At 40.9% G+C, this 69,417-nt stretch overlaps 2 protein-coding genes and 2 long non-coding RNA genes across 4 annotated transcripts in view; 2 read left to right on the forward strand and 2 right to left on the reverse strand.

Moving 5' to 3' along the window:
• Positions 1-326: 326 nt before the first annotated feature.
• On the reverse strand, positions 327-58,922 carry LOC122983817 (alpha-2-macroglobulin-like). Its single transcript, XM_044353944.1, is given in 35 exon segments — positions 327-415; positions 752-793; positions 1,537-1,642; positions 1,721-1,789; positions 1,876-1,966; positions 2,108-2,226; positions 2,366-2,578; positions 6,438-6,625; positions 6,723-6,885; positions 7,602-7,676; positions 7,801-7,957; positions 8,169-8,244; positions 16,998-17,174; positions 18,035-18,118; positions 18,887-18,938; positions 19,066-19,187; positions 19,767-19,893; positions 22,285-22,510; positions 24,974-25,293; positions 25,455-25,601; positions 36,713-36,862; positions 45,830-45,975; positions 46,356-46,419; positions 48,384-48,608; positions 52,362-52,538; positions 52,644-52,753; positions 52,857-52,974; positions 54,722-54,839; positions 54,972-55,056; positions 55,131-55,296; positions 56,780-56,800; positions 57,523-57,575; positions 58,075-58,231; positions 58,484-58,664; positions 58,806-58,922. Coding segments are annotated over 35 exon segments (4,416 nt in total). The 5' UTR covers positions 58,892-58,922; the 3' UTR covers positions 327-410.
• Positions 9,917-10,258, forward strand: LOC122983824. Its single transcript, XR_006403769.1, has 2 exons — positions 9,917-10,027; positions 10,202-10,258. It is a non-coding gene; the product is annotated as an uncharacterized LOC122983824 (long non-coding RNA).
• Positions 15,893-16,794, forward strand: LOC122983823. The gene is made up of 2 exons (XR_006403768.1): positions 15,893-16,563; positions 16,738-16,794. It is a non-coding gene; the product is annotated as an uncharacterized LOC122983823 (long non-coding RNA).
• A 4,853-nt stretch (positions 58,923-63,775) lies between the features above and the next one.
• Positions 63,776-69,417, reverse strand: part of LOC122983822 (alpha-2-macroglobulin-like) — a 37,891-nt gene continuing 32,249 nt past the window's right edge. Inside the window, exons 22-28 of the mRNA XM_044353948.1 lie at positions 65,818-66,030; positions 65,560-65,678; positions 65,328-65,418; positions 65,173-65,241; positions 64,989-65,094; positions 64,204-64,245; positions 63,776-63,864 (exon numbers count right to left, since the gene is read on the reverse strand). Of these exons, the coding sequence (XP_044209883.1) occupies positions 63,860-63,864; positions 64,204-64,245; positions 64,989-65,094; positions 65,173-65,241; positions 65,328-65,418; positions 65,560-65,678; positions 65,818-66,030 (645 nt within the window). The 3' untranslated portion in view covers positions 63,776-63,859. The remainder of the gene's footprint in view (positions 63,865-64,203; positions 64,246-64,988; positions 65,095-65,172; positions 65,242-65,327; positions 65,419-65,559; positions 65,679-65,817; positions 66,031-69,417) is intronic.

Genomic DNA, 69,417 nt, shown 5'->3' on the forward strand with positions numbered 1-69,417 from the left:
GGTTCTCTAATAACCACATTAGTGTCAATGTCCCTTAGAACTATCATATCCCCAGATGACTCCCTCTCCAAGACCCCACCCAGAGACTCCAGGAAGGCTACCAGCACCTATCTAGCAAGTTTTGCGGCCACCATAGGTTCTCCTACATGCTTGGAAGGGGAGGGTGAGGGGAGGGGTATTCAGTTGACACTAGATGCCACTAAATCCTACACACTGGTCCTTTAAGGCGGACACACAACTATTAACCCTCCCCCCCCCCCCCCCCCCCCCCCCCCCCCCCCCACACACACACACACACAGTCTTTACATGTATACAAGACATGGACTGAAATTACATGTAGTGTAGCTTTATTAAAATGATTTGATCAGTAAGAGTCTGGGGCTTGGGATGGGTGACCACACTTCACTCTTTAAGCTGCAAATCAAAGAAGAAATGTGATTACTTCCTCAAAATACACACGATCTGCATTTTCCAGTAGCTTTCTTTGCTTCATTTGGTTACTGAATTGACACATTCACTTTAATACTATAGTTAAATCATGATGTGTTGTTTACATCTTATTGATTGATTTAAAAAATGTTCTACATCTTCCTGAGAAATAACTTTTAATAAAAGTAATTAAATATTTTTTAAAAATCAAGATAATAACATTATAAGAAAGTGTACCATTCTAAACAAGGGTTCTTGAGCAATGCATGAATTTTACTTTGTGGTGCCTCTCATGAGCTAGATTAGGTTAGAGATTGTTACCTGCAGCACAAGGGTAGATGTATTCTGTCTCAGCCTGGTCACCTGAGAAAAGAATGTAGAATTAGACAAAACAGTTCAAACAAATAACAGTGAAAGCTCCTATAACTCCCAAACATGAAATTACTTCATGCTCAGGTCATTTAGGGGTTGGGTTCAATCCCAGTGTATGTCAGACAAAACTTGGAAAGTTGAATTTGTAGTTGTGATAATTGTACAGCTCTAACACGGGGCAGAGTTTGCCAGTGTGTGCTGTTCTCTCTGTAAATGGGTTTAGATGTGTATGGAAGGACTGAGGGCTGGAGTGTGGTGCAGTTGTCAGCACTGTTTCCTCACTGCACGACGGCCCTGAGTTCAAACCTATATCAAGATAGACTGGAGCCTGTGAAGAGTCACCACATTCAGACAGACATCTGAATCAGCTGTCTGTTTGGGCATTCCCCTGCGCTCCAGTTTCCTCCCATAGTCGAAAAATATGCAGGTTAGGTGAAACAGATCATCTAAATTGCTTGAATTTGAGTGTCAATGGTTGTATGTCTATTAGGGTTTGGATCTGGTTCCAGGTTGTGAAAATATTCAGATCCTCTAAGTTAAGATGCTGATGAATTTCTCACAGAATCTTTTGCCTCTCCTTGCCAGATTTTATAAAATGCTATCAAAACTTCCACCTTGTCTATATGTGTCAGTCCTGTAAGAGACTGGGTGTAACACAATATTCTCATGCAACCCTGCAAAGAATAAGTGTGTATAGATAATGAGTGGATGGAAGGACTGAGTATGTGATTTACTTGGCTGGTAGTAGTCATAGATCTTAACCACAGCTGGCTTCAGGTTCTGCACTGGGAGCTCCTGTACGAGCTCTAAGATGTGGTTGATGCGTTTGTCCTTCCGCAACTGTTGGAAGAAAAAACACAATCAGTAACAAATCTTGAGAGCATTGTCCTATATTTAACCACTGCGAGTTAGTTTCACCTCCTTTAAGTACATGAGAACATGATCTTCCTTTTCTTCAACACGATCCACACGCAGGTCACCTTTGAGCTGCGAGAACATGATATTCAGCTGGGTTACCATGACATCGACAACTGACACAAATGTTACAGGTTAAAATTACTGTATTAAGTTACCTTCTTCAAAGATTCTGGATCTGGGACAAATCCAGAGAGCATTTTGATATCCAGCATTACCATGTTTGTAGTGGGCTCTTTCCCACTATATCTGTAACCATGGAACCATAAAAAATGTGATGTTACAAACAGCTGCACTTTTCCATGTTTTGAATAAGCTACAACAACATGTCAAGATTTTCAGTATTCTATAATGGCTGTAGGGTAGATCTAGTTGCTGCACATTACTCACAGGGACTTAAGCTTCAGAGTGAGTTTAGGTCTCAGAGATTGGCAGTCAGCCTCTGGTTTGATCTTGACACTGAGAGTGGTGACATCAGCAGGAGTTGGGATGTTATAATGAAGAGAAATCTGACAAGGAGTGCAACAGGATGATTTTAATATTCATAAATTTTTAATTTGAGAGCCTAAGAGCACCAGTAGTGCTGTAGTGTTATACAGTATGTGTGCATACAGAGGAAGACAGTTAAGAGCCACAAGATCCACTGACCTGCACTGACGCACATGCAGTTCCCTTCACCCCCAGACTGTACTTTCCTGCCACGTCCTGCAGCATCTTCTCCTGGTAGAGCAGTTTGTTGCTCTGGTTCACATCAAATGTCAGCTGGCCACTGGGTGATTGGACTGTCACTGTGCTTGAACCCTCTGGACTGAACACCACAGTGGAGTAGAGAGCCAGAGCCTGAAGAGCCACCACTGTGTCCTACAACACACATACAGAAAAGTTGGAATTCAACTACAGCAAATATTTACACATGTAAAATGCATTTACCACCTACAACACTTTTCATTTTCAGTGCCTCACATTTAATGGTTATATATTGATCATCTATAGAGAACCACTGCACCAATTATTTTTTTCAATACTTTTGTCGTTCTCACATTCTTATTTTTCGTTGCAGCAGCTGTATCCATGGAAATGAAAAAAATCTTTAATATATCCAACTCAGTGAGGCAGTTAAAGTAGCTACTGTAGCTCTGGGCTTTATTGTCTTACCTCTTAAAACCATGTATTTAAAAGGAAAATTACAGTTTATAACAGGTTTCATTTTTGCAGTTCTCACCATCAGTTCCAGCAGTAATGATAACATTGTACTTGCTGGTTAGTACCATAGTGCTGCCACCTTTACATGGTTTGTATTAACTTTAATGGATGGTCAGAGTGCATGATGTTTTTTTTTCATTCTGTGCACACAGTTGCTTCAAAAGATTGGCTAACATCAGGTTAGTTTCTATTTTCCTTTATGTAACCAATGAGTGTATGTAACAGATGAGCCGCTCAGTGAATGAAATGTCAGTGTTACAGGAAATGATGAGCCATCACAGTTGCTTATCAGGGCTACCCAAACTCACAATGGAGAACTTATTAGCCCACTATCAGCATTGTTTCAGCTTACACCTCCCAACACACAACAGAAATCACCGTTTGGATGCAGGCTTTTGTTTGGACATTACATATTAGGATAAACTCTTGTTTCAATCCACACATTTGACAAAAGTTAGCATGCTAACAAGCTTTTGTCCAAAGTGACAGACAAATGAGGTACAATCCAAGCTACAGTAGCTCAAGAAGGAGCCTTTGAGAATAAATGCTGCAACATCCAGCTTCATGTTTTACCTGACACAAATGCCACAAGAACTGTTCGAGTGACTGATGCAACATGCTCATTGATTGATAGTTGGTCATCAATCACGATGCCCAGATTTCTTGCAAACTTTGTTGGAGAGCGCGAGCCACCATGTCAAAGGCTACTGAGAGATCCAGTAAGATGAGAACTGATGACAGGGTATCACTGCAGTGGAAAGGTCACTCTTGAAACCAGGCTGGTTTAAATTAAGTAGATTACGACTTGGATGAAAACTGCACACTTTAGAACAATGGTTGCCAACCCGTCGATTGTGATTGACTGGTATATCTTTGGGAATTTCCCTTAAGCTCCCAAAAATAATAGAAAAATAAATACACAAGTGTAAAAGTGCTTTGAGTGGTCAAAGACTAGAAAGGCGTTATATAAGTGCAGTCCATTTACCATTTACTAATCACAAAATAAGGCACAGCTGGGATCAACAGGGACCAGAATAAGGAGGGAACATGACATGACTGAAAAGCAGGCTGGGCAGGGCTACAGGAACACATGAGGAACACAAGAGGCTACCAGCTGACAAGAATAAAACCAAAGCAATACAGAGATTAAACTAAGAAAAACTCTGGACTCAGAGGAAAAAACAATACCAAGCTCAAGCACTACACAAAGAAACACAAATGGCAAATGCACTTATCACAAACACTTTGTAACCCAGAGCACGTTCAAAACACACACAATCCTCTTTATCACTGAGACAGAGTATATGCTGTGCGAGTTCAGACCGGAGTGAAAACAAAGACAAACCAACCAATATAGGCAACCCAAATAAACATCATGCATGATAGTCTTTTAAAGACACAACTCAAATCAGCTTTCTTCCACTCAGTCCAGTCCAGACAAAAAGGGAGAAAAGTCTGAAGGCCTCTGGAGGACCGGTGGAGAATGGCAGCTAGGGAAACTTTCAAACTGCGAACAGAACCATAACAGTACCACCTTCCCCACCGCTCCTCAAGGGACAGATTCCAGACATCCCACCGAGCCGATCAGGAACACCGAGCAGGGTGGGTGGAAGGGGCACAGAGGAGGGATTCAAATGCAAATGTTCTGGGGGCAGAACAAGGGCGGAGCATGAGACCTCAGGCAGGCGGGCTGGGGGCTGGGCTGAAAGACATAACAGATCTGGAGGTCAGTATTGCTCTGGAGGGCAACCAGGGGGTAGGACAGATGGGTGAAGTTGCTGCTCTGGAGCAACAAAGCCGGGCCACTCTGGAGGTTAGCGATGAACCTGGGGGGCAGGTAGGGCAGCCAGCACCAGAAGATTTGGCAGCAGGTCGGATGAGCTCAAGCTTGGATGGCCACTTAAAGAGACTTAAAGAGACCTACTTCTCCATGCTGATGGCCAGTGGTTGAGTTGCGGCAAAGTGCTGCAGCAATTTGTTGACTTGCTGCCTGAGATAGACTTTTCTGTCAACAAGGAAAGAGGAGCACGAGGAACTGCCAGATGATGCGTGGCTACTGGACCTGGGGTTTCTGACAGACCTAACGACAAACGGTGCTTTTCACCCTGAGCAGTACGGTTCTCACCTGGACAAAGTGGCAACAGAGTTCAATCGACATTTTGGAGAGTTAGGTGTCATGGAAGATATTGCTGCATTCATCTCAAACCCATTCCTGCCCATTGATATAGAACAAGTGACATCCAAAGTATTTGCTTTGCCAAGTGGAGCTGACATGGAAATGGTTGATTTGAAAAATGACATAGATCTGAAAGCCAGATCAAGGGACAGTGACTTTAGGAGACTTGTCAGCAGAGAGAAGTTTCCTCACCTCACTGCTCGTGCACTTAGTTGATGTGTTTATACTACCTTCTGGGGTCCACGTTCCACACATGCGTAGGAGATCGCCGTCTACAGGAACACAGCGTTGTGACCACACGGACACAACAAATTGCAGGTATGCAGATGTCCACACAGAGCCTACGCACACACCATCTGATGACGAAATTTATGTCACACGGACCATAGCGGACCCATGCGAACTCACCAACTATAATTTCAGCTTAAGAGTGAGTGCCTACTTATCTCTGTGAAATGATATTTTCACAGAAGAAAATAATCGTATCAAAGTACAGGAGCCGCCTTCCTGACAGACACCTCACAGACTGTCTCAGACTGGCTGTCTGTAGCTTTAAGCCTAACTACAAAACACTCACAGACAGTATTGATGCTGTGTAAGATGGGAATATAGAACTGAACTTAGCTTAATTGCACCGACTGAGAATTTTGTAGTAACTTGCATGAAGCTGCAAGCTGCAGTGGATAAGCAGTTAACAGTTGATAAACATTCAACAATGGCACTTCATAAGATCTGCTCACTGCAAGTGTGTTGATTTTTTTCTTTGTTGTCCATGAACAAAATAATTTCCTCATACAAATGGAAAATAGGCCACATGCCTTTATTTTTTGTGTTGGAATGAAATTAAACAATGAAACTTAGAATTGAAGATGTTATGTATGTAAAATTGTTGAAGCAAGATAGCTATGGCCTGTTTGATATGCTAGTTACAGTGTATTCTTGGTTGCATCAATTTGAAAGTTGGACCAAAGCATTTCATGTGATTCAAATACAATTAGCTTAAATAAAAGGCCTCAAGCTGGAAGTACAATCTGGGCTGTCTTTTTCGCTCAGTGCTTTAATAGGTAGATCTTGCCTTTCACAAAGGCCGAGGTCAGGGATTTTGGGCTTAAAAAGGTTGGTGACCACTGCTCTAGAACCTCAGATACAACAGGTAGCAACAGGGCAGGCCTGTAGTTTCCAATTTGAGATTGATTTAGAGTCAGCTTTTTCAACAACGAGATAACCTGAGCCAGTTTAAACATGGAAAATGTCCCCACAACATACACACTGTTAACAGTAAAATTGTCAACCTGTAGCACAACTCTGCTTTAACTACAGCTGCAGCTTGTTGGGATGTACCTGTGTAGAGGAGAAGCCTCCATAATGGTTTTGCTGGCCTGTCAGCCATCTGACAATGCGGCTGGTGTAGCCCAGGTCTTCAGCAGAAAGGGAGGTGCTGAGTTTGGCCAGCAGCACGTAGGAGCTGATCTCCACAGACAGAGAGGCTGAAGATTCTGTTGCTGTCTGAGACCAGTGGAAGAAATCTCCTTAAGGCAGCCACCCAAAAAACAGACAGACAGGCACAAGGTGAGCTATCTCAACAGTAACCAGGTATTAATGACTTGTTTTAGGATTGTGACTTACCTTCTTGTAATGCAACCTTGTCTAGGTGCTGCAGAAGTTGAGCACGGGTCTCCATGTCTCCAGCCAGGGTGAAGACGTATGCCAGCAGAGCTGTAGTGTAGGTGTTGCTGAGGTCACTGGTGGATTCCCTGAGGCAAGACAAGCTCTTATTCACCACAGGATGCTGAAACAGATTAAAAAAAAAAAGTGATATGCATGTTTTGATCCACTCTCTCAATTTCAATAGATCCTAAAAAGTAACTTAATTGCTTTGTTATTTATTATGTTAATATATTCTATTTGTGTACAAATACAGCACCAGTCAAAAGTTTGGACATACTGAATGGAGAGGTGCGTCTAAACCTTTGACTGATACTGTAATTCAACATAAATAGAGCAGATGATTTGTTGTAATCATGTGCATTTATCCTAGTTGTTCAAAAATCATAGACAAGAACAAAACCAGTACTTGATAAGATGAGGTTAAAGAGGCAAAGTGATGGAACACAGGACTGATATTTACAGTATATATGTAAGACAAATGTGCAAAAAAATTGGTACTCAAACTTGTACACTGTTGTCATTTACTTCACTTTTTGTCTCTTTACAGCATATAAATTGTACAGTATAAGACAATAAATTCCAACAACAAAATAGGAGTCCCTGGTGCAGGGACAAGGACATCATCCCTCACTGGCTTCCTACCCATGAACACGCCAATTGTGTTTGTTGGAACTGATGATGAAGCTGGGGCACTGCTGCCAAGAGTTGAACCCATGTGTCTGCTGTAGTTTTCTGTTTTCCTTTTTTTGCTATGTGCAATTTGTTTGACTCCGTTGACTTTAACAGGAGAGTTGATCAAACAGATACTTACAGATAGTTGTCACATGTGGTACTTACATCAACTGAAATATTCATCTCCAAGAAGGCAGCAGTGATGTAAGCACTGAGAGTCACTTCATCAGATACACCACCCTGTAGAGAGGAAGCATTGCTCATGTTTACACACAAAATATTATACACTAGCATATTATAGGCTGGCTGAAAATGCTGACATGAAATACAGTACCTTCATTTTCATACAAACTCCATGACTTACCTTCATTCTGTTGTTAAAGAGTTTTCCTGACTGTTTGAAACAGCCATTTTGAAGCTGTTGTCTCTCCAGCCAACTCCTTGATTCTTCAATCTTTGCTGGGTCAATGTAGATGAAAGACTTTGCTTTGGCAAAGGATCTCAGCACAAAAGCAGTCAACCTGTAGATAAGTTAAACAGGGTCAGATATTTACTAAAAGGAGGTGTGCCTGATTTTTGTAAATGTGTCACCTGTCACCATGATACACTATGTAATTGTAACCAGATACCAGTTAAATAGCACTGCAGTTCAGTGTTGAAGTTCAGTTAATGTGTTGTTTTTCAGGTGTATGTCTACAGATAGACATCACTGTGATTCAGTCATTTTCTCACCAAGTGTTCCCTTCTCCTTTTCCAAATGTGCTGTAAGCGCCATTGTAGTGTTTGTAGTTCAGCTGCCTCTGGTAGCCTGTATCATAATCATAACATGCAAATCATGATTATGATCATGATCTGATGATTAAAACAATTTGGTGAAATAGACAGTTTTTTACTTTTTTTTCATATGAGGGGCTGTAGCTTAGGGGTTAAGACAATGACCATGACTTGCAACATCATAAAATGCTCCCCTCCAAAGAAACTGCTTGTACAAATGTAAACCACCATATCTCACCTTTCTTTTTCAGAATATACCAAAATGTGTAACCTCCTGCGCACAATTTTGGGTTGCACCAGCTATTTGAAAGTCCATTACTAATCCTTTATTATATATCAAAATATGTTCTCCAGTGATTTATCATTATCTAACACTGTATATACTCATCAATTCAGAATTTTTCAGTATAATATAGGTTCAGCAACAAATAACAAATCTAACTGTAATCCATTTCTGCATCTATGTATATATATATATATATGTGTATATATATATGTGTGTGTTTGTGTGTATATACATATATATACGTATATATATATACACACACACTACACAGTACTGTGCAAAAGTTTTAGGCACCCTAGATGTTTAGATTCTTATCCATTATGCAATACCATCAGGGAGGTGTCTGATCGGTCCCAAATTTATTCATGACATGACAATGACCCCAAGCATACAGCTAGAGTCATAAAGACCTATTTTCAGCAACAAGAAGAATGATGAGTCCTGCAACAGATTGTATGGTTTGGCCCCCACAGAGCCCTGATCTCAAAATCATGGAGTCAATCTGGGATTATATGAAGAAACACCTGAGATGGCCTAAATAATAAATCCACAGAAGAACATTCTTTCTTCAGGATGGTTACAACAACCTACCTGCAAGTTACTATGAAAAACTGTGTAAAAGTGTACTGAGGAGAACTGCTGCTGTTTTAAAGGCAAAGCTGCTCACAGCAAATATTGATTTCATTTAGGTTTCTGCTGTTTACTCAACTTTGTAAGAAGTTAATTGATAAATTAAAACAATTTATAGCGATATTTTTGTAAGCATTCTCACTTTACTTTTAGTGCCTAAAACTTTTGCACAGTACTGTATATGTATGTGTGTGTGTGTGTGTGTGTGTGCTTGTGTGTATATACCATGGTCTGGGTGAATACTCTTTTCTGATTGGCTGGCATGTGTGTGTCAAAACCATTTAATGCACACGTACTTCAGCTCACGTTTAATCACCATTCTTAATTCATCCGCTACCCAACCTGTAACCGTAGCAACATTAAAGCGTATAGCTGTCAAAGCTTACTCGGTATGAAGTTTTGAAGAATGGGACGCAGCAGAGGAAAAAGAGATGAAGAAGAAAAGAAAGAAACCAAGCAGAAAATAAGGAAACACCCAAAGAGCTTGAAATGATAGAGGAGGAGAAGGATGAAATTAATACAAAAAAGGCACACCTTCTTGTTGACTATCCCTTACATACATATACATATATATATATATACACACAGACACACACACACACACACACACATATATATATATATATATATATAGACTTGCAACTCATATATATATATATATATATATATATATATATATATATATATATATATAAATATATATTGTGTTGCCTTTATGGCCTAAGTTTGTACATGCCTTTATTTTGAAATGTGTTTTATTTTGAAATGGGTTTTCTCTACTGAGGAGTCACGTGTGTACAATTCGCTTCCTGTTAGTAGTGAAGAAGCTAGCTGAATCAGTTCTCCTGTGTTTGTGTTCATCCAAAGCAATTCACGCTGTAAACGCCACAGAGGCAATGTCGTAAGTATATAATTTCATGGTTGAATATAAATAATTGTTAAAAAGGATATATTATTTACATGAAAAAGAATTTGATTGGTTTGTATTAAAATATTTCATTTATATGTATTTACATGGAGGAAAGCACATGTTGGAAAGTAAAATGGGGATTTATTTTGTATTTTTGTGTTGCAGTTTTCACTCTGCCCTGTATGATACAAAAGAGGAACAGTAAACAGCAAAGAAAGCTCACTATGCCTCAAGTCAATCATTTGCAGAGAAGAGTTTAGCTAGTTGTATAGCTGCAGTTGCTACACTGTGGTGAGGACAACATAGTGAAAAGACATTTAAAGGCTGGTGTTGTACATCGTGGTAAGATGGATGGGAAACAAAATGACAAGATTTCAGTGGTTAGCAGGAGTTCACGGTCATCTGCATCGTCAAGTGGTTCATTAATACGTGCACGTGCCAAAGCAGAAGCAGCTAAAGCACGCCTTGCATTTGCTGAACAAGAAGCTAAAGTTAAGATAGAAAGAGCAGCTAAGGAGGCTGAGCAGAGAGATAGCTGACAGAGAAGCTGAATATCAGAAGATAAAGGCTGACAAAGATGCTGCATATCACTTTGAGAAAGTAAAGAGGGATGCTGAGCTTGAAGAACTTGCTATACGCCGAGAAGCAGCAGCAGCAGAGGCTGAAGCAGCTGTGTGGGAATCAGCAGATGCCCAGGCATGTCCGTTGGTGCTAGATGAGGTAGGCCCATCAGAGGAAGACAAAATGGAGCGGACAAGTGATTACATTACCTCTCACTTTGACCCACAATCACATAAAAGCTGTCCTTCAACTGACTTCCCAGATCAAGTAGCCATTAAAGCTCACTCACCAAAAAGTCAGCCCCCAGCAAATGAGACATGATTTAGCCCTCGCAATCCCTTTAATCCAGAACATCGGACCCCTGCATTTCCAAATGAAACATCATATGCTAATGTCACTAGCCACCATGACATTTTTGACTATGTGTATGTCCCGCCAGCAGTCAAAATGGAAAATCAGGCTTCGCACAGAGCACCTGACCAACAGAGTGATTCAAAAGAGTGTCAGTCTAACCTGAACAAGTCAGCACAGCCCTTCTATCCAAAGTCCATGCCTACAGCTTCCTACAGTGCACCCACAACTGAACACCTGGCGTAGTACTTGGCTCGGCGTGACCTGGTGAATTCAAGTTTATATCAGTTTGATGATAAGCCTGAACACTATCGTGCTTGGCAGTCTTCATACACCAATGTCACACAAGGGCTAGGCCTCACACCTACTGAGGAGTTGGACTTGATGATAAAATGGCTCGGTAGAGAATCCAGCAATCATGTGAAGCGTATACGGTCAGTACACATAACAAACCCAGTCACAGCACTTAAGAAGGCCTGGGATCGCCTCCATGAATGTTATGCAGCACCTGAAATGATCGAAAGGTCTCTTTTCGACCGACTTGGCAATTTCCCAAGAGTTTCAGCAAAAGAACACGTGAAGCTACGGGAACTATCAGATTTGCTAATGGGAGTACAGTGTGCTAAGGAGGACGGTTACCTCCCAGCTCTCTCCTACTTGGACACTGCACGTGGTATCGAACCCATAGTTGCAAAATTGCCCTATGGGCTTCAAGAAAGATGGATTTCAGCTGGTTCAAAACATAAGGAAGAAAATAAAGGACAATATCCACCCTTTGAATTTTTCAGCCAGTTCATAAGTTATGAGGCACGGAAGAGAAACGACCCCAGCTTTTCTATCCCAAGCGCTTGCAGCTCACCCACAAAGTTCGAAAGGGCCCCCTTTAAAGGCACAAGGAACCCCATTTTGGTTCACAAGACGGATGTTGATTCTACACACACACGTGCAAGCAATGTGAAACGTGTAAGTGACCCAAATAAGAGCTGCCCAATACACAGCAAGCCACATCCCCTTAAACGGTGCAAAGCTTTTAGAGCAAAGAACCTGGAAGAAAGAAAGACTTTTCTCAAAGAAAGAGGGATCTGCTTTAGGTGTTGTGGCTCAACCACTCACTTTGCTAAGGACTGTCAAAATGCAGTTAAGTGTATGGAATGTGAGAGCACCTATCATGACTCTGCCATGCATCCTGGACCTGCATCTCAAGTTAAGGCTTCTTCAACTTCACCACACAATGGCGGGGAGGGAGAAGAGAACAGCACTACCACCACAGTTGTTAACTCAAGCTGCACTGAGGTTTGTGAGCCAGGACAAATTGGTCGATCATGCTCCAAGATTTGCCTGGCGAAAGTATATCGCAAAGGTCAACCAGACAAACACGTTAAGGCCTACGTCATCTTGGATGACCAAAGCAATAGGTCATTGGCACGGTCCAGTTTATTTGAGCTATTTAATGTAGAGTGTGAACCATATTCCTACTATTTGAAGACGTGTTCTGGCACCGTTGAAGCATCTGGGCGTAGAGCTGAAGCCTTCATTGTCGAGTCACTGGATGGGAGGGCTATAATCCCTCTCCCACCACTCATCGAGTGCAATGATATACTTGACAATTGGTCTGAAATCCCGACTCCGAGTGCAGCTCGACACCATCCTCATCTTGCGAAAGTAGCAGAGCACATTCCTGATATCGACCCGACTGCTGAGATCCTCCTGTTGCTCGGCAGGGATGTAATAAGAGTGCACAAGGTCAGGGAACAGGTCAACGGGCCCCACAATGCCCCCTTTGCGCAACAGCTAGACCTGGGATGGGTGCTAGTTGGAGAAGTGTGTTTGGGAAGTGCACACAGGCAGACTGTCAACACCTTCAAAACAACTGTGCTTGAGAATGGTCGACCCTCACTCCTACAACCTTGCACAAGCTTCTTGCACATCAAAGAAAAGATTGATCATGGCACAGCAGCAAGTGATGGCAAGTCAGAGGTCAGTAAACCTACAGAAGAGGTGTTAGGACAAACTGTCTTCAATCACACAGAACATGACAACAAGCTGGCATCCTCAATTGAAGATGACATCTTCTTGAAACTGATGGGCAAAGAAGTCTACAGAGATGAGTCTAATAGTTGGGTTGCCCCACTCCCATTTAGGCAACCAAGGCAACGCCTACCCAACAACCGGGAACACGCAGCCAAACGATTTGCATCACTCCAGTGCAGTCTAAATAAGAGACCAGAGATGCAACAGCAATACATGGCCTTCATGGGAAAAATATTGGAGAACGGTCATGCAGAGGTAGCACCATCGTTGGGAGAGAGTGAAGAATGTTGGTACTTGCCAACCTTTGGGGTTTTCCACCCACAAAAACCAGGCCAAATTAGGGTGGTATTTGATTCAAGTGCCAAACACTTAGGTATTTCTCTCAAAGATGTGCTCCTCACAGGACCCGATCTCAACAATACACTCCTTGGAGTTCTGATGAGGTTCCGGAAGGAAAAGGTTGCGATCCTGGCAGATATACAACAGATGTTTCACTGCTTCTTGGTGCGACAGGACCACAGGAACTACCTGAGATTCCTGTGGTACAAGGATAATGACATGACAAAGGAGATCATAGACTACAGAATGACGGTTCATGTTTTTGGCGACAGCCCATCCCCTGCTGTAGCTATCTATGGACTTAGAAGAGCCATCAAAGAGGGTGCACAAGAACATGGAACTGACACCGTCAACTTTGTGGAGCGCCACTTCTATGTGGACGATGGCCTTCTTTCTGTGCCAACTGATGCTGAAGCCATCGACTTGTTGCGCCGAACACAGACTTCCCTTGCTGAATCGAACCTCAGGCTTCACAAGTTTGTGTCTAATAGTCAAACTGTCTTGGAAGCTTTCCCACCTGAAGACTGTGCTGCAATCATGGAGGATGTGGATTTCTGTGGAGAGGCAGTACTTACTCAACGCAGCCTGGGTCTTCTATGGGAGATAAAGAGTGACACATTCACCTTCTCTGTGGCCCATGACAGCAAGCCGTTTACTCGTCGTGGTGTCCTCTCCACAGTGAACAGTGTTTTTGACCCCTTAGGGTTTCTGGCCCCAGTAACAATCCAAGGAAGAGCCCTCCTCCGCGAACTCACAGCAGAGCTGTCTGATTGGGATACAACCTTACCTGAAGATAAGCTCAGTAAGTGGCAGGTGTGGCAAAACTCTCTTATGGACCTGAGACACCTTCATGTACCACATACATACACCACAGCTTCTCTCGCCAAGGCAGTGCATGTAGAGCTGTGCGTATTTTCTGATGCATCTACCAAAGCCATTGGTGCTGTAGCATACCTGAAAACTGTGCAAGAAGATGGTGAAACCCATGTTGGATTCGTCATGGGGAAGGCCAAACTTGCACCCCAGTCAGAACCAACTATTCCAAGGCTGGAACTTTGTGCAGCAGTCCTAGCTGTGGAAATGGCAGACTTAATTCGTGACGAATTGGATTTGAAGCTGGATTCCATGAATTTCCTCACTGATAGCAAAGTGGTTCTGGGTTACATCTTCAATGAATCTAGACGCTTCTATGTCTATGTTCATAATAGAGTACAGCGCATTCGCCAAACCACTAAGCCTGATCAATGGCACTACGTGCGTACAGAAGATAATCCTGCCGACTACGCATCGAGGTCTGTTTCTGCCTCACTCCTGGCGCAGACAATGTGGTTCACAGGACCTGACTTCCTGCTTAACCCTCCGAATGAACCAGAAGCAGTCCAGTCCTTTGACTTAGTGAAACCTGAGTTGGACCTGGATATCCATCCACCAGTGAGGAGCTATGCCACACACCTCCAAGAGAAAGGTCTCAGAACGCTTTCAAAGGTTCTCCAGTTTCAACTCTCTTGTTCGAGCCATAGCACTCCTAATTCACATTGCAAGGTCTTACAATCTTTCCAATCACGGGGACAAGTGTAAAGGATGGCATAAGTGTGATCTACCTCGTACTCCAGAAGAACTATCTCAAGCTGAGGAAGTCATCATCTCAGCTGTTCAGAAGAGAGCATTCCCAAAGGAATTTGAAGCCTTGACATCGAACAAGCCAGTCCCTCTAAGTAGCAGCCTTCATTGCCTCAGTCCAACCTTGCAGAACAATCTTATCTGTCTTGGAGGTCGTTTGAAAAATGCTAACCTGGAAATTGGAGAGAAGAATCCAATAATCCTCCCAAAAGATGATCATGTCTCTTTGTTGCTTGTCAGGCACCATCTTGCTCAAGTTAAACATCAAGGTCGTCACCTGACAGAGGGAGCTGTCAGAGCAGCAGGATTATGGCTCCTGGGAGGAAAAAGGCTCATCAACTCTGTCTTACACAAATGTGTAACATGCCGTAAGCTTAGGGGAAGAATACAGGAGCAACACATGGCTGATTTGCCACCCCAGCGTCTCCAGACCTGCCCTCCTTTCACGTACGTGGGGTTGGATGTCTTTGGACCCTGGCTCATCACCACTAGACGCACAAGGGGAGGACAGGCTGAAAGCAAGCGGTGGGCGATACTGTTCTGTTGCATGAGCTCTCGAGCTGTCCACATCGAGGTCATTGATTCAATGGACACCTCAAGCTGTATCAACGCTTTAAGGCGTTTCTTTGCCATAAGAGGACCCGCGAAACAACTCATGTCCGATTGTGGCACAAACTTCATGGGAGCATGTAAGGAGCTTGGAATAAGTAAAAACCAACCAGACTCAACTGTGCAGAGGTACCTAAACCAACAAGGATGCTCATGGGAGTTCAACCCCCCACATGCTTCGCATATGGGCGGGTCTTGGAACCGTCTGATTGGCGTGGCCAGAAGAATTCTGGACTCAATGTTTCTTGAACAGCACACTCGCTTAACCCATGATGTTTTGTGCACGCTAATGGCAGAAGTGACCGCCATTATCAACGCAAGGCCTCTAATCCTGGTTTCAAATGACCCTGAGGATCCATTCATTCTGTCACCATCAATGCTTTTGACTCAGAAAGTAGGAGTCCCACCTCCACCAGGAGACTTTATAGACAAAGACCTCCTCACCAAGCAATGGAGACGAGTACAAGTTCTTGCCAATAAATTTTGGAGCCGTTGGAGTCGAGAGTATTTGCCAACTTTGCAGCACAGGAGGAAATGGAACAAATCACACCCAAACCTGCAAGAAGGAGACCTCGTTCTTCTCAAAGACAGTCAAGCTGCCCGCAACAACTGGCCAATGGCTATAATCACAAAGGCTTTCTCTGGAAGTGATGGAAGAGTGAGAAAGGTGGAATTGAAGACCACAGACCAAGGACATTCAAAGACGTTCTTCCGACCAGTCTCAGAAGTTGTTTTACTTCTTGCTAAAAATGATGTTCAGAGACCTGCTTCGTTCATGTGGTAATTAGTTGGTGACCTCACGGAGGTCAGGCGGGGAGTGTGTTGCCTTTATGGCCTAAGTTTGTACATGCCTTTATTTTGAAATGTGTTTTATTTTGAAATGAGTTTTCTCTACTGAGGAGTCACATGTGTACAATTCGCTTCCTGTTAGTAGTGAAGAAGCTAGCTGAATCAGTTCTCCTGTGTTTGTGTTCATCCAAAGCAATTCACGCTGTAAACGCCACAGAGGCAATGTCGTAAGTATATAATTTCATGGTTGAATATAAATAATTGTTAAAAAGGATATATTATTTACATGAAAAAGAATTTGATTGGTTTGTATTAAAGTATTTCATTTATATGTATTTACATGGAGGAAAGCACATGTTGGAAAGTAAAATGGGGATTTATTTTGTATTTTTTTGTTGCAGTTTTCACTCTGCCCTGTATGATACAAAAGAGGAACAGTAAACAGCAAAGAAAGCTCACTATGCCTCAAGTCAATCATTTGCAGAGAAGAGTTTAGCTAGTTGTATAGCTGCAGTTGCTACACTGTGGTGAGGACAACATATATATATATATATATATATATATATATATATATATATATATATCCTACTTGTAATGTGAATGGTCTGAAAACCTCTTACATATGATACATGGAATAATAGTGTATTAAATAGCAACTCACCACTAGTCAGGAACTTGGTAGCTTTTTCCATGATGGCTGGGGTCAGCTGCTGTGTGTTTTTCAGGTACTGGAGGATGTAGATATTGGGGGCCAGGAGAGCCATGTTCTGCTCCCCACATCCATACGGCATCTTCAGCAGTCCATCCAGGTTCTTCAGGGCCCGGCCCAGGATGTCACCTGCACAAAAACACTGAGCTCTTAAGACATGAAACTAACCTGATCTTTAACTTCTGCATTTGGGAGACAAATGAGCTTATACACCCATTGACGCTGAACAATTTTGTGATCCTAATTGTGCTACTCTATATGAATACATTTCAGTATATTGAATAGATAGATAAGACACACACTGCCTTGTTGGACACTGTTTACTCAACCAATGTTGCTATAATTTAATTTGCATGTTGGATAGCACGATTTGGAAATCTGTATCAATGTCCTCATGTCCACAGTCTCAGCAGTGCTTTCCAAAAACTTTGTACATTTATTTGATGCTATTTGGCAGCTGTTTTTTTAAAAAAAATCTCTTGTGTCAAACCTTTCTTGAATACATTGACAAGGAAAATTTTTTAAACAGTCTTTGTTTGACAGACTGTGGCTTAAATGTTGACATAAATGGATTATCTATCTCAAGCAGGTTTCAAACATGTCTCTTCAGATTGGATTTTTTAACATGCTAAAATGACCTGAAAGCAGTGACTGTCTGGAATTTAATGAATCAACCAATAATCTCGTGGCACGGTTTGGAGATAGTCAGTTGTAATGTAAACATACACAACTTGTAGGAAATGGGCTACAAAATGCACAAGCGTCTGTATGATCCCTTAACCTTTTATAATTACCAGGATATACTGTATAGTCTATATACTTTGTATATTCTATGAAAGTGCCATGGTTAAAAAAAGTGTCATGATTAAGTACTTCATCAAAAGTGGTTAATGCTTTTAATTTCAATGTTACAGCATGAAGTGACACAGTTATCCAGCCAGTATTGTTTTATTAAGCAATAGTGAATTTATATCAAGGAATCTGTTTACCCAGAACTGATAGTGAAGCACGGGCAGACCCATCAATCACCTCCTCAGGGAGTTGTAGTTCTGTTTCTTCTGTCAAAGCCTCTCCTGGTTATAGCAAGAAACACAACAACACAAGTATGAGTTCTGGTGCAGAAAACTATCACTTTAGTGTGAGACAGTCAAGCAGAAGCAACCGCCTTATTACAGATGTCATTTAGAATGAGCCATAAATGGATGAAGCCCTGAATCAGATGTTTTCATATCATTTTACCGCCTGCTCCACCAGTACACCTGCCAGTGAAACAAACAGGAAAGAAGTTTTGCACCAGCAAGGTTCTCCAACAGCAGAACAGCTGTCTGTAAACCATTGTCGGCAGTGATATGTCAGATATACAATTAATGATTAGTTTGTAGCTCTCATATGTAAACTGACTTTACAAGGTGTGTCTCAACTAAAGATAAAATAAAAAGAATACTAACAGCAAAATCAAACGTTGACTCTATGTAAATTAAAAGAATGATAAAATGAATCACACAAAAGTAATTAATCAATGTTGCATTTCTAAATGTGCGTTTGATTGGCATTTTACAAATCTCTGTATAACAAAAATCACACAGTCAGTGTAACTGGTTATCAACTTAAACCATGTTTTACTAAAGATTGCGTCTCTCACCTTATATTTCATCTTCACATCACATCACACTCAGATAGCTTTAGAAAAACATGTGTATGCTAGTCTGAAGACTGTGTGAGGTTCTCACCACACATTCTGTTCTTATAAATAACAGTTTAAGTGCGGGAAATGGCGTATGCATGGTTTTTGTGCGTACGCATCGTTTATGCATCTGGCCCCTGGTCTTAACCATACTGACCTTTTGGGCAGAGCAGCCAGTTGTGAGTCTTTGTCATCTCAGTTCCCTCAGCCTGAGAGGGAAAGAGGTGGAAAATCATGTAAGTAGCACATGTGCTCTGTCAAAGCTGATCATTTATTTTGTCATCAAATGTACAGTATACACTTTTTTCTTTGTCGTCTTGTATTTAAGGTACCCACCTTCACTATGAGAGATCGTGTGACCACATCAACGCGACCTCTCTCTGGCACGGTCACAATGTCATTGCCACATGACCTGTGGGATGCCACAGCTTCAGCACTCACTGACACATTCACGACCCCTAAAAATGATCATAAAAACATGTATGAAGATCTGTTATTTACATAAAACTTCTTAGAGCTTGGAGTGTTTTATTACAGTGGATCCCTCTCCACCGTGACACAGTTTGGAGGAATGAAATGTGTAGGGAATAAATAGAAAATCCCTTCTAGTCTTTTTTATAATTTATTTTCGTCTAATTAATATATTTTCTTATCACTCAGCCTGACAAGTTTATATAGAGCAGAGAGGAAAATATAGAGCAAAAATATTTTGTTGTAATACATGTTTCTAAATGGTCATTTACATGAATGGCATATCATAGCAACGGTATAGTCCAATAGATACAAAAATTACATTAAAGTTTCTTTCATGTTCATGAAAGTCCTAGAACACATCTTACAAGTTCTACAATTTAAATCAGTTTTAGTCAGTCGCTTTAGTCAGTTTGTTGTCATGGATTTATTTTGAATTACCACGAAATACAGAACACTGGAAAATCAGAAACAAAATTGGAGTAGCAGATTATATATAATATTTTAGCAATCTCTGATTGTATTAACAAAATCTCTGCACACAAGGATAAAGGTGTGACACTTACCTAAGACTGAAGGTGCCATGGTCCAGCTGAGTGTCTTGCGTTCATTGGCACACAGACAGGATGTGTACTGGTCACCAGAGAGAGGGGTGAGGGTGTAATCTAAGGAGGGTGCTGGAGTCACAGTGACCTGTTCAACAGACATAATCTCAATTTTAAGCCAGTAAAGTTACAAAAAAAATGATTGACAGTCATATTGGTAGGAACAAAAGTTTTTGACTAAAATATTTTAACACCAATAGTAATGGATATTTTTGGAGTTTAATTAGTGATCGTATATGCTCAGGCCTTCTTTTTTATTAGAGAAAATTTGTGTCAAATAATGTACATCATGACCTACATGTGTAATTGTTTTGGACAGATAACAGAATAAAAGCTATTTGGTGTGAATTTGAATTCTTCAAATATAATGCAACCTTGGTCCTTTGCCTCATGTCCTTGAGCTTAGTGATGTCTCATTTCACTGGGAGGTCCTCTTATTTTATGCTGTGACATTAAAGCTTGTCTGTATCCCTGTATTGGATTGACTGACTCCCCCTCTGCCCTCAGACAAACATCTGCTATAATAGAGGGGTTGCAGATTATATATCAATGCGTTCAAAGCAGAATGTTCTTGGGGCACCCCCGTGGCTAAGTGGTTGTTATTTTGTTACATTTTTACCCTGCAGCAAATGTCTTGAGGGCCCAAACCATAATGATTCAACACAGTGTGTAATGTTAAGCCCTTTTCACACATGCAGTCTATCCCTGAAATATTCAGGAACATTTCCTGCATGGGGTCATGTGTGAATGGGAGCAGGGATCGATATTCAGTGACATCTGTACCGCCAATTTCCCACCTCAAGACCTAGGCTGCAGTCAACTAGTCTTTTTTGCTTGGAAGGTTCTTAACTGAGTGAAATGACCTAGAAGTATCTAAGTGGCAGAGATGATAAGAGCTGATCGAATTCTCTAAAAAGGAAAGGTGCTTCAGTGCTTTCTTTCTAATCTCCTTTAGCACAGGCTACTCTTGACCATCCTTTACGAAATGAAAGGAGATAATTCTGTCCCACAATTCCTTGCAGCAGTAATATTTAAAACAACCAAGCAACGCACCATTCACAAACTCAAACAAAATGATATGTACAGTAGTAGATTTGAAGGCCCAACATGTTATGTCTATCTAGCATACATGTAACACTTATTTTCATCCAATAATTGGGATTCAGGAGGGTGAGCGTGAGAAAGCTTTCTAAAGGTGAAATTTCATTTCAGTTTTGTGACTGGCAGCCTATATTCCCTTTTTTTAAATTCAATTCCCACCTTGGTAATGAAGTAATATTTTTCACTGCAAGCATGTAATCATCGCAGGAGACAGGGGATTACGCCCCCTCCAAAATATGAAACATGGAGTTTTGTCTCCCCAATATTTGTAAATGACACAACATCAGATTCCCCCCAAAGCTGAAAGACAGCTAATTTGTTTCCCTCAATGTTCAGTGTTGAACCAACTCCAGTGGAAACGCAGTAGATTTCACAGAAAGCCTCCTGCGTCTCGTTTTTGTTCGTGTCCAGCAACAGCGAACAACCCCAAATATTTTGAGTCCAGCTCTGAATATATTTGGTCCATCAAATCTGGTATTCTAATGTAACAGAACGGAACTTTAGCCTATTTGAAGCGTCGGAGGGAGGGGGATAAATATATTGCGCAGCACATAATAGACGCACACAGGCCATTAAGGATGCAGGCAGCAAAGTTATGTACACTGAAACTCCTGTCTGTGCATAATAGGTTTATCTGTCCAATCAGGCAACAACTAACTTATTGCACAACAAAATGTTGATCCCCTGATCAACATTTATTTTAATGATTAGAGAGTAGTAGTATATGTATGTAGTATATGGAAACACTTCCATTTGGTGTTTGATTAGCTTGTATGGATGAGTCTCACTCTTCATTAAACTCTCCATACAAAATCCTTGATGAACCATAAAATCAATAAAAATATAACAAGCTCTGACAAACCTAACGTTTGTCTGCACAAAATGACAGAGAGCCAAAGTTAACAAGCTAAAGACTACTACTCTTTTTGGTGGAGACTGAACTAGAGTTAGAAGAAGAGTTAATACTGGACTTACATTCATCTGGTGTACACAAACTGGACTCAAATAAGATATTAATGCTGCTTTGTGTCTGCAGGATGTGTAAGTAGACAGTTGTTTGCTGACATGTTATTGTATTAGTCATAACAACTTCATCAACTGTAAGTAAGGTCTGTGTGTGAGAATTTGTGTGACAGTAACCCTCTAATCTGTGCATGCATGCAGTGCAAGTGAGAAATGTGCAGTGTTAAAGCAGTGTTAAATTACTACAATGGCAACTTATAGTAACAGTCATGACTTCTGTGGCTTTACATTGTAACATTCAGTGTATTTTCTTCAGTTTCAGATTTTGACTCCAGTGCTTACATTCTTTTATTCTGATAGTTCTTGAGCACATACAATGATTAAGTAGTATTGTGAGTGTTAAAATATTCATTACCATGATACAGCTGGACAGGTAGTTGAAGGTGGTTGCCTTCAGTTCAAAGTGCTCCCCTCGGATGATGGAGTAGGGCAGGCTGAGCTCAAGGAAGAAGGGCTGGAAGACGGTGAGCTCTTTACGAGGAGCCAAGCCAAAACCCTGAGGGGACAAACAGAAAGCCTCCGTCTCCCAGGTGGTGATGGTGTCTGGGACAGTGAGGGACACATCTTTCATTCCAGACTCTCTGGATCAAGACATACACACAGACACATTATGTGAGTTAGAGAAACATACTTTTACTATCTCAGATTGGTCCTGTCAAGTTTATAATAATATAATTTTTGCTGCTTAAGGTCTCATTCACTAGCAAGAGCCATGCCACAACAATATGTCATTTAAAGATTTAATGGAAATTCAGGAGGTATAAGATGAATGGATGTAAAAGGGAGGGGTGAAGGTGAAAGGAGGAGGTCATCTGTTAGGTTGGTCTGGGTGGAGGGAGAGTCAGTGTGGGAGTTCTGTCTCAGGCGTGTTTCCACCTGAGCTGATTACAGGCCCCTAGACGGTACCTAGAATGAGACATGGGAGAGGTATGCACCGTATTGAATAGGAAAGGATGAGGGGAGGAGAGAAGAGAGCATGAAGGGATGTGGGTAGAGATGAGCAGAGAGAGGGATGGGGTAGGTTTGAGGTAGGAAGGTGAATGGATGAAGGGAAGTTAAAGGGTGGGTGGATCCAGAAATCTGTGACAAACAGGGCAGGATGGGTTGACCAGGAATAAGTGGCTTGAAAGGGGATTAGAGGTGTGGTTGAGGTGTGGCCCTGCTGGCCTAAGTTAACTAAATAATAATAATAATAATATATTTCAGTAGTTGTTGCCTGATTGGTAGCTTCAGCTCATTCAAAATTCTGCAGCTCAGCTATTAACCAGAACCGAGACAGAGCACATTAGTCCAGTTCTAGCTGCTCTGCACTGGCTTCCTGTAACATTCATATTGACTTTAATGTCCTCCTCCTTACGTACAAAGCCGCTAATGGGCTAGGACCAAGCTACATTGCTAACTCCATTGTTAACTATTTGCCCTCAAGAACACTGCAATCATCTGATGCTGGTTTATTGGAGATTCCCAGCAACAGCCAAAAGAAAATCAGGGATGCAGCCTTTGTCAATTACACCCCAAAACTATGGAACACACTACTGATAGATGTCAGGGAAGCCAACTCACTAAATACTTTTAAAAACTTATCTCTCCACTTTAGCCTTTAACTAGTTTTTCCTTCAGTCAGCTTCACGCTTACGCACTACTGCACTTGATTTTATACATTCTATGTATGCTGTTTTAACTATTAAGTCTCAAATTACTACAACTGAGGTACGCATTCTATGTATTGTATTTTCACTTTAGTTTATCTTATGTTTATTAACATTATCAAAAGGGTTTTATTTTCCCTCTGAAGTTCATTTTATGTCTTTTATGTCTTTCTTGATGTGAAGCACTCGATGCATGTAATTTCATTGAGCTGCACTTTGGATGCATTTTTTGTATGAAAGGTGCTACACAAATACAATACTAATATACAAATTATTATTATTATTATTAATATTGTTATTGTTATTATTATTGGGCAGATATGCAGAATAGGAATTTCAGTGTTATTACTGTGTTTTGGTGCTTTATGGTTCCTCATAGAGGTGAACTTTTTAGTTCCTCAGATACACCTGAATCTCTTCACCACTGGTCCATTTAAAGGGTCAGTTCACCCCCTTTTCTCTTTTACCTCTTTTGTATCTCTGCATTTAGATAGTTTTAGATTGTTAGATTGTTGTCTCCATCTCAGTACTGTGGCTCATTAAGAAACTTTATCAATTAGGTTGATTTGTTTCCCAAAATATGATGGATACAATTAGCCTACATTATTTATCCAGCTGAAAAACATTCTATAAATGGGGGAAAAAAATAAACAGTGAGCAGTTCATTAACCATACTTAAAGGTTCTATGTGTAAGAATTGTGAAGCAATTCACATGTATTAATCATTTTTTATTGCCAATGAGTGAACAGGTTGTAACATAACGTAGAAAACGAGACCTTCCTCAACTTTCTCGGTTGTCTGTAACAGCCTGTGGACTGATTTCTATGTGAAGGACCTGTGCCGAATTTTCAGCAGAAATCCAAAGGATGTGACGTTTTTGCACACTCCCGAGTGCCTTGCCTTTCTCCCACTAATGTCAACAAACAACGTCAACCCCTTTTGCTTTTTCTGTTGGTGGTCACACGTTTATGGGGAGGCTGACTGACTGGGAGTAAGAGATGCTTTGCTGAAACACGGTTGAGATCTTTTCTGTTATTATGAGAAGTGTAAGAGAGGAAAAGGACATAACCTGCAATAGTCTCAGGCCGCTGAGCAAGCACACACGTGAGTGTGACCAACAGGATGTTGACTGCAGGAATTTCTGACTCTTACAAATAGAACCTTTAATCAGTGTACACAGCATAGAAAGTTTTGAGTGTGTATGAGAAACAGAGTAAACAAGAGATGATAAACTGCAACTTCATTGCTGTTGTTTGCCAATACAGAGCAATTTGTCCCCGTTGTTGTTGTTCTTTTTCAGTTTCTTTATAGCATGAAAAAGATCTGCAGTGTTTTGGTTACGTGTCTGAGCTGACAAATAACATGACATAAAGAGGCTTGTGATAAAAGCTCACCCAACTTCCACCAGGTCCCATATCCAAGTCTCAGGGAAGAAAGAGCGGGCCGTCTGTATTGGTGGAGGTGGACCTGCATCTGCACTTGGTGCTGAACCAACGCCAAATCTCTGATAAAATACTTCTAAAACAATATTCAATCAGAATCAGTGGTCAACTTGAAACAGTGAACAGTGAATTCCTGAAGTTATAGCTTGTAAATGTTCAGCGTGTGTCTTACCTGGTCGATCGTAATGATGACTGTAGTATTTTGTTCCCTTAAAGTTCACACATGATGGCATCTTGAGGAACAGATTTGTTGCCATCTTCAGGCCCATTTTCTACATAAACCACCAACATACAACAACATAAAGATGGCACTTCAAAGCTGGGTCTGTATTGTAGTATCCATTATGCAGTTTGTTATTCAGTATCTTCCATTGCATTTTCACAGCAAATGTCCTGCCAGCAATTAATTTAGGAATTGGTGCATAATGATTACCTGGAAAACTGTGTAAGCGTCATCTTTTTCGCCATGTCCAGGGTACGGCAAAACATATCTTCTTTGTCTCACATTTATACACGCTACAGGATCTTCAACGTCATGTGGAATACCGGATGCTTTTTTATCAGGCAACAAGTCAAATATCTGAAAAGAAAGAAAGATGAAAGGCTATAATTTGTGAAATATTTGCTGTTGTAAACACTGACCAATATAAAAGTCTTGACAGATATGGGGTACTCTTTCATAACAAAATGTTTCAGTTTGGAAAGTATTTCTGTAAAAATATCTCTGAACCTACACTAATACTCCATTCATATCATGTGGGAAGGAAGGCAGTAATGGGAAAGATTCAGACATGTTAGGACTTGTGTTCAAAACATCAGACAACTTACGACAGCAAATTTGCAGGATTAATAATAATAAGTGCAATCCATATGTAGCAGAATGGAAATGTATTCCAGTCTGGTTTGAGCAGGCCTGTAGTCTCTTAGCCTCTTGATTACTCAGCGATCTCGAGCCAATCATTGTCTGTGGGCACCCTGTAAAGGCAGGTAGTTATTTTCTGGGTGCTCCCTTGACACTGAACGCACGCCCCGCCTCCGTTCACCGGACTTCCGCAACTGCTGCAGGTATGAGAGTAGTTTCTGTGCTGGTCCTCAAAGTGTGCTCCCATGCTGTTGCTTATGTTAGTTTATGGTTCCGTGGATCCCTCCGTGGTGACTCACCTCCCTCAGAAGTGATCCCCTCATTGGACTGCTGTCAGTAGGTTCACTTCTCTCTCGCACCGCAAATTTTATTATGTTGCGTGTAGTGTACAGGTGTTTCGCTTCTAGGTCCCTGTATGTAGTAGCAGCATAGGCTCCATAGACGCTCTCTCTCTCTCTTCCTGAACTTACAGATGGTGCCTGATTGGTATGTAGCCTATTATGGTGTCAGGTTCATCTTCTTTTTGGCAGCTGTCTTTCTCATTTTAATTTGATTTTTCATTATGTATTACAGGACTGTGGGCTCTGGCCAGCCGTATAGCAACTTACTCGGGAGCTGCTGCGGCCATTCTTGCCCACACTGCAAGAACACTGCTGCTTTGCCTATAATTAGCGTTAATAATCATTGTCTTTGTTTTCGATTTGTTTGGTCGGGTCTGCTGTTGCTGCATTGAAGGCCGGCAGTACCACGACTAGAACTCTTTTTAGCTGAGTCGTTTTAATGGTGTGGGTGTGGGTGTGAGTGTGCGTAGTGAGCGGGGGGGGTTTCTTTTTTTGTCATCATTTGCTTATTCTCAGTTTTGCTTAGTTTAATTCATTTATTTGTCTCCACTTTATAGCTTATATAATGATTTCATATCACTAATATTGTTTTCATAGTTTATTTTGTTGTTTGCTTATCCTCAGTTTTGCTTAGTTTAGTTCATTCATTTGTTTTTACTTTATAGCTTACATAATGATTTCATATTACTAATATTGTTTTCATAGTTTATTTTATTGTTTGCTTATCCTCAGTTTTGCTTAGTTTAGTTCATTTTGTCCCAACTTTATGGCTTATGTAATGGTTTCATATTTATAATCTTGTTTTTCTACTTTATTTGGTTTATTTGTTTATCTTTCCTAGTTAGTTGTACAAGTACAGGGCTTTCGTCTTTATGCCCTGTAATGAATGTTGTTTGGTATTGTCTATGTGTTCATTTAGTTTAGTTTTGTTTGTTGGTCTATTCTTTTCTTTTCTTGTTTTGTTACACCACCAGCAGGAGGCCCTTTCCTATAGCTGTTGATAACCAGTGTGAAGCGTTTCAACATTAGGGCAACTGTATGGTGGTTTTGTTTGTTGGTTGAGCACTTTATTGATTTTGTATCCCTTTTTATTTTTCAGGAGCTGAGCGCCCATGGTGGTGGGTTTGGTGACTGTAGGTGATGGTTCCTCCTTTTTCCTGTGTGCTGTGTTTAACTGAGCATCCCTGGGTTTGACCCTTTTAATATCTGTGTGATCGGTACGTCTAATAATTGGGTTTTTTTTTACTAAATTTTGCTATTGTTAAAAATAGAGAATTGATGCTCTCTCTCTCACTTCTTGGTGTAATGAACCTATTGCCTTTTGAGTTAATGCTACTGGTCTGAGGTAACACTTGTCCCTGGGTAAAACCCCCAGGGTGGCGTAGTTGGATCCTTTTGATAACACTGGTTAGTGCCCTTTAATCCCTATTCCTCTTGTCACAGTCTGGCGTAGTTGGCAGGATTCACTTTTTGAAAGCAGAGACGTGTGTTCCTCTCTTCTTTTTTTGTTCTTTCTTTGTTTTGTTGCTTGTAAAAAAATAAAAAAATAAAAAATTGTTAGCAGCATTGTTTAATCTTTTTGGTTTTTTACTTCTTTTTTTTGGTTTGATTGTTCTTGGTTGCTTAAAGGCAAAGCAGCAGCTAATTTCTTGTGGATCTGTAGGAAGTCCTGGTGAGGTTGTATCACCCTTCCCCACCAACTGTAGAGCTTCCCTTCATTGATCAGGTTGTAGTTATGGAGGAAGAGTTTCGAGAATTGAGGGACCTAGTTGCACAGTTAAAGGCAGATAATGAGAGGCTGCGCCAGGAACAGGTTGCCGCTGTGCCGGGCCCCACTGCTGGGCCTTCTACTTCTTCTGCCTCAGATACTGCTCCTTCCATTGCTAGTGCCCCTGTCACAGAGAGACTGGTTTTTGTGCCCCGAGACAGGAAATGTCCCATGTTTAGGGAAAGATCAGGCATAGGTTTGACTGAGTAGATTGAGGAGGTGCAAGCTTGTATGAGGGTGAGACATTTATCTCTATCAGATCAGGCATTTTTTCTGTTCGATCGCTTGGAAGGGGAAGCACGTGAGGAGATAAAATATCGCCCTAGTGCAGAACGGGGGGACTCAGCCAAGATCATTGCTGTGTTACAGGAGATGTATGGGTGTTCTGAGTCCTATGTAGCCTTACAGGAAGCTTTTTTTCCAGAAGGTAACAGTAAGGGGAGACTCTGCAGTTCTCCCTTGCTTTGATGGGCCTGATGGAAACAGTAAAGCAGCGTGCACCTGGTGGTATGCCTAACGCTGATGTTTTGCTGCGGGACCAGTTTGTTGAGCATGTCCTTGATGGTGCCCTCCGTTGCAAGCTAAAACAGTTTGTGCGCAGACAGCCTACGGTTAATTTACTTGATGTTAGGGGAGAGGCAATCAGGTGGGAACGTGAGGGTTTGCCAGGTGGTGCGAGGGGTCAAAGTCACTCTGTTCCTTCAGCGTTTGGTATTCAGTATGGTGTCCAGAGTGGTCCTCAGGGGTGGGTTAATCCCCCCCAGGTAGCTGAGATGGGTGAGATGAGGGAGCTGCTGAAACATCAGCAAGAGCAGTTAAATCAGCTTACTCGAAGCATTGGACTTTTGCAGAACTCTTACCGGCGCAGCCATTCACCTCGTAATGGTCCCATAATATGACAGTGCTGTCAGCAGCCTGGTCATTTTGCTAGGGAGTGCGATGGGGCACGTGTTCCTCCTCGCTCCCAGCACTCCTTGCATGCTCCCTCACAGTCTGGTAGGCAGTCTCATCCAACTCAGGCTTCGGAAAACTAGCGCCCACCGGATTGCAGAGCAATAGTTCAGGTGGGGCATCTACTGGCTCAGGGGTTGGTCCCAGTGATTTGGAGGACAGTTCCAAGCTAATGTCAACTTGGACAAGTCCTCATCTAGATGTGGACATGGGTGGAGTTAAAGTGCCTTGTTTAATAGATACTGGTTCCATGGTGTCTACAGTCACAGAGAGCTTTTTCCTCCAGCATTTTGAGCCGTAGGGTTGAGAGCACCTTCACGCTTGTCACTGGTTGCAGCTTAGAACGGCCAATGGGTTGCCTATCCCCTACATTGGCTACTTGGAGCTGGATGTTGAGCTCTGTGGTAAGTTAATGCCACGGTGTAGGGTGTTGGTGGTGAAGGATTCCCCCGGTGAGTTGTCCTGTCAGGTCCCTGGTGTTTTGTGATTCGCAGATGCTACTGAGAGCTCTTTGGGCAGCATGGCTTGGCCTTGTTCTCTTTGCCCTCTCTATCCGAGGCCCCAGAGTCAGTTGTGCAGGCGTTACAAAAGTGCCATCGGGCTAGTGTGCAGGCCCCTCAGGATACTCCAGGCAAGGTAAAGGTTCAGGGTAGAAAGGCTTGTCGTATCCCAGGTGGTGTGATGAAGGTTGTAGCAGCCACGTGCTCGGAGCAGTATTCAGGTACTACTGTGTTGTTTGAGCCCCTGGACTCTGGCTTTCCCGCTGGACTGCTTGCGTCCCCTGCTATAGTTCGGGTGACAAGGGACACAGCCTACATACCAATCGTTAATGTTGATTCCACTGACGTGTTGCTCTACCCCCGCACCATTGTAGTTGTCAGCTTGCCCACAGGGGTCACTGAGGTGCCATCTGGTGTAGCTACAGTGGGGTCTCAATCTGTTTCTCGCACTGTGCCGGATCAGATAGAGGCCATGGATTTGTCCCCCTTGCCTGCATAAGAGCAGGGACAGGTGAGGTCACTTCTTAGGAAGTATACCTCCATGTTTTCTGTCCATGATGGGAACAGAGTCGCAGCCCCTACGCCTCCCCCATTGTTCTTGTCAGGAAGAAGGATGGCAGTCTGCGCATGTGCGTAGACTACCGCCAACTGAACAACAAGACAAAGAAGGATGCCTTTCCTCTGCCACGCATTGAGGAATCCCTGGATGCGCTGACGGGTTTTCCACCATGGACTTCGCCAGTGGGTATAACCAGGTTCCAGTCACTGAGAAAGACCGGCCCAAGACTGTGTTCTGCACTCTATTTGGGCTGTTTGAGTGGAATCGCATGCCTTTTGGGCTCTGTAACGCCCCCAGCACCTTTCAGAGATTAATGCAGCAGCTATTTGGAGACCAGCAAGGCCAATCATTGCCTCTCTACCTTGATGACATTGTATTTTTTTCTTCCACAGTAGAACAACATCTGGAAAGGTTGGAGATGGTGCTGGGTCAGCTCAGCAGGAAGGTCTCAAGGCGAAGCTCACCAAATGTGCATTTTTCCAACAGTAGGTGCATTACCTGGGCCATATGATCTCCGACAAGGGTGTCTCCACAGATCCAAGCAAGGTAGCAGTGGTGGCTAACTGGCAACCCCCCACTACTGTCTCAGAGCTGTGGTCTTTTCTGGGGTTCGCTAGCTACTATTGCCGGTTTGTGGAGGGTTTTGCCAAGTTGGCGGCCCCGCTACATAGGCTGGTGGCAGAGCTGGGGGGCACAAGGTCTAAGAAGAAGGCAGAACTGGGTTTCATTGGGAACTGGACAGAAGAGTGTCATAGAAGTTTTGAGGCACTGAAGACAAAGCTCACCATGACACCAGTGCTTGCCTATGCTGACTTCTCCCTGCCCTTTATCCTGGAGGTGGATGCAAGTCATAGTGGACTGGGGACAGTGCTCTCACAGGATCAAGGGGGCAAAGTCAGACCAATAGCATATGCCAGCCGAGGTCTGAGGCCCACAGAGCACAACATGCTGAACTACAGCTCAGTGAAATTGGAGTTCTTGGGGCTAAAGTGGGACATGACGGAGAAGTTCAGGGAGTACCTGCTAGGCCACAAGTGTGTTGTTTACACAGACAACAATCCACTTAGTCACCTGTCATCTGCCAAGCTTGGTGCAACTGAACAACGCTGGGCTGCCCAACTTGCATCGTTTGACTTTGAAATTAAATACCGGTCAGGAAGAAGCAATAAGAATGCAGATACCTTGTCTCGTCAGTATACACCCAGCTTACAGTAAATGGAAGCCCTGGTCCCTGGCACTTCACTCCCCAAACCACTACGGCAAGACTTGCAGTTGGGAAAGACTTAAGTACCCCAAGCTCCTTTACTGTCTTGCCTCATTATACCCTCTCTGACGTGGGTGCTCTCCAGCAGGCTGATTCAGTGATCCAGGAAGTCTTGGTGTTCTGGAGATGAAAGCAGCGTCCCAACTATGAGGAGCGGAAATGGGCATCTCAGCCTGCATTGGCACTGCTTCGACAGTGGGACCACCTGGTTGAGAAGGATGGAGTCTTGTACCACCAGGTTTTTCGCCCCGATGGTGCTGAGGCAGTACTTCAGCTGTTGTTGCCTGCTAAGGTGCTGACTCAGGTTCACCAGGAGCATGGCCACCAAGGTGTGGAGAGAACCTTGGAGTTACTATGGCCGCAGTGTTATTGGCCAGGTATGTCCTCTGAGGTGGCGCACTAGTGTCAGGCCTGTGAGAGGTGTCAAGTTGCCAAGGATACCCAACCCACTGCTCGAAATTTCATTGGACACTTGTTGGCTTCACGACCTAATGAGATTCTGGCCATTGACTACACTGTTTTGGAACCTGCCCATAATGGAATGGAAAATGTCCTCATAATGACTGACATCTTCAGTAAGTACACACTGGCCGTCCCCACCCGTGATCAATGTGCCTCTACTGTGGCTCAGGTTTTGGTGGCAGAATGGTTCTCCAAGTTCGGTGTCCCTGCCTGTATACACTCGGACCAGGGTCACAACTTTGAGAGTTCTCTTATCTTATTTTCAGTGCTAGAGGTATACTGATATACATATACTGAAAGACTAGTTGTCTACATACAAGTTACCATGAGTGATAGACATATGTGAGGAACTAATGTGAGACATTTGTTGCTGTTGCTTTCCAGATATTGTCTTTTTTAGCACCAAAAAAACGTTAACATTTTGTTGCATTGTGTTTGCGACTCACATGAGAAACCTAACAAGTTGACCGCAGAAGATTAGGGTGTGTCTAGGGCTAAATTTAATAAACCTGGGCAGTTCCACTCACTGTCTTGCTCTGGAAGATCTCAAAAGTGAATAGTTAGGAAATAGAAAGCATTACTCTTCTCTTTCCCTAAAAACACATTTTCTCAACCATTCCCAGGATACAGACCATATATAACAACCCAATCTCACAGCAATTCATGAAATAGTCATGAAATTTAATCTTTAGGTTCGTGTACTAGGACATGAATTTTCAATTATTTTGTGACACTCAGCACGACTTTCAAACTAATGTATTTCAATTGGAAGTATGTTTCATGGAGCATGTTCTTTTCTGTCAATCAGGATTTGGGAGCACAGAAGCTGTATTATTTTTCTTATTTAATATTCTTTTTTTAACTATAACTGCTACATTATTCAACATTTAACCCCACATTTTGTCCTTATTTCCTTTATTTCTTTATTTTCATTTTATTAGTACAGTCAATGGTCCGTGTTTGTCCGGTGGACATACTGGAGGACCTGACTTATTGTGTGCAGAGCTCTATTCAAAAATGTTGAGATTTAATATGACTGTCCTTTTCTGAAATTGGGCTGGTCACATAAAACGTGACAAAACCTGACAGTTTGACTGACAGACACACTGAATGTGACAGTTTAACAACCAAAGCAGCAGGATTAAAATCAGAGTTTTTATGAAGTTCTTATGAATTGTTGAGTGTTGAGTGAATCAGGGAAGTTAACATTAGCAGCTTTATTTCCAGCCTGTCTGCCATGATGCATCAGCTGGTTTTGTTCCATTTCTTGGAAAGGATCCTGATTAACTTTCACACAGCTCCATGGATTTAGATTTAAATAGCTTACAACCTATTTATGTATTTTTTTCAGTAACATTGGTGGTAGCAGGTACTAACAGGCTAAGCTAACAGTGTGTTAGTGGTGTTGCATTTGCAGCGTTCTGAGCATGACATCAGAGGAAAATGGCCACCGTGTGGGCAGACTTGGCACTTTCGACTCCTGTTTTGACTAAAATATTTTGAAATAAACCAACGTCTTTACATTTTCTTAACATAGCTCATCTAGATGCAGTGTAATTACTAGTTTGGCTGTACTAGAAATTTGATATATTCAGTAGATATATCTTTTTGCAACCCTTTTTAGATTTGTATCAAGATTTGTATCGAGCTGCATGGCACGGCTCTAGGGAATTGTAGTTTTTTAAAAATATATTAGTGTTTTTCCTAGAATTGGACATCGCAAATATTGAATTGAAATTACACTGAGGAGTTTAAGGGGATGGTAAACACATTTGTGTAATACCATTTTAAATATCTAATTGTTAGATGGGTGAAAATTAATTTTAACCGTATTTTACCTATATCTGATAGCAAACCCAGTAGTTGATTATACTCACATGATAGCTGAGGTCAAGAGCTCTCTATAACAGTTGGTCTCATGTCTTTGGCCTGTTTTGTTGCTGAATTATAAGCCTTCAAACATGCACTAAGGTCAAGGTTCAAAGGTCAGTATTTCAAAGCAGGAGCCATGTAGAATCTTCATACTGACATATGTTACTCTGCAGGTTGAGACCTTTCCAATGATGTATTTGGTTTAGCTCCACAATAAAGTTTTAATTTTCTCATTTCATGGACACAAACCATCCCAGGCCTAGTTTCAGAGAAAACTTTGAAGGCCCAAGATATAAAACAAACCTTTTTGTTAGTTTTTTTCTTTTTTAGTGTAAATAATGACCAAAATGAGTCACCTTCAGAGATTACAATACTGCTGATAATCAAGGGCATTACTACTGGCTTGAGGGAAGGCCTGAAGTGCTTGGGTTAGGGTTGGGGCATAGGCTACTATTTACACAACCCTGGAGATTTTTTGTATCTTTATGATTCTTGGTTTTGGGATTTATGTCAACATGACATAACCCATTTAATCAGGATCTGTTTTATTAGTCAATGCAAGCATACAAAGAATGTGTCTTGGTGTTTGCTCCCAAAAAACACAACACAGAAGAATAAAAATAGATAAAAGTAAGTTAATATTAATAATAGTGAAATAATCTAAATAATACTAAACTTAAATTGAAATTTTAAAGTCTATTTACATAATAGAATAGTAATAGTTTTGAAATGGGATATAAAACTTGAAATTAAATATTGACAAAGGAAATGTGGGCTGTGCTATGGACAAAGAAATGAAGTGTATGAAATATATGAAGGTGACAAGAGTAACAATTAAATGTGACATGCATAAATGATTAAATAATGTAACAGTGGAGGTTGAATGCAATGCACATTCTAAAGTCCACTTTGATGAAATATATGAAATAATGAAAGCATATGAAAGTAATATATGAAATATATGAAGGTGATATGTGAAAGTGCAGGGATTAAATGAGGAATGTGAAACGTAAAGTCTAGTTTGATAACCCTGTCTTCATCCCATTTATATGGCCATATACAAGATGGTACAACATGCTTTATTGGATGACGTGGCTCAATATTAATTGATATGTTTTAAGAAAGATGATTTCATATTAAATATCCTCAGCCACATATTCTTGGAAATATGAAATTAAAAGAGCAACTTCACATTTTACAATCACAGGCTATAAAATGCCTTTTCTTAACAGAGACAACGGTGTGTGGATTCAGGTTGCAGCAAACAGAAGCAATTTGAAATGGAATGAAGTCCACTGACGGCAGACAACCCAAAACAGTAGTTGAACATGCCCACAACACAATGCACTTCCTTAGCCTATCACTATCAAAACCTGACAAAAAAAACTTTATTTCTCAGAAAGAGAAAGGAGAAATTATTAAAACTGATGACCATAACATTAACCTATTGTATTGTTGAGTTATCAAGAACACTTTTGTGTTTTTGTGTTGAGAAATGTTAAAGATATCATTAAAAGAAAACCTTAACATGGTAAAGAAAATACTTCTGGGCAGCAGGTCCTCCAGTCTGCCCACTGGACTTGTCTTGCCCTCCACTTCTGCCTCCTCCTAGTGGGTGTGTGAGTGTGTGTGTGTGTCTCTCTCTCTCTGGGTTCTAATTGTAGGAGTGGAGACAGGTGTGTGGGAGTCGGGCGAACAGCTGCCATTCATCAGGAGGTCTGCTTAAATATAGGGTGCAACCTCCTACTCACCGCCAGATCGTAGACTCTGTTCCGACAGTCAGTCACACTTCCAGCCTACTTATTACTGTTCTGTCAGTATCCAGCAATTGCCTGACTTTTGTTTTCTCTGTGCCTGCAGAAGACCTCAGCCTGACCCCGGCCCTGTCTCCAGTCCTACTGCCTCGCCGGCTCAGCCTATCCCTTGACCTGGCTCCCCAGTCCATCCCCTATACCCAGCCTCACGCCCAGCCCAAGCCCCTAGGTTCCCCAGCTACCAGTCCAGACCTTGGCCCCAGTCTCCCAGTTTTACCGCCTTGCAAATAAATCCTTTTCCAACCCCACTCGCTGCCTCCTGCCTTGGTGTCTTGCTCGTGGGTTCATTAGCCTAGCCATAACAGGACTGACGCAGCTCATTGACTGTAGGCTAATGATAAAATTAAAATAAATAAATAAAAACAATTATAAAATCTTGTGATTAAATGTTGAGTAATGTAGCAATTATATTTAAAAAATGAATAACAAACAATACAGCTTCTATGCTCCAAAGTCCCGACTGGCAGAAAATAAAAACTAGGTGCAAGCATAAAACACACTTCCAATTGAAATATATTCGTTTGAAAGTCATGCTGACTCACAAAAAAGATGGAAAATTTGAGTCCATGTACACGAACATATAGATTAAATTTCATGACTATTTCACAAACTGCTGTGAGACAGGGTTGTATATGAAGAAGGATGTAGTGAGGTGTGATGTCACCCATCGGTTTGCACTGGAGTTGGTTTGAAGCCCAGCTTATGATTGCCGCCATCTTTTCAGTTTGGAGCCAGGACCTTCCAAAAAAGGAGTGCGTTGTGTTGCCTTTCACGCCCTGGAAAGACGCCGCGCTACCTCAGACCCAAGCTAATGCTATCTTACCGGCAGTGCTGCACACTTGGGCTAACGTTAGCTACTTAAGCTAAATTGTGCTAACAGGGTAGGTATCGTAATCAAGTAACATTAAACTTAGTGAAATACTGAGACCATAGTCCGACTCAGTGTAGGTCCCGGAGCTGGGGAAAGCAGCAGGTGAGCCAACTGTCAATCACAGCTGTCAATCAACGCTTACACGGCAGATATCAAAGCTACTATGAGTCAAAATGACCACCAGCACACTTATTAGAGGGCCTGAATTTAGAGATGGAGACTGTACTCCAACTTAGTACTTCTAGAGAGAAGTTCATGCTTTTTGAACAGGAGTCATATGGAGCATCTAGGGGCCCTTTATCGTACTTCGGCATTAACTTCAGACTCAAGTTGTGGAAATTGCTGCTTGTTACAAACCCATTGATGTAACACAGAACACAATAAATAAATAAAATAATCGAATGCATCTGCTGTGGTTGATCTTGACCTTGTCTACATTCAGAGTCTTCCCTGGCTCCTTAATGAGGACGCTCTGGTCGACAGCGCTCACGCCACACAGAGAGTCTGGATGGGCCGTCAACCTCAGGATGCTTTCTTCTCCTGGAACAGCTGAGGACGGAGAAAACTCCAACAACACCTGAAACACACACACAAACAGATGCACCATAATGACCTTTAGAGCTGTAAACCTGCTGTGTTTTGCTCCAGCGAATCATCTGATAGAAGTAGTTGTAGCGACTACTGGCAACAATGTAAAAGTCGCTGAGAGGCTGAGGTTGGGCCTTGTTTGCTGTTTGTCTGACACGCTACCAAAAACATTCGCTGAGATCAAAAAATAAGTTTAATAACTTTTATTAATGAAAAGGATCAACTTATTATAACATGCACAAAATATACTCAAAATAATCACAGCGATCAGATGTAAAACAGCGGTCAACAAAAAATACGACAACCCACTCACCCTCTGTCTCTTTCTTACCAGCCGGCATGCAGGTGAACAGGTGCTTATATTAACTATAGGATACCACCGCCCATATCCATGTGACCTGATTATCAATCACCGTGATCATGCAATAATAAACAAACCAAAATAACCCAAAATATAAAACAAAAAATTACTACTTTGCAATTCATTCAAACTTGAAAATTAATCCATTCATGGCTCCTACACGCCAGCCCCTAATTATTAGGTTATTACATAATAATTACTCACATTACAGATTTTAATAGGAGGCATGAAGCAATTAAAAGCTCAATAATCAAAGTCCATAAATTTACTTTACTTTTTCTTCCTCCCGATCCTGTACATGTGTCATAAGTCAGTAAGACCAGAGGTTACTAGCACATAGTCTTATCAGAGTGATCTTTACCATCACTCTATGTCTGTCAGTCAAAAATCAGAGTCAAAATGGAGGTCAAAGTGTCACAATGTGCATCAGCCACTCCTTATCCAGCTTCGGCCTCCTGTATTAGACAGACTTTGGTTATTGGTCGGTCCAGGCAGCTGCTCTTTGTTTTGATGCGCACCTGACGCACAAAACCTCTCCTGTCTGGAAAGGTTTGTAGGACTCTTCCCATGACCCAGGATTTACGAGGTGCCGTGTTATCCACTATAAGCACTATATCTCCAGGGATGAGGTTGCGCTTCACTCCTGACCACCTCTGACGCTCCTGCAGTTGAGGTAAGTATTCTTTAACCCATCTTTTCCAGAACAAGTCAGACATGTACTGGACCTGCTTCCATCGTCTACGAACATACATGTCTGTCCCCTGGAAGACTCCTGGTGGCAAAGATGGTAAGGTCTTCAAAAATAACAGGTGATTTGGTGTCAATGCTTCCAGGTCATTAGGATCTGTGGATGCTTTAGTAATTGGACGGCCATTGATGATGGCTTCCTCTTCACAGAGAACTGTGTGAAGGCCTTCTTCGTCCAAGTTTTGCACTTTCAAAGTGGAATTGAGGACTTTCCTCACTGATCTAATTAACCTCTCCCAAGATCCTCCATGATGTGAGCCAGCGGGGGGGTTAGAAGTCCATTTTATTCCTTTCTGAAGAAGAACACCATTAATCTGCAACTGATTCCACTGCTCAATAGCTGTTCTCAATTCACGCTCTGCTCCAATGAAGTTTGTCCCATTATCAGAGTGCAATTCCTGAACTTGACCACGTCTCGCTATAAAGCGTCTAAGTGCATTAATGAAAGAGTCTGTGTCCAGTGAAGGTGCCACTTCAATGTGGATTGCGCGTATGGCCAGGCAGGTAAAAATGACTCCATACCTCTTCACTACACTCCTTCTGCTCCTCACATCAAAAGGTCCGAAATAGTCTACTCCAACACGAGTAAAAGGAGGTTCATCTGGAGTAACTCTTTCATAAGGTAAGTCTGCCATCTGCTGGGACACTGGTTGAGCATTCAACCGTCAACAGATGATACACTTTGACCGAGCTCTCCTTATGGCTGTACTGGCACCGGTGATCCAATATCTCTCACGCAGTTTGGATAACAAGTGGTTACGACCACCATGTCCCACCTCTTGATGAATGTGCCTCAGAAGAATGGCTGATATATGTAAATCCTTAACCAATATTATGGGATGTTTCGTTTCTGCTGGCATAGATGACCGGCTGAGCTGACCACCAACTCTCAGAACACCATCCTCCATCAGTGGGCAGAGTGGAATTCATCTGGAGAATTCCTCTGGAAACCTCTTCCTTTGACTAAACTTGATGATCTCCAGTTCAGCCTTCTCAAACTCCTCCACTGATAGACAACTTGAAACTGTCTTTCTCTTAAAAGTTTCCATGTCCTTCTCCAATGAACGTCTTTGTTGGTCCGTATCCAAGTCAGACTGTGCAAGAGCCATGCTCAATTGTCTCCTCTTCTGACAAACAGACAAGAGCCAAGTCTTAAATCTCAAGATCCAAGCAACAGACTTTCTCAGATGGGTCCAAGAGTCAAAGTAATGGATCATGCGAGTCACTGCATCAACCTCCTCTCTGACCTGTATAGCATTCACTGCAACAGCTTTCTTAACCTCAGGGTCATCTGATGGAAGTTGAAGAGCATCGTCAGGAGAGACAGGCCACTCACTCTCAGGTTGAAGGAGAAAATGAGGCCTTGACACCCATGTTGCATTCTTGAGAAATGTATCTACTTTCACACCCCTGGAGGCAACATCGGCTGGATTGCTTGCAGTTTCAACATACCTCCATTGAGAAGGGTGTGAGGCCTTGCGAATTTCTGAGACTCCGTTGGCAACAAAGACTCTGAATCTGGAAGTTTCATTTCTGATGTACTTGAGCACAGAAGCACTGTCCGTCCAAAACACAGAATCCTGAAGATGCATGTGCAGCTCTTTCCTCCACAAGACATCAATGCGACTTGCCATGGTGGCAGCAATAAGCTCCATTCGGGGGATGGTAACAGACTTAAGTGGAGCTACCCTAGCCTTTCCCATAACAAAGGCACTGTGCACTTGAGTGGGCATTTCGTGACAACAGGTAAGTCACTACTCCATAGCCTTCTTCACTTACATCACAGAAATGATGCAGCTGTGCTGTAGTAACTTCTCCAAAGTCCAGTGGTTTCAGACATCTCATGATGTTACATTTCTCCAAATGACAAAGTTCATCCAGCCAACTTGTCCAGTCCTGAGCAACTGACTCAGGTATGACATCATCCCAGCCAAGTGCTCTCCTGCACAGATTCCTTAAGATCTTCTTCGCTGACAGGACAACAGGACTCAAGATACCAAGAGGATCATAGATGGAGCTAACTGTTGAGAGAATCCCTCTCCTGGTGAGTGGTCTGTCCTTGATCACAATCTTAAACTTAAAAGTATCAGACTGGATACACCATTCCACACCAAGTACTCTCTCTACTGGTAGCACATACTGATCCATGTCCAACCTTTTCATATCCTTAGCTCTGTGGCTCTCAGGTATCACAGACAGAACATCATGCCTGTTGCTTATCCACTTTGTGAGCTGGAATCCACCTTTAGTACAGATGGAGACGAGGTCATGATAAAGTGACACTGCTTCCTCCACCGAAGCCATTGACACAAGACAGTCAGAGTCTTGCTGCTGCCAAAGTTCGTCCAAACACACAACTGACACTCTGTTGTTCACTCACAGTCCATTGCATCTCCACTGTCTCCTTTCAGTGGTCCGTTCACAACCCAACCCAGCATTGTCCTTATTGCATAGGGTCCATTATTAACACTGCGTATGACTTGCAATGGTTCCAAGGCCTTAGAAAGATTTGTCCCTATCAACAGCTCAATCCTTGCCTCAATCTCAGGCAAATTGACATGTTTTAAATGAGGCCATCTCTGAAGATCACTCTGTCTTGGAATGTTCCCCTTGTGAACAGGCATGCACACCTGCGTGTAAGCCTTGGGCAGTTCACAGAAGTGCTCCCCATTCAAGCCAGCTACCTCCAGGCCTGACACAATTTCACTGCTCACAACTTTCTCTTGGCCCATTGTCCGTAAAAGAATATGTACCTTCTTCCCTGTAAGGTCAAGCTTGTGCATCAGAGACTCTGTACAGAATACTGCTGTACTGCCTTGGTCCAAGAAAGCATAGGTGGTGACAATTTTGCTCCCCTTTCTGGATTTAACTTGCACTGGAACTATGGGAAGTTTACAATTGTGATCACCAGCCCCAGTAAGACCACTTGACACCAGAGTGCTGTCCACTGACACCTCTACTTTCCTCTCAGCTAGCTCAGATTCCTTTTCCTTTGGAGGAATGTGAAGTATGGTTGGATGTTTAAGACCACATTTTGCACAGGAAATCTGTTTTCTGCAATCTTTGCTGATGTGTCCAATACACAAACAGCCAAAACAGACACCATTGTCCTTCAAGAAGCCAATCTTCTTTTTATGTGCTCTTTTCCCCAACTGAGGACACAAATCCAATGCGTGACCTCCTCGACAGCAAAGACATGTCTTCCTTTCAGTTTGAACATGTTCCTTCCCTTTGGTTCCAGGTTGAGTTTTGTTTCCCACAGGGGCTACAGTGGTAGCAAAACTAGTTCCCTTAATTCCAGAACGAGATTGTGGATTGTGCTTGCTTACACCTTTGTTTGTTGTCAGCGATGGAGCATCCTGTATGTTTCCAAACACTGGGTCAGTTAAGATTTTCACTTGTCTCTCAATGAAATTAGTGATGTCAATGAATGTAGCTCTCTGGCTGCGCCTTTCTTGCAGTTCACAGGCTACAGTTCTCCAAATGTCCCTAAATGTGTAAGGCAATTTCCTTATAATGGCCAGCATATTGGCAGGCATGTCCAGCTCATGCAAGTATTGCACCTCTTCCATGGCATTACAGCAGCCTCTGAGGAAAAAGCTGTAATCTTGAAGAGATTTCACATCTTCAGTTTTGATCGGAGGCCATGAAAGAGCCCTTTCCATGTATGCAGATGCAACCTTCTGCTTATTTCCAAACTGCTCCTGTAATAAAGCCTTAGCCTTAACATATCCCCTCTCTGGATCAATGTGATGGCAGCTTCTAAGAAGCTCTTTTGGATGACCCTTAGTGTGCTGCTCCAGGAAATAGAGTCAGTCACTGTGGCTCGCAGTGTTCCTTTCCACACCATCCTCAAAAGCCTTCATGAATGCATGATATTTTAATGGATCACCATCAAAAGTTGGTATATCTCGCTTGGGCAAACACGAAAGACATTGCTGCTGTATCAACAGTGTAGTGATTTCATTTTGCTTCCTCATAATGCCAAACATGTTGTTTTGGTCTTCATTTTCTGCACCCATATTTGCATATGACACATTTCCATATTGCATTTGTGTAGTTGCTTGAGCATCATGATACACTGAATGTTGCTAAGGTTCATGGCACCCTACAGACATAGGCTTCAAATGAAAGAACTGAGATGGATTTCTCTCCTCAGGCCTTGCTCCTGTATCCAGGTGGTCACGTTTGATTTCCTTTTGTGACATTTGTGGAATAAATGGATTTGCCTTAGCACTGAGGGTTTGTGTTTTTCCTTGTCTTTTTTCCAAATAAGAATTCATTCCATCCGATTGCTTTGTTATAGAGGTTTTCCTACTTAGGATGCTCTGAGATCTGAACACATTTAGCTTAGCCATGTGTGTTGCAATTTCCTGATCCAGTTGAAGCTACTCCTTCCTTTTACGTAGCCGTTCCTCCTCTTCTTCCAGTTCGTGTTTGTCCTTTAATAATTTTTGTCTTATCTTTAAAGCTGCCAAGTCCGCCTCAGCTTTAAGACGTGCAGAAGAAATACTAGAAGCAGCAGACTTTCTTCCTGTTGCAGAGTTTTGTGATCTGGACACTCTGCTTCCCACATTTGACACACTGTTACTTGGCTTTACATCATCTTGTATATCATCTGTCATGATTATGGATGTAGCCTGCATTATTACTTGAGGTTCATCGGCTATTTGAAGAAAAGACACATCTTCATTGATTTCAACAGGATCAGATTGAACACAACTGTCATTGTGGAGCAGTTCCTCTGGTTCACTCAACCACTGTTCAACATGCTCTTTAAGTGTGTTGCTGTAATTCACAATGCTGGAAAACCATTCATTTTGTTTCCTCTGTTCATCCTCTGGGAGTAAAGGAATCAACATATGTGACATGTTGGCATTTTCACAAAGTTGAATTAAACTCTCTAAAAGGGGTTGTACATGAGAGACATTTTCCCTTTTTTTCATGAATGATTTCATTTGTGGTATGAGCCCTTTAATTTTATTCACAGTCATTTTGCGTTCCTGTTGAAGCTTTTCAATTTTATTCACCAACGCCTTTGCAGTGAGTTGAGCTTTTCTTTTCCCAAACTCCATTTGAGAACTTGCAACACCAGCATTTATTTGACTCATTTTTCCTCTTTTGAGTTCCTTTTCGATGTCTTTTTCAATACATTATTTGTGCATTTAAGGATACATCCACAGACCGAAAGGCAATTCATCCAGCAAACATTTCCACATCAACAGCACAGCGGAAACTTCAAAGAGACCAAGCAGAGATTCCTTATTTTTGCACCACAGTCAGGTTAATGCCAACACTCCGGGTGAGCCACCTCTCAACCGATAATCAATCAGCCAGTTGTCCCCAGCGGACACACGGCAGTGAATATGCAAGCCGCATTCCTTCCATTAATACACAGCTTAATGCGTACAAACACCGGTAAGCCTACCTGGCTTCTGTGGTTGGCTTTAACTGCGGCTCCTGAAGTTGTAATAGTTGACAGCCGGTGCCTTCTTCAGTCATTTACCCCCGATGATCGCTTTGTTTAATCCCCTTCCAATCGATCCTTGAGCCCATGCGCCATCCGGTGATGTTTCTTTTAATGCCGTTTTTTGTTGACAAAAATGGTGCGATTACTGGCAACAATGTAAAAGTCGCTGAGAAGCTGAGGTTGGGCCTTGTTTGCCGTTTGTCTGACACGCTACCAAAAACATTCGCTGAGATCAAAAAATAAGTTTAATAACTTTTATTAATGAAAAGGATCAACTTATTATAACGTGCACAAAATATACTCAAAATAATCACAGCGATCAGATGTAAAACAGCGGTCAACAAAAAATACAACGACCCACTCACCCTCTGTCTCTTTCTTACCAGCCGGCATGCAGGTGAACAGGTGCTTATATTAACTATTGGATACCACCGCCCATATCCATGTGACCTGATTATCAATCACCGTGATCATGCAATAATAAACAAACCAAAATAACCCAAAATATAAAACAAAAAATTACTACTTTGCAATTCATTCAAACTTGAAAATTAATCCATTCATGGCTCCTACAGTAGTTATTATAATATGTATATAGAAGACACATTTTCTTATTTTTAAGATGATGGACTGATTGTTCACCCTCAGATTTCTGTCCAGGAACAGGCCAATTTATTTGCCTGGAGGCATGATGGATCTCAGTGGTAAATGGAAATTTATCAAACTTATCTTAAAATGTCATTAGATTCAATCTGTAGCTGATTTGGCTGATACAGGGACAACCCATGTAGCTCATGATTTTCTGTTCTGTTTCTTAAGGTACAATTACATTAGCCTCTCATCTGACAAAAGAAAGATATGAAATGAGGCGTGCAAGGGGAAGTTGTTATCGTCACTTCCCACTCCCTGCTGAGTTTGGTGCCTCCTTGTGGGGAGTGACAAGGTCCAAGCCTAGATGGGAGATATCATCACTGTACATATTTCCATTTATATAATAATCCATTCAACTTGGGTTGAAGCCTGCACTCCAACATATATCCAATGCACCACTTTAATCATGGTGGTGTATTTAAGCCCTCAGTACTCTGCTCACTCTTTAGCTCCATGCATGCTACCGCACCACTCAGCCAACTCATGGAACAGCTGGGAGTGGGGAGTGACGATACTAACTTCACCTTAGGGGAAGGTAAACTCAGAATCTGCAGGACATGGATGTATTATAAGAGGTGGATAGGGTGCTGCCAATCAGCTTTGCAGCCAATTTTTCCCAGTGGTTACTCGCGGTATTGCTGCGAAAAACACCCCTGCGGCCTAAAAAACATTTTCCCCATAGACCACCATTGTAAATGAGACTTCTATGAAACTGTTGACAAGACACCCTGAACTGCAAACAAGTTCAATTATGGCTCTTTCTGTTGTGAATTTTTGATCCATGCAGGTTTTATATTTATAAAACTTTCCTTGAGCCGAGAAAAGCGATTTAAAAATCTGTGACATTGCCACAATGTAAAGGGCCAGGTGGGGCCAGTGGGAGAAACACTGCTGTTCATATTCAATAAGCTACACAGCACAGAAGCAAACTCGGAAGCTAGGAACTTTTTTTGCTGTATGCGCCAACCGAGCAAAGGAGGGTGGAGGTGGAGCTTTTGAAATTCTACATGAACAACAGTTGCAGTATCTGACACCATATCTTTCAGGTGAGCCATGTGGAAACAGGCATGCAGTAAAAGAGTGAGCAGAGCAGTGACAATTTAAGTACACCACTGTGATTAATTAAGTTGGCTGCCCGAACTAGCTGAAAGACTTTGCTTCAGTTATTATCACTGGTTCGCTTGGTGCTTCCCTCTGGGGAGTGATGAGGTCATAGCCTGGACACCATACATCAGCGCTGTAGTTATTCTACATTCAAATAATAATTCCACGTGAGTTGGTTGACTTGACTGATGTTTTGGTTCTAATGGGGGTAGTAACTAAATATTGAGCTGTGGGATCACATTTGAGAGTGATACTGTGGTTTGCAGCCTGTCAGTGTAATAATGCCCTAAATGGGGTGATGTCACTCTGCTAGAACACTGCAATGATACACTGATCGACCATGCAAATCAGCAGGTGATAGTTGAAAAAGGTGAATGTTGAGTCAGCACAACAGGAAATGTGCCCTTGAATTCGTCAGTTTTTCAGGCTTTAAATGAAATGGAGATCGGACATCTGCAGGTTGGTGCTTGTGTGACTGCACCTTAACCACTGGGTTTGCACATACTGTTGCTTTTCACAGCTGAATGAAACCACTGTGAAAGTAGAAGCCTAAACATGAGACTACACTGATATATCATTTTACATCTAAATCTACATCATCATCTTCTTCTTTTTGCACTGACCTTGTGACTTAAGCATTTCTCTGTGGAGAAGTTTGCACTGTGGGCTATTATAGTCTCACTGGGGAGGACAGCATAAGCAACAACCTGGACCTCTGGTGCCATCTCCGGAGACACTTTCAACTGAAAGGACACTTCCCCCTCAGTCACTGAAAAAGCAAACAAAATGTCATGGTCAACCATATAAACCAACAAACAAATTCAAAGGACATTTACAATTTCAGGTCTTGGAAACTTTCATTCCCTGGACCAAAAAACATGTGTTTTGATTATTTCTAAGTAGGAAATGTGTGGATCATCCATGTATCGGCTAGTTGAAGTGCTATAGATTTAATTAAAGTTCTCTCTCTCTCTCTCTCTCCCCTTGTTTCCTCTGTCTTTCTCCACCTGGTGTATGAAATGAAGCAAAATTCTACTGGATAATATTTTATTATTAAAACATAAAACTGGCTTGAGAGTGTTTCTGCAAATCTGACTTTATGGGTAGATAATTCTCACTTAAGTCATTTTCAAAGCCATCTTTACCTACCAGGTTCCTTTTGCACTGTGACCTTCTGAAGTTCTTGCTTGATGATGGTTCCTCTGGATAAGATCTGGTGGAAATTAAGAGAAACATGAACTGTAAACTTTCCAGAGAGAGCTGGATGTGAGGGAACTTTGTAAGAGCAAGGTGAACTGAATCCTAGTTGTACTTCTGTACTGAAACCTGAATGACTTGGATAACAAAATAATACTCTTGCCGTTCTCTCTCCGTTCTCTCTCTAATCTCTATTATTTTGTTTGCACACCCTTTTCAGTGCATTTTTATAATTGCTTCCACCCAAACCTGTGATGTTGAAGGTAAAAATAAAAAATCAATGTACGAACATGTATGATGTAAACTGTATATATGATTCTTAAACACCACATACCATAAAATTCTTTTGATCATCAACAACAACTGACCCAGACTACAGCACAAGGAACTCAACCTGACTTGGTCTCATCAGTCGATTCCCAAATCTTAACTACAATCATGATGTGTGTCTGCCCCTTTAATTTAAGGTTCTGCTCAACTGTTTGGCAGAACACATTTTGAGTCACTATATCTTATTGAAAAATGTGTTGAACTTCACTTGACTGAGCCATCTCTACCACTTGGTTTAGGTATGCTATGCTAAAAAAAAATTCACTAGATGCCTTTAAATAGTGTGACTTTTCAGTTCGCTTCCTTACAGGAAGTTAGCAACAAATAAGTCGCTCCAGACATGAGGATGAGGAATTTTCAAAGTTAAGCATATTTTTTCGACTCAATTGTTTCAGAGGTCTTACTGAACAGAGTTATGTAACTTGATACAACAAAATAAGTCTAATAAGGGTCAAATAATTTTCTAAAAACATGCTCTACAAAACGGTTTGTTTGTCATGTTATGGTAAAGGTAGTGAAGCTAAACTAATGCAATTAAAATTGACTATTTGCGATGAAATAAAATAACTCTGATCATTCATTGTTGTTAATATGATACATTTTATTCCATTATATATATGCCAAACTAATTTTATAAGTATGAGTTTTTACTGTCTAAAACATGCTTGACTAAACGGTTCAATTATCATTTAGTGACAAAGGTGGTGATGCTAGGAAAATAAATTTACAGTTTTTATGCAATAAAAAAAACTAATGAACATTCACTGTTGTTAATATATTTAATGTTATTCCATTACATATTTGATGAAAAATTTATATCAGTATGATTTTTCACTATTTCTGAGATGTTTTCAAAGTACTGTGAGTATGGCAAATATTTGGAATAAATACGTGGAAATAATACTAGTACTGGTAATACTACCAATTCCATGGTAACAAATTGGCATATGTTGGTATACTAACATATTACTAGCATTATAACAGTTCAAGGTTTGTAATTTTGATTTTTTCTTTCTGTGTTACAGATGACAGATAGACACTAAAACATTTTACGGTGCAAGGCAACGCACTTCTCTGGCCTTTATACCAGAAAATCCTCAAGACTCTGATGCTGATCTGAGTGATGATGATGACCAAATAGAGGATCCTGATTATCAGCCCAAACAAGCAGAAGAGAATGAAGACACTTCTATGTCAAGATGGAAATGTCAGTAATGCAATGTTTTCCTGTGTTTGAAAGCAAACCAACAATACTTCTTATCATACACCAGAAAAAAATGGCTCTAATGCACATTTGTGTTGTTGCACCACCACGCAGATGAGCTAGTCTGATTTTTTTCTTCAAAAAGTTAGCATTTTATTTGACTTTTTCAAATTATTATTATTTTTTATTTATTTATTTATTTATTCGTATTTGTAAATGTATTTGATACTTTACCATGAAGTGACGTCTCAACCGTTTGGTAGAGGCCTATATTAAAAAATACTGACGGGTCTGTTAAAAAAATTTTTTTGATTGTTGCTATTATTGTCTCAAGCATGAAAAATGCAAAGAATTTTTTTTCCATTGCTTTTTTCCAGGGTTAACAGTAGTTTGTAGTCTCAGTTGTTTATCACCAAGTGTACACACACTTTACACCCAGCACTCACCAAACACATCACATCCACAGAGCCCTGGGTCTCTCCTACTATAGTGTATTGGATGGAGATGGGCTCTTCTCTTTCACAGGGAAGTGGTTTCTCCTTCTTCTTCACCTCTAGAAAGCTGACCGTTTTAGAATGAGGAGAAAACGGCCGGACCAAGGACAGAGTGTGTTCTGCTCTCTTATAGTGTGGACTTTGGTATGTTTGCTCCGGGCGTTGTGTCAGGCTAGCCTGGATTGTAGAGAAGAAGTGCTATTAACCAGCTAACAACACAAATGATAAAATATATTCCATTTATTACTAATTATCATTCTTAAAAGATTATTGTCAGAAGCAGCAAGCTCACAAAGAGTCTTTTTAACATTGGCTATCCTGTAGTGATGCCTAAGTTAATGATCCTTTGCTGACTCCCTCCTCTGAACACTGTCCAATTATAGCTTAGCAACAGGCAGGTCTGTCAAGCAAAGTCTCTTCAACATGTTGAAACAGTGTACATAAGACAGTGGTAACAACTCTTACAAGAACTCATAATTTATTGATAAGCACCCACATTATCTCGATTCTACCCATTGACTAATGGGCTTCATAATTGAGTATAGTTTACAGTGAAGCAAAGTTTCCTCACAATTTGCAATGTGTGTTGCAAAAAGATGATGGTTAATGATTTTTGACAATTTTTTCAAAGTTTTTAGTTCAGTATTGCTCAAATTTTTGCTTTTTTATTATAAACTCCATCCACTGATTAATCACACTAAATTTCATGTGCTGACTTGGAAATGAGCCGTGATCATGCTCAGTCAATTGTGAGATATACACCTTTTGAGCTTGTAGTGTCCCCTAGAGGCAGAATGACCTTAAATTTTGCAACAAGGTCAGTACTTTATCGCATAAAATATTGTTTTTGTATTATTTGTGTTCAGTGTAAGTAAAACCAAGTGAATATATTTGGTCTCAGTATATTCTGTGATCAGCGTTTTGTCACAAGAGAGCTAGCTTCTCTCTGTATCTGTTACAGGCATCAAAGACTCTGGAAGGACCTCTACAGTCAATGCAAGGTGAGGGTCACATGACTGATAGAGCCAGTGTTTATGAGATCTACTGGTGACTACATTAAGTGGTGACTGTCAGCTGAAGCGTCGGTGGTTGCTCGTAGTTACGACAGCTGTTGAAAACAGGAAGAGAATGTGTAGCTGTCCCTGTGAATGCCGCATTGTCTATTTTTAATTACATTGTAAAAACATACCTATCTGATTCGTCTTTGGTGTAATGAACCTTTTAACACATAGTGCCCAAAGTTGAGGTGTTCAAATGTAATTGAACAGATAAACATGAAGTCAAATAAAATAATCATATCTTATATTTTGCAGAAAACACTTTGCAGTCAATGACTGGCTGAAGTCTTGGAGCCATAGACATCAGCAGACACTTTGTATCTTCCCTGGTGATGCTCTCCCAGAACTTCACTGCAGCCACTTTCAGCTCTTCCTTGTTGTGGGGTCTCTGCCTTTAGTCTGGTCTTCAGCAAGTAAAATGCAGTTCAGTTAGATTGAGATCAGGGGATTGACTCAGCCAGTTGAGGAAATTCTACCTCTTAACCCTGGTTGCTTTGGCTGTATGTTTAGGATTGTCGTCCAATGAGTTTTGATGCATTTGTCCGAATGTGAGCGCACAGAAGTGTCCTGGACACCTCTGCATTCATCCTGTTGCCTCTGTCTGCAGTAAAATCATCAATAAATGCCAGTGTACCAGTTCCATTGGCAGCCATACATGCCCAAGCCATAACAGAAGCACCATGTTTTACAGGTGAGGTGCTATGCCTTTGGTCATAAGCTGTTCCTTTTCCTCACCACACTTTCTCCTTTCCATCATTTAGATAGAGGTTGATTTTTGTTTCATCAGTCCATAGTGCTTTGTTCCAGAACTCTACTGCTTTTGTTTTGTATGTTTTTGTGAACTGCAACCTGGCCTCTCTGTTTTTGAGAATTACCAGGGGGTTTGCATCTTGTGGTGAATCCTCTGAGTTTGTGGTCATGAAGTCTTCTCTTGATTGTTGACAAGGAAACAATTCTGTCTACATCCTAGAGATCAGTGTTGGACAAGTTACTCAGGAAGTGTAATAAGTTACTTTTTACTTATTACTAAGTAATAAATTACTTTACTTATTACTTGGTATCAAAAGTAATTAGTTACATTACTCGTTACTTTCATTACGAACGAGCGAGCTAGAGAGTGGATGAGGAGAGCACACAGTGGCAAGGAGGAAGCCGGTGAGATCCAATGAGAGGAATAAAACATTATTTTCTGATTGTTTCACTGTGGTTACATATAAACAGGCCCACCCCACAGCTCCAAACAACCCTGCAGAGGTGCGCCGCAACGCCTGATAATGGTGCCACAGCTGCTAAATACACATCATACGTGTACTATGGAAGTAAGGTAAAAAGAAAATAGAAAATAGAATTACCATAGTTTAAATTTTTTTTCCCATGTTTTCATGTGTGAAAAGACTAGGGATGTGCAGAGAAACCAGTATTTGTATAGTGATTTGGAGTTTGAGACATATAAACTTGCGGTGATCAGCCCCTATTACTGGACTAGAATGGAAACTGACATCCACAATTGGGTAAGTTAGAAGGGTCACCCTAATTTACCTCAGTTTTTTACATGAAGGCCTACTTACCAAAACAAGCAATCTGTCAAATTGATTCTTCTTTTTTTAAAACACAAGTACATCATATGTGGGATATCCCATTTCCTACACTTATTGTTTGACCAAAGGCCTATGACATACATAAATTTGATTTTTTTTTTCTTTTTTTTTTTTTTGGCTTCAGGTTGCTCAGTGTCCAGATTGCCAAGCAAAGCGAGCCAGTCTAAAGGAAAAGACAATACAGCCCAACAGCGGTAAGGTTATTTATGCAACTGAATGTCCCTGCAGCTAAATATGCCTACATACCACCTGCTTCCTATGCAGATACTTGATTAACATCCAACCTTTTCAGGTAACTTAACCATTTGAATTGGTTGGGATCAGCCTACTCAAGCTCATTATATCTGAATGCGGTAATCGATACATTTGTGTAATGGTTGATTATACGCAAAGTAGGCAGAGACCTACCCTCTGAAGAATAAGTCTGCAGAGGAGGTGACCAATTGTATTCTTGATTTTGTATACAAATTCGATGCATAGCCATAATGTAAATGCTGACTTCTTTTCTACAAGTGTAATTTAAAGTACATTTCAGACTCTGTGAAACCCTTGGCATCAAAAGAAGCTTCTGTTGTTCTGTTCATGCATCATGTGTCATCTGCAATTAACTGCTTTTTTTTTTTTTTTTTTTTGATTTTCCTTGAGTGTGTCATTTGTTGTATAGATTGTGAAGCCATCTGGGATAAATTTGATTTTGGCCTATTCTGTATGAATAAAATCGGGTTTAAGCTGTTGCGTTACACCATTGTTATTGTCTTGTTGAGTCAGCTGTATAAAGACAATACTCAGATTCCCATATTATGTGGAAAAAGTTGTTGGTCAACTAACTCAACTACTGAAGCTTCATATTAGCTTTAGCTGAACTTGAGAATGCATTTTTACACAGGACCAGGGCTGTTTTATTGTGTCCCCCTTATATTGGAACCACATCAGTAAGAGATCACTTACCTGCTGGTATTAACAAGACAAATGATTACAGCGACCAGTAATTCTGCCAAGGTACATATGGACATATGAGTATTGTATTAAAATAGATTACACAACTTCGAAAGAATTGACAGCTTTTGAAACATTGATGTTACCAAATGTCTCAACTTTGCCCATAAGGAAGGTGTTGATTCACTGGTGGTGTTGCTTCCACTCTGGAGATTAAAAGCACTCCAAATTAAGGGGCATGTTGTGACTGACAGCTTGTTACTCTAGCTTTTGCACCAGTATATTTTACCGTTATCATGTCTGGCTATGCTATTAAAATACCGGAATCGTTGACTTACTGTTAGCTTGATGTCTTTGTCGTAGTTAGTTGTGCTTAATGAGAAAGTGGCGATACCATTGCTGTCAGTAGTGAGGTTCTGTAGTAGAGGTCCTGTGCGTCCTGACCAAGTTTCACTCTCGAACAAGAAGACCAGTGTGTCAGGAATAGGTGTGTTATTGAAGTAAACTGCTTTAACCTGATGAAAACAAAAAGATATAGCACCGAGAATGCACATGGCTTCAGTTACACTGTGTATAAAATCAAAACATCTCTAACATCATAAGTAACATCTCTCACTTACTTTTCCCTCCACATTTGATCCTTTCTCATAAATCTTGGGTGTGTCAATAAAGGACAGCTTTCCAACAACGTAAGAAATCTCCATTGTTTTCCCTTGTGAGTGTGAAGTACCTGTAAGAAAAGCCTCCATGTTAAAATCATGTGCATGTCATATTGTTAAAACATTTTATAAAAACAATAGTTTAGTTATTTTTGGAAAATAATTAAAACTTGCCTGTCCCCTGCTCTTCCACCAAGGCTTTGAGATACAGTTTATCCAGCAGTGACTGTTTTCCAAGTTTAGTAAAAGTGGACATCTCAATCATAAATGTGGCACAGCCATTCTTTCCTGTCTAGATAGAACAAAAATAAATATATAATATTACAACACGAGCAGAATTGTAGCCGTCATCGTTCCACATCGAACGAGACTAAGTGTCTGTATAATATGCTAGCCACTGTGTGAGGCTGCTCTTAAGCACAGCAATGCTCTGAGCAAAATCATTTCGCCAAACCACTGAAGCATCTGTAAACTTCAGAATGTGTCTGTGCAACTGGAAACAGTTAATGTGAACCTATTACTATTAAATTATGCAACCCAAACTAAAGATACATGTGTTGATTTCAAAATGAAGCCCAAAACTCCAATTCAGATTGTAATCGAGGAACAGGTCATTGAAGAGGTTCAGTGCTCCAAATATTTGGGTACTATATAGATCAGTTGAAATGTAGTGGTAACATGACAATCTGCAAAAAGGAGCAGCAACAACCACAAGGTTAACCGGTTTAGGGTTTGTGGAAAGTGAATGTCATTGTTCTACAATTCCATGAAAGAGGCAATTATCTTTACTTGGTTTGGTATTTAACAGAATTTAAAATATCAACATCATGGGGATAACCAGTCAGGGGATCAACAAAGTTTTAGGATTCATCCTCTGGGATCTATGAATGTCTGGTACTGGTAAAAGGATTTATTTGGACTAGGGGATTTAATTACCATGAAGACTTCCAGCTGTACCAGTTATTAACAAGCCACAACATAAACTGAATGCCCCGGTTGCCAACAACACAGAATGCAGGTTTACCTCACACCCATTTAACCACTTAGTAGGGACTCATGAACCAGACATAATACCTCTTGGTAGTAACATTTAGGAAGCACACCTCGCTCAAAGGCGGTGTTGGGCGTAACGCGTTACAAAGTAACATAAAAAAATAATCAAAGGTATACATGCACACTTGCGCAACAATCGCCTGTCCTCTCATTACGTGACTGTGGCTAGAGTTCCGACACACACACACACACACACGTACGGGAGCAAAGACAAAAATGGCAGAGCTGTCTGAACTTTTGAGAGGTGGAGGTATGCACATTACTTTGACAATGCATCTCAGGCGTTGTTGTGGAGTAATGCAAAAGTAATGTAACGAGTGGTGTAATTAATTACCTTTCACAGGGAGTAATTAAGTAAAGTAATGTATTACTTTTTTTTTAAAAGCACTTGCCTCTGCTCTGACTCATCTGGAACAACCCTTGTGCGATGGTGCATTTTCATAACCTCCGCTATTCCTCCCACAGCTGCACACCTACAGCTGTACCAGCAGGTAACAGGCCACAATATACACTAAATGCCTACAGTTGGTGATCCAAGATGGGGTTTAGCAGGTTGGTCTAATTACTCAGGATCGAGTGGAGCAGCGGTAAGGCCTGCATCTTTTCTTCTTGTTGGCAACCACAGGCATTCAGTTTGTCCTGTTGTCTGTTAGTAGCTGGTACAGCCTTACCAGTAATTCAGTTATATTTATGGTATTGTGTCACTGTTATGTACCCATTTTAGGTTTCACAATTCTGTTCAGAAACAATCAATTGATTCTTGATTCAATAAATAGAAAAAGGGGCACTATTTACATCATTAAGAATAAAATACTTTTGTAAATCTGTGAATCCATCAATCATTGCAGCTCTTATGTGAACCATTTTTTCCTCCCAACCCTACTTTTGTACCAGGTTGTAGTTCATGTTAAATATGTGTTGTATATTTATATCTTGTGTTACGTGTATTTTCTTATATTTTGTGTTTTAAGCTAAAGCAACTGTACCTGCTTTGTCTCCCTGTAGCACGGGGGCTGTTCAATAATGGTGATCCATCGATGAAGCACCAGAGGTCGGCACAGCTCAAATTTAACACTGCCTGGCACAGGCTGTCCATAAGTATATCTGATTAGATGGGAAGTTTAATAAAATCACTGCATTGTTACAAAGGGCTCACCAACTCACCAATACAGATTTAGTTTTATATCATAATATGTCATGAGGCAAGTGTATATGTGAGAAAGTCCCACCACTTACATTGCACAGACTTCAGCTTTGATTTCCCCCTCTCCAATGCTTATTTCATCTGATGCATGAACTGTTACATCAAATTTTGGCAAAACTGGGGACAAAATATGGTTGTTATTATTCTTAATTCATTACAAACTGTTGAATGAAAAAAGGAATGTAACTCACCATATTTCTCCACCTTGAATTGGTGATTTATTTTTTGTCCATCAATCCACACAACGACTTTGTAAATTCCTTCACGTGCCTCTGAGTTCAAGGAGTAAGACAGCTGCAATATTTTACCATTGGACGTGGTGTTAAGCCATTGTCCAATCCGGTTGCTTCTAGCATCCTGTTAAATAAATCAATAGGAAGAACACGTATTTACTGAAGGTTGGGGCTGGGCAACAGTGGTGACTTTGCTAATGTTAAGTATCTCATTGACTCAAACATCCCCCAACATCACTGTTAAAGGATAGTTTCAGTTTTTTTTTCAAATCTGAATACAATACTGATGTGCCATTATATACGTGGAGATGGGTCTTAGTTGGTTTAACCATTCTTACTCTCCATATTGAAGCTAATGTAGCTAATAGCTAAAAAGTTATTCTTTTGGAACGTGACTAAACTGTAAGAAATGAGGGTCAAAATCCAGAGTCCTCATTCTGTGCAAATATACAAGTCGAGTGGATATGAGTCGAGTGGATATTCCAAAGTTAATCTGTTTAACAATATTCCCTTTTTTTGCTTCCGTTGACTGAAGTTCCTTGCTGAACTGTGGAAGTTGGAAGCTGGGAACTGGAGTATTTTTGCAATCTGTTTTACAAAGTGTTACAATAAATGTTCATGAATAAACTACCTTATGAAGGAGGTCACCACACTGGGTCTCAAACTCAACTCTGGGAGTGATGTCAAAATTAGGAAATGTGTGTCGTGTAGCAGGTGGATGTGACTCCTCTCATTGAGACCTGCTGATTGACGTAACAGTGAAGCAGAGGACAGAGACTGAGATAGCCATGTAACCAACCTATTGATATTGGTATTTGACATGTTTTTTTTTCTTCCCCCCAAAAAAAATTTTTTTAAATATTTGTGTGAAACAAATAGTCTTAGAAAAAAAAAATATTTGTGCTTTGCCGAATAATGTATTTGTATTTGGGCACACCCCTAGTGCTTCACTCTCTTACATGTGAGTAAAAAGCTGGTTCTGGCAACAAATCTACAAGCAACTACTAGAATGTATCCGTCCGCCACGGCTCAGCAAGGAACGTTCTGGAGAAACAAAAAGAGGGAATTTCATTCTTAACAGTCTGTAACTTTGGAATATATTGACTCGATTCAGCTAACTGAGGTTGCAGAAGCATTATATTACCGTCAGCTGAACTTTGTAATGCATATATTTACACAGAACGAAGGCTGTGGATTTTGACCCTCATTTCTTACGGTGTAGTTGCGTTCAGAGAGATTAGCTTCAGGTCAGTATGGAGAGTAGTAATTGTTACAGCAAAGACGTATTTCTACATACATAATGGTCAGTATTATATTAACACAGCCTTGAAAAAAAACAGAAACTATTCTGAAATATTTATTGTTATCTAAATATTAAATTGGCTCAAAGTGCTCCATACTTTCAGAATCTACTTATAAACCCTGAATGTGAAAACAATATATACTTTTAACACTTTTATCTGTCAAATTATTCAATTCATGACAGCATTTGAACTACCCTCAAATGATCCTTTACATTGTACAAAGATTTCACAACAAAAAAACAGCCTAAAATGGTCTCAGTTTGCATTGGATTGTGGATATTTTCATGTTAACCGCAGTCTTACCTCAATTTCAATAACATTGTACTGTAAAAAGAGAGCACAAAGAGATTTGTTAAAGGGTGGATTGTTATTACAGCTACCCAAATAACTAAATAACCCTGAGGACAGCTCCCCCAAATAAAATCAAACATCAAAGTGCATTTCATTGACATCAGACACAACAAAAATGTTACTGTGCAAAGTGAAGGTTCATATGATGTCCTCATGACTCAGTTCATCAGTCTGTTACAAGGATGTGCCACAATCCAGTTGCAGATTACAGTTTACTATGTTTCCTCTCCTTTCTCTTATCATTAAAAAACTTCCTGTGTTTTACTTGTATCTCACACTTAATTCTTTTTATGTTAATGCAGTTCAATTTTGTTTTGTAAATAACAAATACAAGGATGTTTCGCAGGTTCAAATTTGATTCTCTGCTGCTAAATGTTGCAACATTTGAAACAAGTGTCCTATTTGGAGACCTTCAGCTCATTACATGCAAGTTTACCTAAGAGGGCCCTGGTTGTACTATTGAATCAGAGACTCAACAGCAGCTCTAACACTGAGCTATTTACACAGACTGATTAAACACATATCCCAGGTAAAAGAGCACTACCATCTTTTCACTTTGGTAGGTAACTTCTGTTCAGTTCCACTGCACTAGCTGAAGTGATTAATGGTTTTCACTGGGATACAAATTAAAACTTGCACCATTATCATCCAGTAGTACCTGAACTGTTTTTAATGAGGTTGTGACAGACACTCACCAGCTGATTGGCAGGTCTAAACATGGTGTCCAGGGTAATGACTCTGAAATGTACTGAGAGAAATGCAAAGAGATTACACAAAGCCTTCACAACTCATCTTCAGTGTTTAGGCTGCTGAAATGTATTTCTTTTATCCAGGCAGACATGATATAATTGTCAAAGTTTCAAATGTGACAAAATTAGAGTGAGACAAAAGTTACTAATAGCTTTTCATTATTCATGCTGCTCTGTCTTGCATATATTAACTTGGAACTATATTTATCAAAATCAGTGTGATCAACATCTAGGATCTCAGTTTAGTGAAGTACTGTAGTTGTCTTATCTGTTTAACAGCAGTTCAACTCTTACTTTTTCTTTTGTTATTCCACTTAAGTTTCAAAGGGGGCCTGAAGCCAATACCTGCATGCACTAGGCTAAAGACTGGGAGACTATATACACACACCATGGATATTGTACTTCTGCCAGGAAAGACAACATATGCTATCAAGAATATAGAAGCTTTGTTTGATAAAGACTTGTATGATACATCCTACATTATCTGTTCAAAGTTACCTGTTTGTCCAGGGAGGTAGATTGGTTTATCTGTTTGGACGAATGTCATTGGTTGATAGACTTTGATCATGACTTTCCTGACTTCTTTTGAGTAAAATGTGTCACCTTGTACCTCCACCTCCAATATCTGCACCTCATTTTTCTGCACTAAAGGAGCCTGTGACAGAAATATAGAGACCAGCTAAATTAATCATTAACTCACAAAAATAATAAATCAAAGGCCTCATTATATTCATTTTTGCTTAATCTGAATTTTTTTTTTTTAAATCAGGAGTTAAACATTTTAATGTAATTTGAGGCTAAATATCAATGGTAAAAATACTGGTCAAACATTTAAGTTTCAAATATTAAAAACATTCTTTCGTGAAATAAATGATCAAATGAATCAAAGCCTGTCTTGGGAGGTGACCTGAAACTGAACGCAGGTGTGAAACTCTGTGCCAGATGTCTTCTCAAGGAGGGTTGTGTTCTTGTTTTTGGACATCAGAGTGACGGTCATGACCAGAATCTCATTGGGCTGCACGAGACTCGCACAGAATTTGGTCTCAGCTCCAGCTTCGACAACTGCAGGAATGGTTACCATGTACTGCCTACAGCCACAGAAACATACACACATACAGTAGATACCTTACTGAAACTCCAACCCAAAAGATTATGCTGTAACAAGTTACTACAAATGTACACAATAGACTACATGATTTTAAATGTTCAGACTGTACAAGTAAACTTACGGTCCTGCCACCACTTGACCCACAAACAACCAGCTCAGGCAGACAAACAGTGTCCATGTCCACATCTGAATCCCAGGAAGACCCATGACTGACTGGGGTGAGCCCAAGAGTCAACATTTGTTAAACCTGCTCTGCTACACAACCCCACCCCTTTTCACCCATCTCTCTCACACACACACACACACACACACACACACACACACACACACACACACACACACACACACACACACACACACACACACACACACACACTTTGGCTTCCTTGGTGGGAAGCATGTAAACACTACCCCTTTTTAGGGACACCACATTGTGAATGGTTTAGACAGATAAAAAATTACAAATTAATTATAATTACGGTTATATATCATGAAATATACTGGTTTGGGGACAAGTATTATTTAGTAAAAGTAAAGAACATCATGCTCAAGCAAAAAACAAAGTTCGTAGCACAAAGAAGGGTTCACACACCCAAATAAGTTAGATTGTTCAGGGGCTGCATCCCTCAAAGGCTGCATTTGAAGAACAAATGCATCACAGCAGCACAACAAGCCTGTCCCATTTCGAAGGCTCCTTCAAAGAAATGCTGCCTTCTTTTCCAAAATTTGAAGGATCCAATGGATGGATCCTTTGCGGCTGAACCTATCCCAGAATGCATTTCGCACCATCAGAGGAAAAGATGAAAGATAAAGGAAAGATGGACAATTCAGCTAACAACTTTAGGACCTAAAGTGTTTGCTGATGTCTTTGCCTATTCACCGCCCATCTCTCCTGGTGTGGTAGTACTATAAATTTGTGCTCATCAACACACGATAAACAATTTCAGAGAACTTTGTTATTGGATTGATGAAGGTAAATTCCATTGACATGATGTGTAATCAGTGTGCAAAACACATGCACATCCTTCTTGTCCAGGTGATGAGTCAAAAAACATATATGCAATTGAATTTTCTTTATTATATTTAGAGAAAGTTCAACCGTTTCAGCCCAGATTTACTATTTATCAGGTATGATACCTCTGTACCTGAAAGGGAGCACTCAACAGTATTGTGAGTCCTTGTTAAATAGAAACCATGAGGCTGATTATGTTTATCCTGAAAGTTGCTTAACATAGGTTCCCTCTCTCTGATGTGATGTGTTAAAGGATAGGTTAACATATCTTCAAGTTTGTCTCAAAACAACATTCACATGTCCTTATGGACACTGAAATTGCTTTTAGACATTGTCATTGTTCTTCTGTCCATACTGGCCCCAGAGAGACGTCCCTCTCTGAAGTGATTTCAATGTAAGTGATGAGGGACAAAATTTTCAGTCCTATTCTGTGTAAAAATGACTCCCCTATCTAAAGGTCAAGTGCTTTTTCTCAAAAGACTGATGAATTTTGAAATTAGTATTTGCAAAATAATAGGTGTATGGATTTTGTCTGCCATAATTTACATTGAAATTGCTTTAGGAAGGGATCTTTTGGCAGCCAGTATGGACAGCAGGAATAATAAAAGCCATAGTGCTTTCAATTTACATCCTTTATTTTGTTTACGACTGTGGCCAAGTTGTTTGTGTTGGGTTAATATTTAGATTTTTTTGCATTTGGTGTTTCTGTGTAAGCTTCTTTGTCTTCCCTTGATGCCTATTTTCATTTTAAGTACAGTACAGTAGAATATTTTAAAATGAGTTTTGAAAGTTAGTGTATTAAAATATTTTATAGAGGCATTTTTATATCTTGATTACAGACGACAAAGATATAACATGAAATGAGGGACAGAGAGAAGCAGCAAAAGTCCCGGCCAAACTCAAAGCAGGGATGTTGCAGTTACTGGTGGGTGTCTTAACCTCTAAGTTAGCATATTAGTTCAGGAAAGTTGTATTGATTTTGGATGATACATTTCCAGGTTGTTCACCTTTCCTATTTGATATGCTGACTTCAAAAATCAAATTAATTTCAAAACCAATACAGAAGTACCATGTTCAATGTGCAGCTTAACATATTAATTTTGGAACATATTGCGTATCAGTGTTACATACTGGAAATGAGACCTTTGTGTGCATCTGTAGAAATTTTTTTTAATGGTTTTGAAAGTAGCAAATGAATTCAGGAAGTAAGCAGTGAGATGTACTAACATGACAGGAAATGAGGGAGAGAGCAATGCAACAAAGGTCGAACTCAAACCTGGGATGTTGCAATTTTGAAATCCCACATCCAGGACTTTCACCTTTATGGAGGTTTCATGTCAGTCAGTGTGTTTACATGCACTTCAGTAACCTGGATACCATAAATCCAAGTATGTGTGCAGAGGATCAGTAACCAGATTTCTACCCTACACCGACCTTATTTTGGAAACATGGCTCACTGATTTTAAGTATATTAGGGATAGAAGATGCTGCTTTCTGAAACTTTTTGTGTATGTGTCAGAGCAGACAGACAGAAACACCAGGGCAGCACAGGGCTTTTCTCCTTGTGAAAGTGTCTGAATTTAACAAATACTCAAATGTTCAATGGTGGAAAGCAATTTTTTAGACTTATACAAGCTACTGTGTTAGTTTCAGTTTTAGTCTGATAGTTCGGATGGCATTATTTTAATATGAGGGCGCATCACTCCGTCTAATTATCTCTGCTTTCATCCAGCTGCCGCTCTGCTGTGCAGCTGGATGAAAGCAGAGATAATTAGAAAAAAGAACTGGAACTGGAAAATCTGCATTCTCCAGGACAAATCTAGCTGGAAAAATCTTACCCAAAGTGATATAAAACAAATACAACACACATTGGAGTGAAAATTGGATGTTAGTGCCCATGATCCCCAGAATGATTGATTTCTAAATCATTTTTAACACTCAGACATTTTGTCTAGCACCATTATCAATTTCAAAATGTTCTCCTTGATAAACATTGTGGCCTATAAAGGCTATAAGCTAATTGCTGAATATATTGAGTATTCATAGTCCCCAGAGGATGAATCCTACTGTTTCAAGTGAACTCCTGACCTTTCCTGTACTGTCACCATTAGGCCGAAATTTCCAATTGAACACGAGACGAAACATATGTTCTTCAGAGCCCTCTCCATTTATACACTCCATGACCTTTCTTCAAGGCCCACCTTCAGGTTAAAATGTTAATTTCAAGAGAATACCTCCTCTCAGCTAACAACCAGATTTCCATGACATTTACTGAGCACAATCCAAGAGGATTGACCCTACTGATTTTACTGATCTCAAACAAACTCAAGACAAACTTTACATTTTTAAAACTTTAACTTTGTGGACTAAGATGAAGTGTTTTGTGTTTTGATAGTGGAGTTTCAGATTTGTAGTCTTGTTTAAATTCTGACTCAGAATCAAGAGATAATTCACTGAGCTATTTGCAATTATGAATGTGCCTGACTGTTTGTATTTTTCTCGCAGGTATGTCTTTGAAGGGGTGATCCTCTCCATCTATGGGATGAATCGGTCAGAGCTGGAGTGTCCGGGGAGGGTGTGTAAGTTCCAACAGCTTTTCTTCATCATCCTGTGACTGGCCACCTACCTTGTCCTACGTTACAAGGTGAAGTCTGAGCAATAGGTTTCGCTTGGCTTGTATTCAAAACTCAAGGCCCTCTCTAAAACCATTCCAGACCTGGTCTCTTTTCTGTTCACAGACAACAACCTCGCTCATGTGGGAATTTGCTTCATTTCATTTTACGCATTGCTGCTAAAAGGACAGAACATAAATTCTGATCTGTACTACTGCCAACAACTGTGGAGGGCAGCGACTGACGGTGCAGAGCAGTGAAGAGTAATCTTATAAATCAACATATACCTGTTTTACCTCAAACATCAGGACTCTTGTGCACAAATGCAGATCAGTGAGGAGGACACCACAAAGAGACTGAGCCACATTTAGCACATACTGTACGTTTCATATATAGAAAGGTTTTGAGAACAAGGTGGATGTGATAAAATAACACTTAGCAGAGTGGACATGCATGTTTATTCTACACAGTGTGCTGCCACTTGGTCAGTGTTGGGGTGTTAGAACTTTGGTCCATGAAACTGCCTCCTTGAGAAAAACAGAGTGTTTACATTGCTCTATCAGCCAAAAAAAGATTACAAACTGTTGCACTGGAGAGTAAGTGGGATGTATTGTGCCTGAAAGACTGAAAATGAATGACCATCAATGATAATCATGAGATCATTACACTGTACACTGGATGAAAGCAGTTAAGTTTGAGCTAGTTTTTGTTGCATATTTTGTCGTCATATGACTGAACTGGGGTGACAGTTTGAAGCCACAAAACATTTAATTCCTGAAAAATCAAATTGTTGTTTGAGCTAGATGTTTTCTAACATGTTGATAGTTGTAAATTAAGCTTTATCATGATTGCCTTCCGAAATTTGGTATTTTTCTACTTCCATAATAACTGAGTGGATGACATGAAGGTCAACTGACCTTTGGCATAAGGTTTTATTGTGGCAGGTACATTTATGCATGACCTTATGCTCAGGCACCCTGGTAGCCTACTGAATAAGATGCATACCACACAACTGTAATGTCTGTGGTTTGATTCCAGCTATGGACCTTGGTGACATGTCCACCTTCTCTACTCTTGTTTCCTGTCTCTCTGCACTTTTTGCTACAAAAATATCCCTCCAAAAAAATAAAAAAATAAACAAAACACCACTCTGGTTCAAATACTCTCAGCTGTTCCTCCCAATCATGCCCGCAGGTTCTCTAATAACCACATTAGTGTCAATGTCCCTTAGAACTATCATATCCCCAGATGACTCCCTCTCCAAGACCCCACCCAGAGACTCCAGGAAGGCTACCAGCACCTATCTAGCAAGTTTTGCGGCCACCATAGGTTCTCCTACATGCTTGGAAGGGGAGGGTGAGGGGAGGGGTATTCAGACGACACTAGATGCCACTAAATCCTACACACTGGTCCTTTAAAGCGGACACACAACTATTAAACTATTAAACTATTATACAAGACATGGACTGAAATTACATGTAGTGTAGCTTTATTAAAATGATTTGATCAGTAAGAGTCTGGGGCTTGGGATGGGTGACCACACTTCACTCTTTAAGCTGCAAATCAAAGAAGAAATGTGATTACTTCCTCAAAATACACACGATCTGCATTTTCCAGTAGCTCTCTTTTGCTTCATTTGGTTACTGAATTGACACATTCACTTTAATACTATAGTTAAATAATGATGTGTTGTTTACATCTTCTTGATTGATTTAAAAAATGTTCTACATCTTTCTGAGAAATAACTTTTAATAAAAGTAATGAAATATTTTTTAAAAATATCAAGATAATAACATTGTAAGAAAGTGTACCATTCTAAACAAGGGTTCTTGAGCAACGCATGAATTTTACTTTGTGGTGCCTCTCATGAGCTAGATTAGGTTAGAGATTGTTACCTGCAGCACAAGGGTAGATGTATTCTGTCTCAGCCTGGTCACCTGAGAAAAGAATGTAGAATTAGACAAAACAGTTCAAACAAATAACAGTGAAAGCTCCTATAACTCCCAAACACGAAATTACTTCATGCTCAGGGCATTTAGGGGTTGGGTTCAATCCCAGTGTATGTCAGACAAAACTTGGAAAGTTGAATTTGTAGTTGTGATAATTGTACAGCTCTAACACGGGGCAGAGTTTGCCAGTGTGTGCTGTTCTCTCTGTAAATGGGTTTAGATGTGTATGGAAGGACTGAGGGCTGGAGTGTGGTGCAGTTGTCAGCACTGTTTCTTCACTGCATGACGGCCCTGAGTTCAAACCTATATCATGATAGACTGGAGCCTGTGAAGAGTCACCACATTCAGACAGACATCTGAATCAGCTGTCTGTTTGGGCATTCCCCTGCGCTCCAGTTTCCTCCCATAGTCGAAAAATATGCAGGTTAGGTGAAACAAATCTTCTAAATTGCTTGAATTTGAGTGTCAATGGTTGTATGTCTATTAGGGTTTGGATCTGGTTCCAGGTTGTTAAAATATTCAGATCCTCTAAGTTAAGAGGCTGATGAATTTCTCACAGAATCTTTTGCCTCTCCTTGCCAGATTTTATAAAATGCTATCAAAACTTCCACCTTGTCTATATGTGTCAGTCCTGTAAGAGACTGGGTGTAAAACAATATTCTCATGCAACCCTGCAAAGAATAAGTGTGTATAGATAATGAGTGGATGGAAGAACTGAGTATGTGATTTACTTGGCTGGTAGTAGTCATAGATCTTAACCACAGCTGGCTTCAGGTTCTGCACTGGGAGCTCCTGTACGAGCTCTAATATGTGGTTGATGGGTTTGTCCTTCCGTAACTGTTGGAAGAAAAAACACAATCAGTAACAAATCTTGAGAGCATTGTCCTGTATTTAACCACTGCGAGTTAGTTTCACCTCCTTTAAGTACACGAGAACATGATCTTCCTTTTCTTCAACACGATCCACCAGCAGGTCACCTTTGAGCTGCGAGAACATGATATTCAGCTGGGTTACCATGACATTGACAATTGACACAAATGTTACAGGTTAAAATTACTGTATTAAGTTACCTTCTTCAAAGATTCTGGATCTGGGACAAATCCAGAGAGCATTTTGATATCCAGGATTACCATGTTTGTAGTGGGCTCTTTCCCACTATATCTGTAACCATGGAACCATAAAAAATGTGATGTTACAAACAGCTGCACTTTTCCATGTTTTGAATAAGCTACAACAACATGTCAAGATTTTCAGTATTCTATAATGGCTGTAGGGTAGATCTAGTTGCTGCACATTACTTACAGGGACTTAAGCTTCAGAGTGAGTTTAGGTCTCAGAGATTGGCAGTCAGCCTCTGGTTTGACCTTGACACTGAGAGTGGTGACATCAGCAGGAGTTGGGATGTTATAATGAAGAGAAATCTGACAAGGAGTACAACAGGATGATTTTAATATTCATAAAATTTTAATTTGGGAGCCTAAGAGCACCAGTAGTGGTGTAGTATTATACAGTATGTGTGCATACAGAGGAAGAAAGTTAAGAGCCACAAGATCCACTGACCTGCATTGACGCACACGCAGTTCCCTTCACCTCCAGACTGTACTTTCCTGCCTCGTCCTGCAGCATCTTCTCCTGGTAGAGCAGTTTGTTGCTCTGGTTCACATCAAATGTCAGCTGGCCACTGGGTGATTGGACTGTCACTGTGCTTGAACCCTCTGGACTGAACACCACAGTGGAGTAGAGAGCCAGAGCCTGAAGAGCCACCACTGTGTCCTACAACACACATACAGAAAAGTTGGAATTCAACTACAGCAAATATTTACACATGTAAAATGCATTTACCACCTACAACACTTTTCATTTTCAGTGCCTCACATTTAATGGTTATATATTGATCATCTATAGAGAACCACTGCACCAATTATTTTTTCAATACTTTTGTCATTCTCACATTCTTATTTTTCGTTGCAGCAGCTGTATCCATGGAAATGAAAAAAATCTTTAATATATCTAACTCAGTGAGACAGTTAAAGTAGCTACTGTAGCTCTGGGCTATATTGTCTTACCTCTTAAAACCATGTATTTAAAAGGAAAATTACAGTTTATAACAGGTTTCATTTTTGCAGTTCTCACCATCAGTTCTAGCAGTAATGATAACATTGTACTTGCTGGTTAGTACCATAGTGCGGCCACCTTTACATGGTTTGTATTAACTTTAATGGATGGTCAGAGTGCATGATGTTTTTTTTTCATTCTGTGCACACAGTTGCTTCAAAGATTGGCTAACATCAGGTTAGTTTCTATTTTCCTTTACGTAACCAATGAGTGTATGTAACAGATGAGCCGCTCAGTGAATGAAATGTCAGTGTTACAGGAAATGATGAGACATCACAGTTGCTTATCAGGGCTACCCAAACTCACAATGGAGAACTTATTAGCCCACTATCAGCATTGTTTCAGCTTACACCTCCCAACACACAACAGAAATCACCGTTTGGATGCAGGCTTTTGTTTGGACATTACATATTAGGATAAACTCTTGTTTCAATCCACACATTTGACAAAAGTTAGCATGCTAACAAGCTTTTGTCCAAAGTGACAGACAAATGAGGTACAATCCAAGCTACAGTAGCTCAAGAAGGAGCCTTTGAGAATAAATGCTGCAACATCCAGCTTCATGTTTTACCTGACACAAATGCCACAAGAACTGTTCGAGTGACTGATGCAACATGCTCATTGATTGATAGTTGGTCATCAATCACGATGCCCACATTTCTTGCAAACTTTGTTGGAGAGCGCAAGCCACCATGTCAAAGGCTACTGAGAGATCCAGTAAGATGAGAACTGATGACAGGGTATCACTGCAGTGGAAAGGTCACTCTTGAAACCAGGCTGGTTTAAATTAAGTAGATTACGACTTGGATGAAAACTGCACACTCTAGAACAATGGTTGCCAACCCGTCGATTGTGATTGACTGGTATATCTTTGAGACTTTCCCTTAAGCTCCCAAAAATAATAGAAAAATAAATACACAAGTGTAAAAGTGCTTTGAGTGGTCAAAGACTAGAAAGGTGTTATATAAGTGCAGTCCATTTACCATTTACTAATCACAAAATAAGGCACAGCTGGGATCAACAGGGACCAGAATAAGGAGGGAACATGACATGACTGAAAAGCAGGCTGGGCAGGGCTACAGGAACACAAGAGGAACACAAGAGGCTACCAGCTGACAAGAATAAAACCAAAGCAATACAGAGATTAAACTAAGAAAAACTCTGGACTCAGAGGAAAAAACAATACCAAGCTCAAGCACTACACAAAGAAACACAAATGGCAAATGCAGTTATCACAAACACTTTGTAACCCAGAGCACGTTCAAAACACACACAATCCTCTTTATCACTGAGACAGAGTATATGCTGTGCGAGTTCAGACCGGAGTGAAAACAAAGACAAACCAACCAATATAGGCAACCCAAATAAACATCATGCATTATAGTCTTTTAAAGACACAACTCAAATCAGCTTTCTTCCACTCAGTCCAGTCCAGACAAAAAGGGAGAAAAGTCTGAAGGCCTCTGGAGGACCGGTGGAGAATGGCAGCTAGGGAAACTTTCAAACTGCGAACAGAACCATAACAGTACCACCTTCCCCACCGCTCCTCAAGGGACAGATTCCAGACATCCCACCGAGCCGATCAGGAACACCGAGCAGGGTGGGTGGAAGGGGCACAGAGGAGGGATTCAAATGCAAATGTCCTGGGGGCAGAACAAGGGCGGAGCATGAGACCTCAGGCAGGCGGGCTGGGGGCTGGGCTGAAAGACATAACAGATCTGGAGGTCAGTATTGCTCTGGAGGGCAACCAGGGGGTAGGACAGACAGGTGAAGTTGCTGCTCTGGAGGTGTAGCGACAAAGCCGGGCCACTCTGGAGGTTAGCGATGAACCTGGGGGGCAGGTAGGGCAGCTAGCACCAGAAGATTTGGCAGCAGGTCGGATGAGCTCAAGCTTGGATGGCCACTTAAAGAGACTTAATGAGACCTACTTCTCCATGCTGATGTCCAGTGGTTGAGTTGCGGCAAAGTGCTGCAGCAATTTGTCGACTTGCTGCCTGAGATAGACTTTTCTGTCAACAAGGAAAGAGGAGCACGAGGAACTGTCAGATGATGCGTGGCTACTGGACCTGGGGTTTCTGACAAACCTAACGACAAACGGTGCTTTTCACCCTGAGCAGTACGGTGCTCAGCTGGACAAAGTGGCAACAGAGTTCAATCAACATTTTGGAGAGTTAGGTGTCATGGAAGATATTGCTGCATTCATCTCAAACCCATTCCTGCCCATTGATATAGAACAAGTGACATCCAAAGTATTTGCTTTGCCAAGTGGAGCTGACATGGAAATGGTTGATTTGAAAAATGACATAGAGCTGAAAGTCAGATCAAGGGACAGTGACTTTAGGAGACTTGTCAGCAGAGAGAAGTTTCCTCACCTCACTGCTCGTGCACTTAGTTGATGTGTTTATATTACCTTCTGGGGTCCACGTTCCACACATGCGTAGGAGATCGCCGTCTACAGGAACACAGCGTTGCGACCACACGGACACAACAAATTGCAGGTATGCGGATGTCCATACAGAGCCTATGCACACACCATCTGATCACACGGACCATAGCGGACCCACGTGGACTCGCCAACTATAATTTCAGCTTAAGAGTGAGTGCCTACTTACCTCTGTGAAATGGTATTTTCATAGAAGAAAATAATCGTATCAAAGTACAGGAGCCGCCTTCCTGACAGACACCTCACAGACTGTCTCAGACTGGCTGTCTGTAGCTTTAAGCCTAACTACAAAACACTCACAGACAGTATTGATGCTGTGTAAGATGGGAATATAGAACTGAACTTAGTTTAATTGCACCGACTGAGAATTTTGTAGTAACTTGCATGAAGCTGCAAGCTGCAGTGGATAAGCAGTTAACAGTTGATAAACATTCAACAATGGCACTTCATAAGATCTGCTCACTGCAAGTGTGTTGATTTTTTTCTTTGATGTCCATGAACAAAATAATTTCCTCATACAAATGGAAAATAGGCCACATGCCTTTATTTTTGTGTTGGAATGAAATTAAACAATGAAACTTAGAATTGAAGATGTTATGTAT

This window comes from Thunnus albacares, chromosome 6, assembly GCF_914725855.1.
Source record: "Thunnus albacares chromosome 6, fThuAlb1.1, whole genome shotgun sequence".
NCBI classification, from domain to species: Eukaryota; Metazoa; Chordata; class Actinopteri; order Scombriformes; family Scombridae; genus Thunnus; species Thunnus albacares.